The following is a 72,089-nucleotide window of genomic DNA, read 5'->3' as shown; positions in this document are numbered from 1 at the left end:
GGGAATGATTTAGATGGTCTGTTTAGCTCTTGTGATGTAAACCCAGCGTGAATGATAATGAATGGATCTACAACAGCTTTCATATTGCTACAGCCACATCAGGGTAATTAAAATAATTTGGTGTGTGTTTGTTTCATAAAGTTTACGAAACACTGAAGAGGAAATGCAAACAAAGACGCACAGTGCCTCAGGAAGCTCATATAGCTTCACTCCAGGAGATACAGGGCCAAATTCTTCTGCATTGTAAATCCATTTGCCTCAGTGGAGTCACACAGAGGATGAATTAGGCCCATTATCTACAAGGCATGTAGCAACTCAGTGGGGAATTGATTTAAAGTATTTTCTATGAGTTACAGCTTTTTCTCATTAGTCATCTTAAAAAAAATCAGTAGATGTTTCATAAGAAATCCAAGTTAATGGGAGTGAATTGTCACTATAGCCAATATGCTTATTCAACAACTCACATCTATATATCTGGTGTCTGTGTTTAGCATTTTCATGCTGACTGTTGGCAATGGTCTCCTGGCCTGTCTGAGCTGCGATATGCAATGTGGCGACCTTAATTCACATTTTTTTCCCTTGTTCGTTCATTCTCTCTCTGTTTTTCATTCACATTTTCACTAGCTTCAGTTATTTATTGGCTGCCACTTTTTTTTTTATTTTCTCTCGTATCCAACTAGAAGTTTTGACTCTGTCACTGAGAGCCCTTTGCATCGGGAACCCATCTTGGAAAGCTAGGCAAGCACAATTGCTTCTGAACAATCCACCCTGCAGTAGGGCTTCCAAGTCTGGGGTGAGTATTTTTCCTCTCTCCATGTCTGGTATCAATCGGTACATTCTTGATTCCACTCCCCATGGTATTTTGTGTACCTGGCCGGGCTCAGGGAACCAGCTTCTGATCAGAGAAGTCAGTTCCAGTCTATAATTGTCGGGTTGGTCAGCTGGTTTACAGTTTATCAGGAAAATCGCCACTCGCCCTGCTATTATTGGATACACCCATTTTTTGGCCAGAGCCACTGCAATAGCTTCAATGTGTGCCCCACAGTCATTTATAACTTCTGGCTGGAGTAGGTTTTTATGTTGACATATATTCATTGTTAACAGATTGTCTCCTTTGAGGTATTGTCTTCCTCAGCCAGGGAGACTTCAAACACTCTTTGGCTACACCTGGAGTCTAGGAGTCCTTGAGCTCTCTTCTCTTGCACCCAGACAGGTACTGTCAACTTGTGTGTGTGGGAAGGGGTGGGGGAAAGGCTTTCCTATGAGCATGCTTCTCCCCGGTCCAACTTTGGGCATAGTCACAATCCATGACGGCATTCTTTCTTTGGGTCCTTGCTGCTCACAGCAGTAGCAGGTCACCAGGCTGGTCTCAGAGGCATTTTTCTTATTAGAATGTGGATTAGTTCACGGGATGGCACTAGAACCTTGATCCGAGGGCTCTGCTTTAGTTAATTGAGGATGGATACTTGAGCGGGACCTTTCCTGGCCCTACTTGCATAGGCACCGACTCGGTGGGTGCTCAGAGCACCCAAGGAAAAAAAAAAGTAGTGGATGCTTAGCCCCCACCAGCAATAGAGCTGCAGCCCCAGCCAGGGATCAGTAGTTCCCGAGCAGCCCCGCCCCCACCGATCAGCTGGTAGATGGCTGCGTTAATGGCCTATGATGAGCTGTTCCACTTTTGTAACCCTGGCTTGGTGCATCAGAGGCTGACCCAGCCCTGCTTCAGCCCTCTGTGGGTGGTGTGGCTCCTCCTCCAGCAACCTCAGGGAGCTGCTCCAGCCAGGGTTAGAGGCGGGCGAGTGGGGGAGCACAGCAGAAGACCAGCCTGATCAGCAGCAGTGAGACCCTGCTCACCTGGATCTCCCTGCCTCCTCCCTAGATCTCCTGGGCAAGCTCCAGCTCCCAGCTGGCTCCATCTGCAGGCAGCACTAGGTGTGTCCTGTTTCAGGCAGAGGGAACCTGGCTGGGGGCGGGCCACTGTAGTGTCTGGAGAAGGGGAGATGAGTCTACCATGGTGCAGTTGGGGGGCGGGGGCAGCATGCAGAGTCACTGCCGCTGAGCTGCTCTACTCTGCCTAGGTGTCTGTCCTCAGGGGTGCCATTTAAGGGAAGAAGGAGGGGGGGACTGTCCTGGCCCCCCAGGATAGTAAAAATCTGGGAGAATATTTGTCTCTCTCATCCCTCCCTTGCATCCATGCATCCTTTATCCAAAATACTCATTTGGCATTGAAGTTAAATAGGTGTTAACAAAATCAGACAAAACAGAGTTTTTCAGAGTGTGTTTTAAAATCCCTTCCCCTCTCCATTGCTCAATTTTCTGTCCCTTGACTCTTGTGATATCATTTAACTAGTTCTCCTGTTATCATAGGCTTTGTCTGGATCTGGACTAGCATGTGTCCTCCTGTTGTAATTGATTGTCAATTGCTTTTAAATTACTGTAAATACGAATCTAGATGCAAACATTTGCAAAGTATCAGGGCATGGTGTCGGCCTCAGGCAAACCACAAAACTTTTGTGCCCTAGAACAAGCATTTGTGGAGAGTCGCAGTTATCAACACAATTAGCATTTATGATCAGTTAGCTCAAATTATAACAGGACCACCAACTCTAGTCTAGACAAAGCCAAAGCATGACTCCCCCAGGCTGAACAGGACCTGGATTTTTAATATAAAAGGAGGCAACGTAAACATATCTTCCCTCCCCAAAAAAACATACAAACAAAAAAACACCTAAGCCCCCAAATCTTCATGCCTTCTTCACACATCAGAAGAAAATCAAACAAAGGTCTCAAGTTATTGCCCCTTTACAGATCACCTTTAAAAATGAAATTCTTCTTTATATTCCTAATTCCCCCAAATCAGGGTAACTGCTGACTTTGTGGGGCTGAAAGACTGGATCTGGGTGTGAAAATTTGTCCCTGTCCACCATTGCATGTACATATGGAACAGAGTAGTGCTGGGAGCACAACACACTAGGTTGGGGTAAGAGAAAGCTCATTACGGGAAAGAGGCCCTCAAAAAATTCTTGTTTGGAAAATAGCCATAGGGTTGGTTTAGTAGTCAAGAATTTTTAGGTCATTTAAACGAGATACAGCCCCACTAAAATAATCATGTAACATCCAAATTTTACATTTCTTATAACTTTTTTACACATGCTTGGGGTTCAAACTATGGCTCTGATCCTGATATTACTCTCTGGGGATCAAGCGTGGAAAATTCCACCACCCGCTTCCCTTTTGGGGAAGCAGTAATTAAAAAGCTATTCAAGGACTAGGGTAGAATTTATGGTGCCAATTTAGGTGATTTGAATAAGAGGTTCTGAACACATGTTCTCCCTCTGCATTATGAGCTTCTTTTAATTTTCAAAGTACTCTAAAATCCACATGCATAATGAGATTATCTAGGATATAGGTATGCCACAACAGGGACAATGGTGCACGATTTGGAATAATTTGGTTCAGGCATTCCTCAGATGCTGTCCCCCCAGTAAGAAGAAAAAAATAATATTTCAGTTGCTCTAAAACTGACATGCCTAGTGAGATTACTTTGAACAGTGGTATTCCACAGCTGAAACTGAGGTAGAGGGAAACTCCCATTGAGATGAATGGGTCATTTCACACCATCCAGAGCTATTGTGTTAGACTGTTCATCTCTTTGGAGCATCCTAATTCATTTGAGCACACCTCACTGAGGTGAATGGGTCATTCCACACATCAATAGTACTCCTGTACTGCAGAGGGCTGCACAGAGCCCCTTCCTTTACACTAGCTATTCCTCTTGCTGCCTCCAGCTGGTAGATGTTCTCCTCACAGCCCATCAGTTACCATCCTCCTTTCTTCCCATGGCCCTTCCAGACCTACCGGTGGGGCCAGGAGGAGGGCAGAGCTGGTAGCTAAAATGCCAGATCATTCCCTTCCCACGGGTGCCCTCCAATCATGCCTGCTCACCTCTTCCTCAAGAAACAAGGGAAATTAACTGCCTCAAAACATGGTTAATGCAGATCTTGTTTACACGACAGCACCTTTGCCAGTATAGCTATGCCAGCTAGACTCACCCCTGCTTAGTACCTTCTTCAACTCAAGAAGTGTGTTTCAGATTCCTGCTGGCACTGCCAATCTGATGTGCCTTCTCTGGCTTGTCAGATTGGATTTATATCTGCTTGTGAACCAGAACGCCACTCATCAGACTACTTCCCAGGCTGGTGAACCACCTGTGGTTTGTTAATTTTATACCAGTGTAACTCCACTGATTTCATTGGGGTTGCTCCTGACTTACACTGCTACAAGTGAGGAAAGAATCCGGCATAGGCACTGACTCCGTGGGTGCTCCAGGGCTCAAGCACCCATGGAAAAAAATAGTGGGGGTGACCAATACCCACCAGTCACAGCCGTTCATCTGTTCAGCAGCTGACATGGAGTCTCGGGGGAGAGGACGGAGTGGGGGCAGGAAGAGGTGGAGTGAGGGCGGAGGGTGGGGCTTCAAGAAAGGGAGTGGAGTGGGGCGGGTCCTAGGGTTGGAGTGGGGATGGAGAACCCACCAGGAAAAATAAAAGTCAGCACCTATTCCTACTCCATTGTTCTTCAGAGCCTTCCCTTGATCAAACAGGTGGCCTATGTCTCTGGGACAGGACTTCTAAGTGTGGTCCCTCACAAGCAGGAGCTAGTGGCTTAATGTTGACATCCAATGCCTCCCTTGATCCATTTTACAGGGCATGTAGGGTCTGGGAAGTTCTGTATCTCAAGACCCTTCAGTTGCTATAAAATTTTCCATCAGGTTACAGTGCATCTGGAAAATATTTGGAGTGGTGTCATAATACCCACTCTCAACCTTTCGCTGGTAATACCCATACAAAGTGTTCAGTTAACTAACTCAGCAAGCTGGACTCCAGACCACTCCTGTGGATGGAGCCACCACCAGCAATGCTCTGGGGCTAGTACTGGGGATCTGGCCCCCAGGCAGTGTGTTTCCAATCTAAATAGCTAGCAATGTACCCATCACTGATATCCAAATAGTCTGGAATGGCAGCTTTTATCCTCTTGTAGCCTTTGGCCTGTACTTGATCCAGATTGCAATATGCTGACTGTGCCTGCCCCATCAAATGGTATCAAAGCCCAATGCTTGGGCAGGAAGCACTGAGAGGCTTGTGCTACCTTCTCAAAGGAGGTCAGTAATGCCTCAGGGTCGTCCTCCAGCTCCATAGTCACCTGGACGTGCCAGGGGATCACTCCTGTAGCAGCTGCTGCTGAAACCATTGCTGCTGATTAGCCTGCTGTTGCTGCATCTTGGCTAACCTCTCCGGCTCCATCTCAATTAGCTCTTTTAGGTCCCCATTCTCTCTCTTTGTTTGGTTTTTAGCTTTGTATCAGCTATGGGGAAGAACTGGCTATATTCTCCATCATTTTATGAGAGGCTGGGCCTTTTCTGAGGACCAACTGGGCATTTTCAGAGACCCTTCTAATTATGGGGAATGTTCATTCTCAGACTTTTTAAAGAGACTGTAGAGGACTCTGGCTTGTCAATGAGGTTAAGTACAGCAAGACCCCAAGTCAGAGCTTATCTTCAACCCCTCCCTGCTGCAGCTGGTTTGTACCAGGTCTGGAGGGCCCTTGTGGGCAGCAGAGGTTCACAAGCTGTTTTCCTCCCAGCAGCTCTGGTGCAGGAATCTGCTAGCTCTGAGGCACAGCAGTTTTTTCCTGGTGCTGCCCCTTCCTGTGCCAAACTCTCCCATGTAAACTCATTTCCTGTAAGTGGAGCATAGGCTGGTGTGCCTATGTGGTACCAACCGAGTTTAGAGGAGCTTGTTAGCCTTTTCCTGATTGGGATGGGGGTGATCGCAGCAACAACAACAAAGTCCCCGTGGACCATATTTTCCACGCAGATCATGATGATGAGCCTGCAAAACTGCATGTGCACCTGTCGTGTGAACAAAGCTGATGAATATGCAACTTCTGTAAGTAGGTCATGCACAAAGCCCTTTGGACACAGACTGGCTAACCTATTGAGGAGGGCTTTCAACTATGTTCAACGGGGACAGGTGAGCAAAGCCCACAGGTAAGTGGGGAACATGGAGACCTGGGAGATGGGTCGGAAATGAGAGGGAGTGTGGGCTATATTGGCAGAGAGAAAGGAGGGTCAGGACAAAACTGTGAGGAAAGATCAAACCAGTATCTTAGATGCCTATATACAAATGCGAGAAGTATGGGTAATAAGCAGGAAGAACTGGAAGTGCTAATAAATAAATACAACTATGACATTGTTGGCATCACTGAAACTTGGTGGGATAATACACATGATTGGAATGTTGGTGTGGATGGGTACAGCTTGCTCAGGAAGGATAGACGGGAAAAAGGGAGGAGGTGTTGCCTTATATATTAAAAATGTACACACTTGGACTGAGGTAGAGATGGACATAGGAGATGGAAGTGTTGAGAGTCTCTGGGTTAGGCTAAAAGGGGTAAAAAACAAGGGTGATGTCATGCTAGGAGTCTACTACAGGCCACCTAACCAGGTGGAAGAGGTGGATGAGGCTTTTTTTAAACAACTAACAAAATCATCCAAAGCCCAAGATTTGGTGGTGATGGGGGACTTCAACTATCCGGATATATGTTGGGAAAATAACACAGTGGGGCACAGACTATCCAACAAATTCTTGGACTGCATTGCAGACAACTTTTTCTTTCAGAAGGTTGAAAAAGCTACTGGGGGAAGCTGTTCTAGACTTGATTTTAACAAATAGGGAGTAAATCGTTGAGAATTTGAAAGTAGAAGGCAGCTTTGGTGAAAGTAATCATGAAATCATAGAGTTTGCAATTCTAGAAGGGAGAACAGCAAAATAGAGATAATGGATTTCAGGAAGGCAGATTTTGGTAAGCTCAGAGAGCTGATAGCTAAGGTCCCATGGGAATCAAGACTGAGGGGGAAAAACAACTGAGGAGAGTTGGCAGTTTTTCAAAGGGACACTATTAAGGGCCCAAAAGCAAGCTATTCTGCTGGTTAGGAAAGATAGAAAATGTGGCAAAAGACCACCTTGGCTTAACCACGAGATCTTGCATGATCTAAAAAATAAAAAGGAGTCATATAAAAAATGGAAACTAGGACAGATTACAAAGAATGAATATAGGCAAACAACACAGGAATGCAGGGGCAAGATTAGAAAGGCAAAGGCACAAAATGAGCTCAAACTAGCTACAGGAATAAAGGGAAACAAGAAGACTTTTTATGAATACATTAGAAGCAAGAGGAAGACCAAAGACAGGTTAGGCCCACTGCTTAGTGAAGAGGGAGTAACAGGAAACTTGGAAATGGCAGAGATGCTTAATAACTTCTTTGTTTCAATCTTCACCGAGAAGTCTGAAGGAATGCCTAACATAGTGAATGCTAATGGGAAGGGGGTAGGTTTAGCAGATAAAATAAAAAAAGAACAAGTTAAAAGTCACTTAGAAAAGTTAGATGCCTGCAAGTCACCAGGGCCTGATGAAATGCATCCTAATAGAGGCGGTATCTGAGCCTCTAGCTATTATCTTTGGAAAATCATGGGAGACAGGAGAGATTCCAGAAGACTGGAAAAGGGCAAATATAGTGCCCATCTATAAAAAGGGAAATAAAAACAACCCAGGAAACTACAGACCAGTTAGTTTAACTTCTGTGCCAGGGAAGATAATGGAGCAAGTAATTAAGGAAATCATCTGCAAACACTTGGAAGGTGGTAAGGTGATAGGAAACAGCCAGCATGGATTTGTAAAGAACAAATCATGTCAAACCAATCTGATAGCTTTCTTTGATAGGATAACGAGTCTTGTGGATAAGGGAGAAGCTGTGGATGTGGTATACCTAGACTTTAGTAAGGCATTTGATACAGTCTCGCATGATCACAATTTGTCTTCCATAGTATCGATAAACTAGGCAAATACAATTTAGATGGGGCTACTATAATGTGGCTGCATAACTGGCTGGATAACCATACTCAGAGAGTTGTTATTAATGGTTCCCAATCCTACTGGAAAGGCATACCAAGTGGGGTTCCGCAGGGGTCTGTTTTGGGACTGGCTCTGTTCAATATCTTCATCAACGACTTAGATATTGGCATAGAAAGTACGCTTATTAAGTTTGCAGATGATACCAAACTGGGAGGGATTGCAACTGCTTTGGAGGACAGGGTCATAATTCAAAATGATCTGGACAAATTGGAGAAATGGTCTGAGTTAAACAGGATGAAGTTTAACAAAGACAAATGCAAAGTGCTCCACTTAGGAAGAAAAAATCAGTTTCACACATACAGAATGGGAAGAGACTGTCTAGGAAGGAGTACGGCAGAAAGGGGTCTAGGGGTTATCGTGGACCACAAGCTAAATATGAGTCAAAAGTGTGATGCTGTTGCAAAAAAAGCAAACATGATTCTGGGATACATTAACAGGTGTGTTGTGAGCAAGACACGAGAAGTCATTCTTCCGCTCTTCTCTGCTCTGGTTAGGCCTCAGTTGGAGTATTGTGTCCAGTTCTGGGCACTGCATTTCAAGAAAGATGTGGAGAAATGGGAGAGGGTCCAGAGAAGAGCAACAAGAATGATTAAAGGTCTTGAGAACATGACCTATGAAGGAAGGCTGAAAGACTTGGGTTTGTTTAGTTTGGAAAAGAGAAGACTGAGAGGGGACATGATAGCAGTTTTCAGGTATCTAAAAGGGTGTCATAAGGAGGAGGGAGAAAACCTGTTCACCTTAGCCTCTGAAGATTGAACAAGAAGCAATGGGCTTAAACTGCTGCAAGGGAGGTCTAGGTTGGACATTAGGAAAAAGTTCCTAACTGTCAGGGTGGTTAAACACTGGAATAAATTACCTAGGGAGGTTGTGGAATCTCCATCTCTGGAGATATTTAAGAGTAGGTTATATAAATGTCTATCAGGGATGGTCTAGACAGTATTTGGTCCTGCCATGCGAGCAGGGGACTGGCCTCGATGACCTCTCGAGGTCCCTTCCAGTCCTAGAATCTATGAATCTATGAAATGCCTCTGTGCTTGTATAAATGCAGTTCCTTGAGACAATATACAGGCATGAATTTCTTGTGTGTACCCATTGCTCCTATGTCTGGTCTGGTATTCTGGCTGCATATGTCTAACTGCATAGCTAGAAAAGAACTGTATTAGTGGTCTTGGCTCATGCTTAAAGATATGGTTCTTTCAGCCGAGGGCATCAAGGAAATAATAATAATAATAAAAAAACCCCAGCAGTCTCACCTTAAAAAAGTAGGAATCATGGATGTTGATGTCATGTTAGGACTAGACCATTTTCTGTAACAACAAAGAAAAGAAAACATCCCTCAGGGTAACCCACTTAACAGCATGTTTTTTTGTCATTAATATTGAATTATATTATCGGTGTATGTGCTGCCCGGTGGGCTTACATGTGTGAAACAGAGATCAGAATATAGCCTGCAATTTTATAGCTGAACAAGCAATCATTAATATTTAACCGAGGAGATAATTCACTAATTGGAAGAGGTTTGACAGTGTCTTAAATTTGAACTGTTGGTCTGTGGTGTTAAGCAGCTGTTGCATACCACTCAAAGTGACCACATTTCATTGATTGGCAAAGTAATTACTGCAAGTGGTTTCAGACCCAAAAAAGACTTGAACAGCCAGACAAATGAGGAGCTGTGTGCAGTTGGCATCTCCTGTGGTATTGTGAGACTCATCCAGGACCGATGAGTGAGCATACACTGAAGTGATTGCTATTGGAACTGGAGAGATACTCTGGTTTGGGGCATAGGATGCTAAAAATGGAAGTCTGCAGATATTGGTTCTGTTTCCAACCCTACTGTGTGATGTTGGGCATGTTGTGTAGCCTCTGTCTGACTCCATTTCCCCATCAGTAGAAAGGGGACAATGTTATTTATAGATAGAAATGCAATATAAGGACTGAGTATCATTATTACAAACTTTACCATGCTACGGCATGCTCTGCCCACTCTGTGACAGAGCTCCACTGGCCAGTGCAGGGGTTGGCCAGGGCCATGACCCTGCCCTTCTCCTTCTTTGGATTTATAGTGCCACTGTCAGTACTAGAATCCCACAGTCTTTGCTCACTTGAAGCACAGTCCATGACTGTGCCTGGGTCTGCAGACAGGGTGCAATGAAGGGATGGAGATAGCACTTTGAACTTTCTCGCTCCGCTTTTGCACACCTGTGTATGTCTGGGCACAATGTAGCACTTTATACACCAAGGCTCTTCATTGTTTATGACATATACATTTTCCTGTAAGGAGAATAAGGATAATTTACTTCTTTTCTAGCCATGTTTTCCCTCCACTCACTTCTATGAATCTAAATATCAGACTGTAGACTGACTCATGTATTCTTTCTATCTGTAGTTTAGATATGAATATAGGAGACATTACTTTATCTCTGATTCAGGATTATCTTGGTGATAACAAATGAATACTTGAGTCACTAATTAGCCAAATTTTAAACATAATCAGCAAAGGGCTTGTGTACACCTGCTAGGGAACTTACCCTGTTTTAATTAAAAGTCTCCTATAGCAATGTGTATGCTCTTGATTTTTGTGCCTAGTCAAACATGGAATGATGCAATTTAGCCAAAGGACAATGATAAGCAATACACGTCATCTGCCCATGTGAAAAGCTACTGAATGCCAACAATTAAATAAAATCTGTGCTTGCTAGATGAAATATTCCTAGTGCTCTCTGCTCTGCAATGAAACTGAGATGCAAGCAGAAGGTATGCTGAGATACAGTGTCTTCTGAATCTGCAAATTGCTGAACACCACAAATCATCAAGTACTTCAATTATTTTTGGTAGCAGGATATGAATTAATATCTGTGCTTACAAATATATAATGCTTGGATTGCAAATAGGAAACAAACATGAAAACGTCAAATTGGAAATGAAAAATAAAAGCAGGTTATTTCCAACTCCACTGAGAAAGCTGTTTAAAACTGCAAGTCCAAGTTGAAAAATATAAAGGATACATGCTAAGAATTTCATTTATGAATGGTAACACATGGGCTGCCAGTATGGTTGATTACTGAGGACTGGTTTCAGTGTGTCAGAAATATAGATATCAAAAATTGCAGGCCTTATAATCCTAACCTGAATAAAAACCTATGGGCAGGGATGAGATGCTCACGGAATCTAAGGACCTGGATTTGCAGGATGCAGTGCAACTCTTCTGACATGGTGAGTACCCTCTGCTCCCACTGATCCAGATGGGGTAGAGGAAGCTCAGCAAGGCACAGGAGCACGCCGTGGCTGTAGTGTACTCATCTCTAATGCAGGAATGGTAGCCTAGTGGGAGGGTTAATGGAAATCCACAAGAACTACAGGCTCAAGCCTCCTGGCCCTTGTCAGGTGCTCAGCCTACCTCTGACAGGCTTCACCAGGGGCAACTCAGGTTCACCTGGGACTAATTTACTCACTGAGTAACTGAGAAGCAATCAATCAGGCATGAAGAACAAGAGTAAGACTTTGTTCATTGTCTTTACTCCTTGATTCTTTATTTTCAGATGTCAATTTATTCATAACTCTCTCCTGTCTGGTTCTCAGTGCCACTGTCAAAAGGTTTGATCCTGCAAGGTGACATCAGTGTGAAGGGGGTGTATGCAGCACAATGAGAATTGGGAACATCTTAGAGATGTCCAGGGCACCCAGCCAGGTGTGCTGTTGTGACCCTATTAAACCACCTGAGAACAGCTCGGTGTTCACTACAATACAAGAGTCCCTTGATGCAACAACTGAAGTGCACATCCTTTTCTATTACTATTACATCAGAGGCAATGTAGTCCTATGGTTAAAAGCAGGTGACTGGGAAGACACTTGGTTTCTATTCCTGACCCATCAATTGATTTATTGTAGGACATTGCGAAGCAGCAAATCACGTCTTTTCTCCGTACCTCCATTTCTTTATTTGTAAAATGGGAACAATGATGCTTACCTCCTCTTTGCAACCTCTTTTCAGAGTATATTTATCATCCCAGCTAGGGATTTCTATTGTACCTATCCCTCTTGTAGGAAAGATCCCAATATGTTAATGAAAAATATTATTTTTAATATGTGTATCCATAGTTCTTTTAATCATAGGTCAAAACAGTACTTTTTAAAATTAGACTTCTGAAAATCTAGTATCGTTATGATGCTGCCAAGTTTAGTGTTAACTTATCAGTTGATATCAACAATACTATATGGTAAGGGTATATTTTAGCTGACAGGACAAAATATATAATAAATCAGGCATGATGCACCAGAGTATGACTTTTGAGCTACATATAGACAAAACTTGTATTTTTTCTGTCAGCTTGTATAACTAGACTAATTCTGACAGCAGAATCCCACCCTTCACTATTTCCAGCCTTCATATGCTGCCTATTTTAAAAAAACAGGAATTTGCTTTGCAGAGTTTGTTTCATTAAGGTGTTCAGTTCTCATTGCTGTTGGATTTGCGAAGTCTAGAACACCACTATCACTGATGTCAGAGTCCTAAAAAATTCAGTCAATAGTGATACATCTGTGTTTACATTTTTAATAAAGAAAAGAGAATTTACCCAGATATTATTACCGTTGTCTGTGCACTTTCCTCCCAGCTCTAGCAAAATGTGACAGATGGTTAAATTGTACCACCTCAGAGCAAGAAGGAAGATGCTGACTCTATTATTATTCAGTAGAAACTGCAGATGACCCAGAGGACTGCTGCAAGAATAGAGCCAAATGAGCTCCCCATTTATTACCATGTCCTTTCTCATTCCTGCAAGTTCATGAAGTTCCTTTTAGTAACTTTTCTGTTCCTTCAATAGTATTTGAATACAGTGGCCCAAATTCTGATTTCTTTTAACACATGGTTACTCGTTGGTCTTTGCATGTGATCAGAATTTGTCCCAGCAGCTTTGGTGAGTTGAGGTCCTCACATAAACCCCATTTTGGGGAAGTTAACAAATAGACTATTGGCAGCTGAATAATTTTCATTATTTAGGGGTTTGTAAGGTATCCAAATAGAAAGCTGTTAGACTAGAGGGAATGGCTTTATCTCCTTAATGGCCACCTTCTTTCTCCACCTCTAAGGAGGAACAGGAATAACATTGGGACCACTGTAATTGCCCCCCCCCCCAACAACAGGCGAGTCCCAAACTCTTCCCTGTTGCAGCTGTGAAATTGCTGACTACTCCCAGACCTTTCAGGAAGAGTGTCCTTGCATCTGTTCACTCCGGCCTGGACATCAAGAACTCTAACACCCTAAAAGTAGAGGAAATTGTGCTACATCTTTTCAGACTAGGCCAGCTGATCTCTTGTGCGAAATTGTCAGGTATGAAAAACAGTCTTGAATTACCTCGGAAATTAATGTCTGGTATTCACTTCAGCTCTTACAGATAACTGATTTTTAGAAATCCTTTTGACTGAATACAATGACACTGCTGGTCTTTTCTTTTTATTTTGAGTGAGTTTGTTCTTTGTTTGTTTGAAAGATCTTGCAATTTTTTTAAGGTGAACTCCTCAGAACTGGGACCCCATTATTCAAGAAGGTCATTTCAGTGCCTCTCCCAGAGGAATAGGCTTATTCACTGAGAGTGGGGTTCCTGCCAGCCTGTGAAAATGGAATTAAAAAACTTGTAAGTGTTGGTAAAATTGATGCTTTCATTCTCTCCTTTCCCTGGCTGTTTATTTTGGGGGGTGCATATCGCTTTTTGGTTGACAAACGCTCTATCTATCATCCTTATGTTCCCCATTATCATAGTTTTTTAACGGGCTTACCCTCACAACCTTGTGAGATAGGGAAGTGCAATTATCTCCATTTTACGGATGGGGAATTGAGGCACAGGAGGGGTTAAGTGACTTGCCCAACTTTACACAGGAAGTTTGTGGTAAACCTTGGATTTGATTCTACATATCCCAAGTCCAAGGGTAGGGCCCTAACCACTGGATCATCCCTCATCTGGCCTGTAAAAACTTGAGTTTATCAAATAAACTAAAGGAGAATAGGAACTAGATTAAAGTGCTTCAGCCTTTGACTCATTGGGAAAAGACTAGTAATCATGTAGTGAGGGTGAGGAGTTTGTGGGGAATCCAGACAATAAATGCCCTTGGAAAGTTCTCAATTATTACAGAATGTTTATAATTTTAACTGGAACACAAATATTCATGACACACACACAAAAACCGCAACCAAGATTGCAGAACATATCTTTGGCTATTAACCTTATCCTCCATACTGAAAAAAATACAGGACATTGATGTTATTGTTTTTGTCGCTGTCCAAAATATGTTATCAAAATATATGGGTGTAAGAAATATAATATACTATAGCACATTTCATCCAGGGAACCCAAGGTGCTTTATGAATATGAATTTAGTAAGCTCCATAACACCGTGATCAGGTATGTACTAAAAAAGTGTTTTTTTGTTTGTTTGTTTTTTGTTTTTTGAAAAAAGGTTTTCACAATATCTGCTTGCATATAAAAATTAACTTTGTTTTGTTTGTTTTGTTCCTCCTTCTTGTTCTCTTTCCACAGACATTGCAGCAGGATGAAGAAATGTTCATGGAAACTATAAATTTTAAATCCATATGTGAGAATATTCACTGAAAATGAAAGTTGCACATGAGCAACACTAGACCAAAAATTATTCACCTAAAAAATTGGGTGGTGTATGAATTGAAAAGAATCTTAAGCAGTATTTAAACAGAAAAAAAGCTAAATTAATGGATTGTTATTACGAATTATTTCTCGGTTTGAATAAATACCACTTTTTGTATTTTTCACAGAGAGAAACACAGACACAAAGACATTAAGGGGCAGATTTTTAAAACTATCTAGGTACCTAAAAATGAAGATAGGAACCTAGTGTAATTTTCAAAAACACCTAAGTAGTTAGACACAAAATCCTCATTGATTTCAATAGGTGTTAGACAACTAACCTGTTTAGGCACTTTTAAAAATTCCACTAGTCACCTAAATACCTTTGAAAGTCTGTCCCAATATAACTTGCCCAGGGCCACATGATGACAGAGTGCCCAAGTGAGGACTAGGATCCAGGAATTCCTGACTCTTCCTCTAACTACTAGACAGCACTCCCATCTATTTACAAAAGTGGTAAAACATGGGGTAAGGTAACAATTATCAGCCAGATTATTATTGTCAATTACACGGGTCTACAATTTTCGAGAAGTCATCTGCTTCAGAGATAAAATGTGCTATTTATTATGTATTTTGATGTGCTGAATTCAAATATGACAATTAAAACAACTGATTGGCTACTGTTTCTAAGATATTTAAGTTTTTACATTTTATGTCTATGTATATTGTGTAGATAGTAGAGTTTTAATCATAAATTGTAAACCTAGGTCTTTTCATGGGTTTATGGTTGCTTTATATGATAATATTTCACCTGTCCTGTTTATGGAACACTTTAAAAATCAGCAAAAGGGTTATATAAATAAAATTTATTATGAAACAAAAGGCAAAAAACTATTATGTACACAGTTTAGTCCTATTCAGTGTCTACTCGGTGCTTCTTGGCTTGTCTCTTCTATTCATTAAATGGAGCATCTCTTGTCACTGTCCAGCAATTGTTTCCGAGAAAATTTATTGCCACTAACTGGAAGGCTTTCCATGCCGTCTTTTCCTTGCCATGCACTGCATGGTCAAATGCATCATCTCGAAGAAGTTCACAAATCTGAGGACCAACAAAGACACCTTCCTTTATCTTAGCTTCACTTAACCTTGGAAATTTTCCATGGAGGTACTTGAAAGCTGCTTGTGTTTTGTCAATGGCCTTGACAAAGTTCTTCATCAGACCCAGCTTGATGTGTAAGGGTGGTAACAAAATCTTCCTTGATTCAACAAGTGGTGGATGCTGAACACTTTTCCTCCCAGGCTCCAATGACTGTCGGAGTGGCCAATCTTTCTTGATGTAGTGGGAATCTCTTGCACGACTATCCCATTCGCAGAGAAAACAGCAGTACTTTGTGTATCCAGTCTGCAGACCAAGCAAGAGAGCAACAATCTTCAAATTGCCACAAAGCTGCCACTGATGTTGGTCATAGTTTATGCACCTCAAAAGTAGTTTCATGTTGTCATAGGTTTCCTTCATATGGACTGCATGACCAACTGGAATTGATGGCAAAACATTGCCATTATGCAGTAAAACAGCTTTAAGTCTCATCTTCGATGAATCAATGAACAGTCTCCACTCATCTGGATCATGAACGATGTTGAGGGCTGCCATTACACCATCGATGTTGTTGCAGGCTACAAGATCACCTTCCATGAAGAAGAATGGGACAAGATCCTTTGGACGGTCACGGAACATGGAAACCTTAACATCACCTGCCAGGAGATTCCACTGCTGTGGTCTGGAGCCCAACAGCTCTGCCTTACTCTTGGGTAGTTCCAAATCCCTGACAAGGTCATTCAGTTCACCTTGTTTTATGAGGTGTGGTTCAGAGGAGGAGGATGGGAGAAAATGTGGGTCCTGTGACATTGATGGTTCAGGACCAGAAGTTTCATCCTCTTCCTCGTCTGACTCAAGTGAGAATGATTCTGGTGCATCAGGAACCGGCAGTCCTTCTCCGTGGGGTACTGGGCATATAGCTGATGGAATGTTTGGATAATGCACAGTCCACTTTTTCTTCTTTGACACACCTTTCCCAACTGGAGGCACCATGCAGAAGTAACAATTGCTGGTATGATCTGTTGGCTCTCTCCAAATCATTGGCACTGCAAAAGGCATAGATTTCCTTTTCCTGTTCAACCACTGGCGAAGTTTTGTTGCACAAGTGTTGCAGCATATGTGTGGGGCCCACCTCTTGTCCTGATCTCCAATTTTGCAGCCAAAATAAAGGTGATAGGCTTTCTTAACCATAGTGGTTATACTGCGCTTTTGTGATGCAAAAGTCACTTCACCACAAACATAGCAGAAGTTATCTGCACTGTTCACACAAGTACGAGGCATCTCTGCTCACTTTGGCTAAACAGAAATGTGTAAAAATTGCAAAATCAAACACTGACAAATAAGAGAGCACGACACTGTATGATTTCTAGAGCTGATATAGGGCAATTTGTTCAGCAGAGTGATGTAAGCTTCGTTATGATTGCATCATCCATGACTTCTAGGAATAACACGACGCAATTCATATCATGTATGACGCAATACCAGCTTCAGATTGCATCATTCATTGTTTTGCCTAAAAAGCAAGTACTGCCCAAACCCAGTCCTAGATTTATTCATAGATCCAGTCAAAGATGTATTTTAGTCATTTCTGGTTTAAATTGAGATCCCTTCCCTTTATAACTCACTTATCCTCCACCATTCCCAAGTCAAGGGTCGTATATACTGACCCAATAGCTTATCTTGAAAACTAGAGCCAATCAACAATTTTAAGCATCAGTTTCGTTCTCAGTGACCCAGAATTAGTAAAGTTTGACTACATTTATTTCAGAAGCATTTTGGCTGTAGAGCAGTATTATTTTTATGATGATTTGTATTGTGGTAGAGCCCTAGAGCTCCAATTATGGACCAGGACTCCATTGTGCTGGGGGCTGTACAAACACATAATGAAGACAGTCCCTTCCCGAAAGCTGAGGGCACTGAGGGCAAAGCATGAGGACCTGCCCTCTTCTCTATCCTCACCCACCTGCCTTAACTTATACAAGGTCCAGTCCCGATTGCAGTCCCTATGTACAGCAGAACACATGAGCTGCTCCCTCTATGTGCAACTGAGGTGCACATTGCTCCAAAGGAATTGAGGAGGAAGTGAAGCCATTGCAGTCTTCTAAAACACCAGGTGGGTCCTCCCTGAACCCTGTGGGGAATTGTACTTCTCGGATCTGTAGCCCTGCCATTTCAGATTTGTGTCCAACCAGCATTGCCTGGCTTTAATGTGCTTTGCTATAATAACCTGAAACCCAGTGAAATATTTACACTGAAATTCTTCACAATTGGAGGCCTTTTCAACAGATTATCAATACATTTAAAAAGGAACCACTGGGGAGGAAGATGTGTTTGTCATAGTTTATTGTTTGGGAAATTGAATTATCCTTTTGAAACTGTTACCCATCTGTTGCTTTTTCTCTCTTTCATTCCCAGTATGACTCTCGAACTGTGATAATGCATTTCAAGAGTCTTTCTCGTTTAAATAATTGTAAGTGGGTACACAAAAGCTGAAGCCAGTGTCTGAATGTGCTGTAATTATATTTATATGGCTCATAGATACAGCAGAGAAAAACTTCATGGGTTGGATCCAGTGGAACAATACCCATTTGCACTATCTGAGGATCTGACACTGTGTTTATAGTGCAAAGGCAACTGTAACTACACCTCTACCCCGATATAACGCTGTCCTCGGGAGCCAAAAAATCTTACTGCGTTATAGGTGAAACCGCATTATATTGAACTTGCTTTGATCCACCGGAGTGCGCAGCCCCGCCTCCCTACCCCCCCGGAGCACTGCTTTACCGCGTTATATCCGAATTCATGTTATATCGCGGTAGAGGTGTAATTGTCGGATGTAATACATTGAAAGTATATTTTAGGTGTTGGGAAACATGAAAAGATGCTTGCTTGTCTGTCAATGAAAGAGAACAGCCAGATAAAAACCTGAGGCAGCGATCTAATCAGGTAAACAACTTGGTCAGCAGTCCAATCAGGTAAACAACTAAGTTAGAAAACTAAGTTGTAGGCAGAAAAGTGTTTATGTAATATATAATAAATAATTTTGTAACAATGTATTTAAAGTAAGCACCTGAAAGTGGGTGTGTGCTTATGTCTAACCCTATGCTTTGCCCTGTTTCAGTGGACTGATCACTCACTGAAGCAGTGAATAAACAACATACTTCAGCTCAAGAGTCTGTCTGTGAATCTGTGCATTCTGGGTAATGGTGAAAAGAACCTGTCAACACTAATGTATCAACTACAGCCAGTCTTGAAACATATAAAAACAAAAGCTGAGGAAATAATTCATAGCAAGCCAGTAGCTTCTTTTTCTGCTTGTCGAAAGTCACTGAGGAGATCACAGTTTCTTCAGATGTATTTGTAAGGATTTTTTTTTCACTCTTTCAATTGGTCACAAATTATTACTTGTTTGGTGCAAATATATTTAATATTAGAAATTGGAGGTATGTCTGTTCATCATGATTGGTCACATAAATCACATGGTATGTTCCCTGGGAGGAGCATAACACTGAATTTTCTCCCACACCAGTCAAAACTGCTGTATCTTGAGCCCAATACAAGCAAATGTAATGTAGACTAGTGGTTCTCAAACTAGGACCGCCACTTGTTCAGGGAAAGCCCCTGGCGGGCTGGGCCGGTTTGTTTACCTGCCGCGTCCGCAGGTTCAGCCGATTGCGGCTCCCACTGGCCTCGGTTCACTGCTCCAGGCCAATGGGGGCTGCAGGAAGTTGCACGGGCCGAGGGACGTGCTGGCCACACTTCCTGCAACCCCCATTGGCCTGGAGCGCCGAACCGCGGCCAGTGGGAGCCACAATCGGCTGAACCTGCGGACGCGGCAGGTAAACAAACCGGCCTGGCCCGCCAGGGGCTTTCCCTGAACAAGCGACGGCCCAAGTTTGAGAACCACTGATGTAGACAACATGGTAACATATCTTGTTAAAGTGGAGTAAGGTTATTTTTGTGTCCAAGAATCAGAAAACAGATCATCGACCTGAATTACTACAATATTTTTCTCTTGTAGTTTTGCTTTTTAAGGAAAAGGTCACAATACATGCAATGAGCAGTGCTTCATCAATGCCGCTAGAACAGTGGTGGGCAACCTGTGGCCCGTCAGGGTAATCCGCTGGTGGGCCGTGAGGTGAGACCGTTTGTTTATACTGACCATCCGCAGGCCCTGCCGCCTGCAGCACCCAATGGCCACAGTTTGCTGTTCCCAGACAATGGGAGCTGTGGGAAGTGGTGAGGGCTGGCCGCCGCTTCCTGCAGCTCCCATTGGCTGGGAACAGCGAACCCCAGCCACTGGGAGCTGCAGGCGGCCATGTCTGCGGACGGTCAATGTAAACAAACTGTCTTGCGGCCCACCAACAGATTACCCAGTGAGTCACAGGTTGCCCACCACTGCACTAGAAGGACTGTTTGATAGACACAAGACTCAGGGCCAAATTAAGGCAATCCACTGCCTTGGTACACCCACACTTGGGGTCAGCTGTGATGGGGTCATTGGGTCACTGAGGACCCACACATACAAGAGCTGTGTGAAAAGCTTTTGGAGGACCCACCATTCCTCTGTAGACAAGTTGAGGCCACTGCCCTCTGTTTTCAAGCATGCAATGCCATTCTCTAAAGAATAAAAAACTAACTTGTATTATCCTGGCAAAATGTGTCTGAAGAGAAAAAAATCTGACTGAACGATTACCTTGTCTTAAGGTGACTATGAAGCAACTTCTGCAGATTTGCAGCTTGAAGAGGAATTGACAGTAATGAAGGAAAGAATTGTGTAAGTACTGATTCCATAGACATCCAGTGGGTCTGCAAGTTTGTTAGTCATTCTATAGAGAGTAAAAAGCTAAGAAGCACGGTAGGGCTATGTCATCTGCAATCCATTCCTCAGTAAATTTCCCTTGCAGTTATTTGTACGATGGGTGGAAAGATCCCATTATTTATCAGTCAGTTCGAGTCTCTACTGATCATATTTCCTTCCTGCTATTTTATCTGCTTTCTGTTCTGTCAGTGAGACGATTCACAAAATACCTTGGGGCACATTCTCAGCTCTGAATGTTCATTATCTGCAGATGCCCTGAGCCCCAGATATTTATTTTCTGCAGACTTCACTCTGGAAACAAAACAATAAACTGCAGCTTTTGTGGCTGTGGAACAATCTGCAAAATGAATTTTTAGGAGATTTTGTTTTGTTACTATCTGCAGTGGTTCACACGCCTTTACTTTTGTATATTCTTTTCCTTTGGGTTTTCTATTTCCAAAAGCTGAAATTACATACTAGTGGCTGTCTCAAAATTTTCCCAAGCTTAGGTGATTATTTATGCCTCATTCATCTATCTTTCTTTAGCGACTCAAGTAAAAACAACCCAAAAACAAATAAAAAGAGATCCTTGGTTAGAACCTCAGTGTAAACTGTATAGCTCCACTGAAGTCAGCTTTGAATCTGCCCCCGCTGCTTTCTAACATCTTTTTAAATGAATGGTCAATAATGCATCCCTTAAAGAGGCATGAAAAAACTCAATCTAAGCAATCCCCCCTGTATATAAGCTACTTGACTGATCTTTCTGCCCTTATCATGACATCCTTCCCTTCCTCCTGTGCAGCTCTGACTCTAACATCCTCATAGCATAACCATCTGGCTCTGGATATCTACTATTGTCAAGAGAATTGGTGTACCTCTCTCATAGGCACAGATCCTTTTTAGTCCTTCCTACACCTATTGCGAGCCAGTAGGGCATATTTTATGTTCAGCCTGTATTTGTTGAAGCACTAAGTGTGTGGTGTCCTGGCACCATTCTAATGAAATGTAGAAACGTATCCCCACGTTAGTTCATGGCAGGAAGGGATTAATTGCCTGTCCTGGATACAAAGAGTTAAGCTGGCCCCATGTGTAGCACCTGCCAGAAGTGTCAAATCTGTAATTAATGATTGGGAAGGGACAAGATATAAAGGAAAGACCACAGACCTCAGTGGAGAACACACACTTCAGAGGCTACAGAGAGTTGAATTTCCAGGGCTGGTGACTAGAGGGAACTAGAGACAAAAGCATTCCACTGTGGAGCAGAAGGTTCGTTTGGCAGATAGCTTGCTGATGCTGTGAGTGGGAGAGAATTTCCAGGTCTACCTGAAGAAAAGGAAGATCTAGATATCCTCTCCCGCAACTGGCCCCAGTCCATACACAACTTGGTTGCCAGTATTTTGTTGATTGTTTTACATGTTAGTTTTACGTATGCATAACAATTTTCTCCCTCACCACTCAGAAGTGTGTTCTTTTTTGTTCCCAGGAGGGGCCAGTGAGCCTTCTATCAACACACCACTCTCATGCCTCACCTAAACAAATTCTTTCATAGTTGCAAATTGCCAAATATAGACCCAGGTTCAGAAAATCCCTTATACACATGCATAAGTCTATACCGATTCATGGAAGTATTGACTACAATGGGATTTAAGCATGGGCCTGACTTCAACCACCTGCTGGCCCTCATTTGGAAAATATTGACGTCAATGTTTTTCCAAATGAGGGCCAGAGATAGGAATTAACCCTCTTTAAAATCTTCTAACTTTACAAAGGGAAATAGTTCATAGGTAAATTATTAATAGCAACACTTAGCAATCACTGAATAGCGAAGTACAAGACTGTTTTGTACTTCTGGAAAAGCTTTCTTTGCACTTAGAACTATTACTCAAAAGTATCTCCTTCCCCATATTGTCTTCTCAGTGACCCTTGCAGAAAGCTACCACTGCCACAAAGAAACTAACATCTTAGTTACAATTGCATTCATTTCAAGTTGAAAATAAATGAGATAGCTTCTTTATTGATGACTGAAGAAGATTCTTCTGCAGTAAACACTGCAGTCTCTCTGTCTCTTTCTAAAGATTTTTAAGGCTAATTTGCCAGGTTCTAACAGTCTTTTAAAACACTTTCTGTTACTGAGAAATATTTTTGAAGTACCTGAAATACTTCATTGTTATATATTGAATAATGAGAGCAACACAGATTCTCTCAAACCTGAATAGTGAACATTGCTTCGAACACTTTGCCCTTTCAAGGCATCTGATGATTGTCAACATAATGGAGCTCAGTGTGAATTAATAACACTGCTCTAAAGCCAAAATGCTTCCGAAATAAATGTAGTCAAACTTTACTAATTCTGGGTCACTAAGAATGAAAATGATGCTTAAAATTGTTGATTGGCTCTAGTTTTCAAGATAAGCTATTGGGTCAGTATATACGATCCTTGACTTGGGAATGGCGGAGGATAAGTGAGTTATAAAGGGAAGGGATCTCAATTTAAACCAGAAATGACTAAAATACATCTTTGACTGGATCTATGAATAAATCTATGACTGGGTTTGGACAGTATTTGCTTTTTAGGCAAAACAATGAATGATGCAATCTGAAGCTGGTATTGCATCATACATGATATGAATTGCATCATGTTATTCCTAGAAGTCATCAATGATGCAATCATAACGAAGCTTACATCACTCTGCTGAACAAATTGCCCTATATCAGTTCTAGAAATCATACAGTGTCGTGCTCTCTTATTTGTTAGTGTTTGATTTTGCAAAGGGACACATTTCTGTTTAGCCAAAGTGAGCAGAGATGCCTTGTACTTGTGTGAACAGTGCAGATAACTTCTGCTATGTTTGTGGTGAAGTGACTTTTGCATCACAAAAGCGCAGTATAACCACTATGGTTAAGAAAGCCTATCACCTTTATTTTGGCTGAAAAATTGGAGATCAGGACAAGAGGCCTGATCATGGGCCCCATACATATGCTGCAACACTTGTGCAACTTCTCAAAAATTGTAGACCAGTGTAACCATTACAATACTTTTCTAAATAAAGGTTTAAAAAATGGAAGACCTGATACAAAACACAGTATACTATTTCATGCATAGATTCCTATGTCAGTGTCTTTCTAAAGATGGGCAAATGGAAGAGGCAAGGTAAGTAGGTACCAGTTTAAGTAAAATAAGAATGAAACTGAAACTTCACACAAACCAAACCTGACTTGAATTCTTTTTTGCGGTTTAAAACTGTGAAGATAACTTTCTTTTCATTTTCAGACTTTCTCTGGATTTCAGATAGGCTGACCCAAGAAGTGGTCAATGTCATAATGGAAAACATGTTAGCATGTGATGTGATAGAGGGTATGGCACACTGAACAGGGCACTTCGTAGGGAAAGGATTTGTAGAGCAAACCCCATTTGATGAGATTGATGTGAAGAGGAAGACTGTCTTTGTATTTTAAGGTCTTGACCAGGATTGGAAGTGGGAGAGCTGAAATAATATCAGAAAATCACGTTCATACAAGATTTCTATCCTGGTTTTGGAAAATTAAAAGGTTGAGATTAGAGATGGGTGCAAGCTGCAAAATTTAGATCTGCATCTGGTATTCCACAGAGTTCAGGATTGCTCAGATCAAAGTTGTGTGTGTTTTGTTGTTTTGTTTTTTTTATGTGGGTCCAGATAGGATGAATTTCACATCCCTCACATTGCTACAGCATTTGGGAGGGATTTGGACTGGATTCACTAGCTCAGATTGTAGGCTGGAAGATGTTCCGCTTCCCTTATATGGAATTTTCGACTTACTGGATACATGTGACTGATAATGCAGTATTTCAGCCCTTGGAATGTTCTCCGTTCCCTTTACACGCCAGCCTGTTCAAGGCTTGTGCAAAGATTCTCCAGTTCACAGAGGGTTCGAAGAATCTCGACATTGTAGTCACCTCACTTGTGACCACTCTCTAACACGTTATCAAGATGGCACTTATGAGACCAAACTTTGAGACTTGCATAACTGTACCAAACACAGCCTTGTGACATTTACCCATCACAAATGAGAAAGCTCCCTTTATGTGTAATACTAAACTGGATAGGTGTGAGTGAGAAGTACTACTGGGTTATTAAGACTCTGATGCAGTTACAGGCATTGTTTTCCTCTTCCAGATCCTTTAGGGTATGTGACTTGGACAGTAATAAAAGAAAACCTTTCTGAGATGATTAATTCCAGATTTGACTTTCTGCAGGAGGTGATTCCAGGGGCTGACAAGAAAAGCAGGACTGAGAGATGAAAGTGAATGATATAAAGGGAGAAGTATCTGTGCTGCGGGTAAGGAATCATAGACAGGCATAATATTACCATTTAAGAGTCATGGACATGCCTGACAGTTGTGAAAGTGAAAACTTGGAGAGCGTTTTCCCAGAATGGCTGGTAAGGTGGCAGAAATGTCACCAGACAGCTGATCTTGCAATATTTACACCACTTAAAATTTCAGGTATTTGGAGCAAAAAATCTTGTAATTATAGGGCATGAGACTTTACACAAACTCTAGTACTGAACTCTAACTTGGCCTTTATCCTTGTTGAACAATGGACACCATCTAAAAGACTGGGCATAGGAGGTTATCATCAGAACTAGGCCAGATCCTGCTACTTTAGGGAGTATAGTCTTTTTGAATCATTCAGTATCTCAGTTGCAAGTTCTCCACAAATATGCTTATGGTAAGCAACTCAGGGAACATCTTTTTATTTTTCACATGCTGTCTCTCCTTTGACCACCTCATCATCCAAACTCACTGCCATGGGATATGGTTCATTTATGTCACTTTTACATCTGTCTCTCTCTCTCCAGGAAAAAAAAGGTGTTTTGAAAGTTAATTGGGGTTCAAGCTGCAGTGAACAAGGTGGTAGGAGCAGGTTTAGATCTTCAGTAGCTCAGGCTCACTATGATGCCTCAGAAACTGTGTCTGTGCAGGCATTTGACTTCAAAGCAGCATAAACGATAACTACCCACAATGGAGCAAACACACACAATGGGCTTTCATTCTGATTATAATTATTATTAATAGGGAGCAAGCTCTTTAATAACGATCACTTCATATTTTAGACACAACAGAAACACAACAACAGCAGCAGCACAACCACAGAAAAAGAACTTCTAAGCTTTCATTTCTGAAATCAATCTATCATGGGGCAACATAAGTATTTGAGTCATTTTATTGACTAGGGAAATAGAAAATGATAAAGTAAATTCCACTGTCAGAGCCTTGAAGCAAAGGCAACATGTTTCTTAGGTTGGGCATTCTTTTGGCAGGGACTGTGTCTTCCTCTGTGTTATGAAGGCACCTAACGCAGTGAATTATGCAGAAAACTCAATAATAAAATAGTTCAACTAATGGACTGGGACTCAGGATTTCTTGGGTGAAATCGTGGCTCCATTGGGAGCTTTGTGATTGACTTCAAAAGGGTCAGGATTTCACCTCTAGTGTTTGTTCCCAATTCTGCCACTGAATTGTTCAGAAGTGACTTATTTACTCATTTAAATTTCAGTTTCCCAATCTATATAATGGGGACTAATACTTATATTGCTTTGGTAACATTCATTAAAAATCCCTTGATGAAAGTATGAAGAATAATTTATTTTATTTATCATTGATCACGTATTTGTAGCACCCAAAGGCCTTGATCAAGATTCGGAGGCCCATTTTACTAGGCTCAGTACAGACATTGGAAGAGATAGTGTGTCTGAAACAGACAAGTGGCTGATCAAAGTGAACATTCTCATATCTTGTTCATTGTTACAAGTTTTATAGCTTTAAAATTATGTTTACATTGCTCACTTGTGGGAAAGTGAGTGTAACAAGATCAGGAGCATTGCTTTTAAAATGACCTGAAATACTAAAAACAAAGCTGTAAATACTTTATTGATTAAAAACATAGCTCTGTTAGCTGGGTTTCAAGTGATCATTATATTTGCTGTTCATGTGCACTCAGATGACTAGCAGGCATTCGTTAAAATGTCTGTCTGCATATTCTGAAAATTCCAGGAATTTTAGCACAAATGGTGATTCATACATAAAAGTGTTGAAAAAGTTCATTATTCATTATTTGTTATTGTCCTGCTTCAAAACCTTCAGTAGTGATGCAGACAGGAAGCAGAAGCAATCCTATGTGAACAATTACACAATATAAATACTAAATACATACAACAAGTGGACTCAAATAAGATTAATAAGAGGCCGTAGCTGAAATACTACGTACAGTCCTGAATTTTCCTCTCTTCAAAGTCACACTTAGGGTATATATCTTCACTGCAGTTAGCCCAAGTGTTCAGCCCCTGGGTTGGGTTAGCTCAGCCCAAGTAAGAACAGCACATGGCAAACCTGACCTGAGTTACTGAGTCCTAACTGGTGCTGCACTCACTCATGTGATGACAGGATTATTGAGGGCAACTCTCATAACTGTTTAGAGAGACAAGGTGGATGAGGTAATATCTTTTACTGGATCAACTTCTGTTGGGGAATGAGACAGGCTTTCGAGCTACATGGAGCTCTTCTTCATGTCACAGTTCATTGTGATTCTTTCCCAGTGAATTGTGGGAGCACTTGTTTGTCCTATAGGCACACGGGGGAAATTGTTGCATGGTGCTGGGGGACTTTCAGCACTTGGGTGATTTATTCTGTGTCCTCATTGCAAAAGGGACAGGTTATCAGGCCAAATGAAGGAGGAACCTGGTCTGTAACCCAAACCCCCAACCAGGCCAGTGTGCTCAAGCCGAAAGCCCCACTTAATTCAGGTGAGAGGGTTTTGTATGTGGAGGAGTGGGGTTAGGAGCAACTATCTCTGTAGTGAAGACATGCCCTTAGTTTAAACTGCAGCAAGGGAGGTCTAGGTTGGACATTAGGAAAAAGTTCCTAACTGTCAGGGCGGTTAAACACTGGAACAAATTGCCTAGGGAGGTTGTGGAATCTCCGTCTCTGGAGATATTTAAGAGTAGGTTAGATAAATGTCTATCAGGGATGGTCTAGACAGTATTTGGTCCTGCCATGCGGGCAGGGGACTGGACTCGATGACCTCTCGAGGTCCCTTCCAGTCCTATAATCTATGAATCTATTAGTGTACTGAGGAATCTCCACTAATCAAGTCAGGTGACAAATGCACATTCAATTATTTACATATACAAGGTTTGATATGCAAATGTGTCAGTCCATATGCACACCTGTAAACTACACTGGCAAAAGTCATCATCAAGATTATGAAAACTTGCCTATATTGTACAGAAGAAACAAATAAGGTCACCTATAATTAACACTAGTTACTATCTAGCATACTTGTTTTTTCTTAGTGCAGCCCATTCAGCATGGAAAGGTGCATCAGCTGAAATGCTGCCTTTATAAATATTTGGGAATTATGGTTTGATATTTAGTAAAAAGATTTGAAAACATTACTTTTATGGATAGTGCATTCCTAGGAATAGACCTGGTCGGTGCTATGAGGCATTAGGAAGGAATTTATGTGATTATTTAAAGCAAGAATACTTATCGTGGCAATTTCTGGAGTGGCTCATGACTGTAAGTGCCTAACTCAGAGCAGACTGTCAAAAACAGGGCAGACACCGCAGACTGGTGGTATGTTCTATAATTAGATTTCACCAAGCCTGTAACAAATACAAACTCCTGGATCACTCCAACAGTCTTACTCTGGAGTCACAAACAGCCCCCTTAAACCCTCCAGTCTATCATGCCACCCAAGCAAGCTGGACTTACTGATAAATGGTCACTTACACCAAAAATCACAAAATATTCAGGTCGCTTCCAGTCCCGAGAGGACAGACATTTACGCTAGATCAATTGATACTCTAGATCTTACACCACAGACTCCTGTAGCCAATCCTGTAATGAACTATCTAAAGTTTTATTAACTAGGAAAAATAAATGAGTTATTTACAGGTAGAAGCAAGCAAGCATATACACACAAATGAGTGACCATTGATGGTTCCTAAAGATGACAGATGTGGTAATCTGTCGATTCAAAATGTCTTTCAGGGCAGACCCAGGGGTAAACCCTGGGGATCTGTGCCTTAGACCATGTCTACACTACCACTTATGCCAGCAAAACTTATGTTGCTCAGGGATGTGAAAAAACACACCCTTGAGTGACAAATTTTGCTGGCGTAAGCGGTAGTGTGCACAGCACTATGTTGGGCGGAGAGATTCTCCCGCCAACATAGCTACTGCTGCTTGTTGGGGGTGGTTTAATTATGTCAATGGGAGACGTCTCTCCCCTCGGCATAGAGCAGCTACACAAGAGATCTTACAGTGGCGCAGCTGCATCTGTATAGCGATGCTGCTATAAGCTCACTAGTATAGACGTAGCCTTCGTTTAATGTCACTGACTCTGTGAAGTTCAAACAGCAATGAAATGGAAATTGTTCATGTCAATTATATTGATTTCCTTCTTCCAGCATTCAAACCCATGGGATGAGGCCTTCTGCATGTACTGCTCCATGCAAAGGCATCAACTTCCCAAGTTCCCCAGGGGATGCTTGTGATAAATTAAGGGGGGGTAGCTCCTTTTTATGGACACCCAGCCAGCCATTAGCTATAAATCCCTCTTAGTAGCTGTTCTCTAATTGTTCTACCTGTAAAAGGTTAAAAAGTCTCACTGCTATGCATAGGTAAAAGGAAATGAGTGGGCAGCTGGCCAAAAGAGCCACTAGGAAGGCTAGAACTTTTTTAAAATTGAAACAAAGACTCCCCTTTTCTCATCTGTGGCTGTTCTCCCAGGGAGAGGCAGACAGGGCAGAGCTATGCTGTGAGAAGCTTGGGCCAGGTATGAAAAAATCATCAGTATCATACATAGGAACTACTCATTTAAAACCCCAGATATGTAAGTAGATCAGGAAATGTCTAGAAAGACGTGATTAGGTTTCTCTTTTTTTATTTCTTTATGGCTTGTGGACTCCTCTGTGCTAACCCCAGGTGCTTTTGGGGTTTTTTTGTAAGCTTTAAGCTGGACCGCAAGAAAGCTATTCTTGGTGCTTAATCCTTGTAATTGCTCTTTTAAAATCTAGCAATAGCTTGAGTTCCCAGATGTATTTTCTTTCTTTTTTTTAATTAATAAAATTTACCTTTTTTAAGAACAGAATTGGATTTTTCTGTCTTAAGAGATGTGTGCATATGTTGTTTAATTAGCTGGTGGCAACAGCTGATTTTCCTTTTTTTCCCTCTTTCTCAGCTCTTCCCCATCTTTTCATGTACTGTGTATATATACCTGCCTACTATATTTTCCACTCCATGCATCTGATGAAGTGGGTTTTAGCCCACAAAAGTCAATGCCCAAATACATTTGTTAGTCTCTAAGGTGCCATAAGTACTCCTCGTTGTTTTAACTTTTGATAGTTTTCCTGGATGGGGGAGCGGGGAAGAGGGGAGGGAGGATGATTCCCATGCCTGGGTTCACAAGTTCAGAGCAAACATTTTCAAAGTCATAAAGCCAAACTTATATATTTCCTTATAGTATGGAATTCAGACATTACAAATGAGATTCATGCACGCAGCAACTTACAAGCATTGCAGAGTCTAAACACTAAATATATTCTTATAAGATTAATGCCTATTTTGAACAAAATTAACATACAGGTGAGCTGGTTTGGTTTCCAGCTATGAGTCTGTCAGTTCTTAGCTGGCCCCTATGACCTTGGCCAGAGCTGGCACTGGGTTTGCCAGCATCACACAAGTTTCATATCCATAGCAGCTAAGTAGATAAAGAGCATAGCTCGTGAAATGTAGAGGGTGTTGCATGTGTGAAAACTAGAAATTGAGCCTCTAGAGCTGACGTATATTTTTCATTTATTATAAAAACAGTAAAAAGAACAGGAGTATTTGTGGCACCATAGAGACTAATAAATTTATTTGAGCATAAGCTTTTGTGGGCTACAGCACACTTCTTCAGATGCATAGAATGGAACGTATAGTAAGGAGAGATATATACATACAGAACATGAAAAGGTGGAAGTAGCCATATCAACTCTGAGGCTAATTAATTAAGATGAGCTATTATCAGCAGGAGAAAAAAAACTTTTGTAGTGATAATCAAAATGGCCCATTTCAGACAGTTGACAAGAGGTGTGAGGATACTTAACATGGGGAAATAGATTCAATCAGCCATTCCCAGTCCTGATTCAAGCCTAAATTAATGGTATCTAGTTTGCATATTAATTCAAGTTCAGTATTTCTTGCTGGAGTCTGTTTTTGAAGATTTTCTGTTGCAAAATTGCCACCTTTAAGTTTGGTACTGAAGGACCAGAGAGGTTGAAGTGTTCTCCTACTGGTTTTTGAATGTTATGATTCCTGATGTCAGATTTGTGTCCATTTATTCTTTTGTGAAGAGACTGTCCGATTTGGCCAATGTGCATGGCAGAGGGGCATTGCTGGCACATAATGGCATATATCACATTGGTAAATGTGCAGGTGAACAAGCCCCTGATGGCGTGGCTGATGTGATTAGGTCCTATGATGGCGAGGACTGGTCTGTTTCCCAAGACAGTGTGACTCTGATCCTCATGCAAATAAGAGACTAAGTATGTATCAACTTGTGCTTTCACTTACATCCAGTGGGGTTGCACTGTCTTGGCCCCACTGAATGTATGTGAGAAAATAATCTGGTCCAATTATTTGTCTAGATTAAAGAGCGGATGCTACATATGTATGTTTCATTCAGCTCTCTATCTCATGTAGAACTGGGCAAACAATACAAACATTTCAATTAAATATTTATTTGTATTTTCAGCTTTGGCCATGTTTGTGTTCCTGTTGTTTTCATTATCCACAATCAAGTTTTAATGGTACAAATCTTTGCAGAAAGCTCATTTCAATATCACATGTGCAAGGGCACCAAAACAGCATATTAAATTCATCTAAACAAATCTTCATGTCAAATCTTCCAGTCAGGGAAGGGAAACAATAGCACATGATTTATCTGGCCAGTTATTAAGTAAGCAGAGCGGCTCCTGTTTGGAATATTCACAATCAGTAGATAGGATAAAATATTTGAATGAACACATTCCAGAAAATTGTGATCTGAACATAGTATATCCATGAGCATAAAGTGAGGCTGTCATAAACATACAGCTAAGGGTAGCATAAAATCCCTCCTTACCTGTAAAGGGTTAAGAAGCTCAGATAACCTGGTTGGCACTTGACCAAAAGGACCAATAAGGGGAGAAGATACTTTCAAATCGGTGGGGGAAGGTTTTTGTTTTTTGGGTTCCTTTGTTCCCTCGGAGTCAGCAAGGAACCAGGGCAGGGAAAATACATCTCCCTAAGCCATATCTGAACTAAGCATCTAATATTGCAGGAATAGCAAGTAATAGCAAAGAAATGCATTAGATTATCTTTTATTGTAGCTTGTGAATTTTCCCTGTGCTAAGAGGGAGGTTTATCCCTGTTTTTGTAACTTTAAAGTTTTGCCTAGAGGGGAAATCCTCTGTGTTTGGAATCTCTTTGTTACCCTGTAAAGTTATCTTCCATCCTGATTTTACAGAGATGATTCTTTTATCTTTTTTTAAAATAAACTTATTTTAAGAACCTGATTGTTTTTTCAGTGTCCTAAAGACCCAGGGAGGTTGATCTGTGCTTATTTTGTAACCAATTGGTTAGGATATTTTTCTCAAGCCTCCCCAGGAAAGGGGGTGTAGGGGCTTGGGGGGATATTTTAGGGGAGGTAGGGCTCCAAGTGGCCCTCCCTGAATGTTTGTTTAAATCACTTGGTGGTGGCAGCGATACTAAGGGCAAGGAAGGAATTTGTGCCCTGGGGAAATTTTTAACCTAAACTGGTAGAAATGAGCTTAGGGGGTGTTTCATGCGGGTCCCCACATCTGTACTCTATAGTTTAGAGTGGGGAGGAAACCCTGACAGAGGCTAACTTCATTGACACTATTTATTATGAAGTATTTTCTCTGCTCTGACCTTTTCCCTCACCAATGAACTGAAAGATCTGACGCTTCAGTTACTTATTCCACTATTACTGTAGATGGGGAAAAAAAATTCTGAAACAAGTATTAACAAGCTGCAAACTGTAATGTTTCAGAGGGCCCTTAGTGCCTAATTGCAATGGTATTAATTTCTCTACAGCTTTAATTTAAATACATTTGTTACAACTAATTATTGCAGTAAGTGCTGTGTTTAACATCTGTTAGTATGCTTCTGACTGCTGTTAATCAATGGATCAATGAAACACTTTGCTCAAGGTGTCAATTTCTTTGTAAAAACAGAGGTGTTAGTTTGATGGGAGGTTTTTAAAAAGTTTAGGCAGGTCTATGAGGCAATGTTTCCTTTTTTTTTAAATAACTATGGCAGGGATCAAGGCAGGAGGCATCTGGGAGAAGCTGTACAGTAGAGCAAAGAGAGAGAGAGAGAAACTTTAGGGATAATACTATTTTCCTTATTCCAGGGGTTCTCAAACTTCATTGCCCTGCGACCCCTTTCTGACAACAAAAATTATTACATGACCCTGGCGGGGAGGTGGGTGGGTGGGAACCAAGCCTAAGCCCCCCCCGAGCCCCACTGCCTCCAGTGGGGGGAGGGGCCTCAGGCTTCAGCTTTGGCCCCAGCAAGTCTAATGTCAGCCCTGGTGACCCCATTAAAACAAAGTAGTGACTCACTTTGGGGTCCTGACCCACAGTTTGAGAATCGCTGCCTTATTCCAAGGGTCGTCAACAATTTCCACACTGGAACCCCCCCCAACCCCTATCCATCACCACCCTGCAAACACCCCTCCCATTTAACTGGGATACTCCTTCCAATATGGGAAGGTCAGAGTGGTCATGACCCCCAACTCCTGTTCATGATCCTTCAAGTTGAGTACCTTTGCCTTATCTCACATTTCCTTGTTCAATGCTAAAAGAAAGTAACTCTAGCACTGAACAAGGAGACTTATTAAAATAAGGCAACGGTTTCTTGGGTTAAGATATTTTGCTATTGTCACATGACAAGTTCTACTCTAAATGAGCACTGTCACGACATCCCATCTGAAGAGGCTGCACTGAGGAGCTGCATACTATTCCTCACAAGGGCTCTATTGATTTGCTGAGGCGAGCTAGCGAGTTACAGAAATTAAAGGCCTCACGCTAGTGAGGCAAAGCTCAGATCAGAGTCATGCCTAATTGGTAAGTGATGCTTCTGTCAGCAACTGGTAGGTTAAATCGTTTCAATGCATACCAAAATTATGCTGTATTTTCTCCTATGTTCTCTCTAACTGTATGTGACTATCATTAGCATCTTTGAGATTTTAAAAGAATAATCTCTGAGGCTTGAAAATGTAAATGCATAAAATAGTCTGAATTTTAGTGACTGGTTTAAGGCAACTTCAAAAGTATGGTTCATAAAATTATGGCTGTTGCATAATCACTGAATTATTATTATTTGGCATTTAACTTGGTTATATATAAATGATATGGGCTAGACCCTAAGGTGTGACAGAGATCCACTTGGTGCACCTGGATGAGGGGCAGAAGTGACTTTATATCTCACTTTCTTACCTCTCTAATCCAAGAAACAAGTGGAGCTAGCTGGGTCATTGGCACAATTTAGTGCAAAAATTCGGGGCTGTTCTTGCTTATGCTGGCTGGAATAGTCCCTTAGAAGCCATTCTGGGTACGTGTACACAGCATTTAAACACCTATGACTTGCCCAGATCAGTTGACGCAGGCTCACAGCGCTTGGGCTGCGGGGCTGAAAAATTGCTGTGCAGGCATTTGGGCTCAGGCTGGTGCCCAAACATCTGCATGGCAATTTTTAGCCTCGCAGCTGAGTCCTGTGAGCCTGTGTCAGCTGACCAAGGCTAGCCACGGACATGCTGCAGGTCTTTTATTCCAGTGTAGTCATACCCTGTGTCAGCCCAAGATCACCAGCACACTGTGCTCTGATCATGCACACTTCCACCATCAGCCTACCCTGGGACACCCCCTATTGTCAGAAAGCTGGGAATGTTTGGCATACAGGCAATTGGGAGATTCCAGCAGTGCTAAGGGACTTGGCCTGGTTCTAGCCCTATGTTTTTGCTATATATTGATTTTTATAGACTACAATTAAATATTTTTTGTATATTTCTGTGATTTTTAACCCAGTGTAATTTAAACGCCCTGAGAATTTTCTCCCCTCTTCTTGCTTATCACACATTTTTTCCCCCCACAAGTAAAGCAGCACACAATCCCTGCCCAAGCCTGCAATGACTCTGCGAAGTGTCCAGTAGTTCTATGACCATTAGCTAGGAGTGGGCAATTATGGTCTGGAGAGCAGCTATTCTGTCAAGAGGAACTACGGTAAGCTACAATGCTATTCTCTCATTGATGTTTCTGTCACCATTACTGTTCCTTGCTGCAGAAGTACTAGCAGGCAGTAGCAAAAGCCCCACTGCTACAACAGCAGGGAATCATTTTTGATAGATCTGATTCCTTATTGTTGCAGTCAAAGGAGAAGATAAAAATGACTGGATCATTTCAAGGTAAAACATTGCTCAGTGCTGGGGCCAGTTCACAGCCAGAAACAATACTCTGACAGTGGCACGGGGGGCTGCTGATGCTGTATAGTGTGATATGTATAGCTGGAGGGAGTCTACTTCTACCAGTTTTCAGAGTAGCAGCCGCGTTAGTCTGTATCCGCAAAAAGAACAGGAGTACTTGTGGCACCTTAGAGACTAACAGTGATACTGACTTAAGACTTATCTACCTCCACCACTTGTATTCCTTATACAAAATGAGCTATTTAGGGGCTCTAGGAGTGCATTCCCAATAGATTGGTGATACTGCAAATGCTCTCCTGACCTTTCAGACTGAGCAGAATACCTGGGTATGTTTCTGCTGTCATTTATTTTTCTGTGTCCCTGTTTAGACCCAGAATAACTTTAGCTTCTGCAGCTTGTCAGTGACAGAGGAAACTAGTGCATGAGCTTGTTGGCAGTAGTTATGCTCTTCATTCCTAAATCCCTTCCTTTAGCTGAAAGATGCCTATAAAAGTTCAGACAAAAATGAAAATTGCAGCAATTTAGGCAGAAAGTAGTTTAAAAAAATAGTTTTTCCCTTTATAGTGGGCAGAAGAACCTCCACAGACCAGCTTCCAATGATTAGATTAATTAGAACTGGGTCCAGGAACCAGAAAGTTCAGATTCAAATGTGAACCGCTTCAAAGTTTGGGGATATTCCTGGATGTGGAGTTTTGGGTCTCAGACCCATTTTTAAAGGCAATCAGCATTTTCACTTCTTGCATCTGGAATTCACTGCTACCATTGAATACACTTGTTCAAAACTCTTTTTACTATTACCAATAGTTCCAATAAAAAGTTTTACCTTTAGTTTCAGCATTCACCGCTATATTCAATCGGCCCTATAGTGCAGGCAGTAACTGAATGCTCCCCTTTAGCTCAAGTAGTAGGGGCCATTGTATTTTGGAGGACAATCTGAATTCTAGCCCTGCTTTTGCCATGAGGGTCCAGCTAGCCAAGCAGAGCAGTGTGGTGATAGCCAGGAAGTCTTGAATGGCTGCACATTCATTTCTGTGTGTTTTTGGTTTTAATTTACCCATAGAGAAGCCTTGTCTTGAGAAACCATAGAAAAGATGTCCAAAGAATGGGCCATTTTAACAAAAATGATCTTCTTGTGAAACTAGAGAAGAATTGTACTCAATACGTCTGTGGATCCTTTGAGGTGGTTTCTCAGGCTGGAGGTTGCCTAATAAGGGTAGCCTATTGTAGAGATTTCGCTATAATGGTACATTGCCTTTAATCATTTTATTTCAGGCTTCCAAGGAGGAGGTTGGGAGCACAAAGGTAGAGTGATTCATCTACTTGAGAACTAGTTTTTAATGTTCTTCTCAACCCAGCCCCACCCTTCATAAACACAACTACACAGAGCATGCACACACACTTAGTTTTAACAATGTAAACTAATTACTGCACCACTCAGTTGTAAAACACTTGCGATAAGGTGCTTGAGTCCGGACTGCTTTGAAAAGGAAGTGAATTGATAATGTATCCAGGGAGTGAATAAAATATCATGTTTTATGGTATGTCAGGGATTACTTGTGCTTTGAAAATGGGCCTCATTCTTTAATGGCGACTTGTTAGCATTTAGATTATCATTTTGTGTTGCATTCAACAACCATACTGTGCTGCTGCTGCTACTATTACTACAAAAAAGCACAGGATGGAAGATAGCGACAACACCTTACTTTGAAGCAATAACCTATTTTAATTTAAACATGGGGGGAGGAGGGAAGGACTCGCCCTCTTCCCCAAGATGGTTGTTAATACATTGTTATGAGATGTATTAGTAGGGAAGAAAGTAACTTTTTTACATTTCTTCACAGCAAAGGGCAATGTGGATGCCAAGTGACCAGTAATAAGTTCAGTGAGGTTGTCTGTTTCTATGGAAACCAAAATATTCTCTCTAATCCATTTGACTGTATGAATAGGAGAATAAAGTAGACGTTAGAGTATTTCTTTTATCTGATTTTTATCTAATTAGCTGCCTTAAAAGGGGGCCATGTGTAATAAAGGATAGAATGAGAAAGAATGGCATTGCTGGTGCCAGCATAATCCTTTGTACTAGGATGGTTAATGAAAAGATTTGCATTTGGGAGCTAGTCAATTCACAGAGCAAGTCAGAGATATCATGAATATCTCATAGCACCACAGATGCTGGAATAATGTTGGGGTAGCATCAAACAGACTAGTGCACTAATTTACTTCTATTGACATGTTAGGAATTTCAGCCAAAACACACTTCCAACATAGATGAATGTACAAGGTATCCAGGTATGCCATGGTATTCCATGATGGCCAACAGAATAATAGATCAATGGAATATGGCAGCACGCGTAGCGGAACAGATGACTAGCAGCGAAGATGTTAACTTTACCTCTCCAATCCTAAGTTTATAGCATGACTAGGACAAAAAATGAAAATGATATTGGTGTTTCCTCTGCCCATTTGTTCATGTTGAAATAGCTGGGACTGGAATAGCAGGACAAAACTGAGATGCCTGGACCAAAATGTGATGGGGAAGAATGCGCACCAACCGCTCCTTAGCATGGTTCAAGGTAAGCATAACTACTCCCTCCTTTTTATGAGCAGTATGCTCATTTATTTGTTTTAAAATATATTAATTTTATAAAGTATTCTCTTCTATTTCAAAGCTATGTTGAATCCTAATATAACAAATACGGAGGTAGAATATAGACAGATATTTTTCTTGAGTTTATTGCTTTCTGTGTGGGCTAAAACTTGCATTCTGCAACACTGGCAATTCACACAAATAACAATTCTGTTCAATATACAGGCCCTGCAGGTGCAAAATTGTGCATGCAAAAATCTATACATGATTTTGTGGCCAATTTACACAAGCAATTGAAAATATTTCACTCCAAAATAGACATTTGCATGCCCAAATGGCTCATTAAATGCATAGCTGGGCATTTTTGTGTGTGAATACCTCTAGTAGAACCTGAAAAGTTCTCATTCTCTTAAAAAGTATAGTAAGTTGACCATAAAGCACTTCTCACTTCAGTCCATCTATTGAGATAAATTTTTCTATCTACAATGCTCCTCAGGGAAACCGTAAGTAGTGTTCACTCATTATTAACACTTTCTGACATGAGCTCCAAATTGAGTAACTATCACAGAGAGATAAGGTGGTTGAGGTACTATCTTAATTTGGACCAACTTTTGTTGGTGAGAGGGACAAGCTTTCGAGCTTACCCCTCACCCATCTTGTCTCTCTCATATCCTGGGACCGACAGGGCTACAACAACATTCCATATAACTATCACAGATTTTCTTAGGTCATGTGTGGGCTTTATCAAAAAGATAACCTGACTGATTTTTATCTATTGTGATTTCCAATCATTCCTATTTTTTCCTAGTACTATATCTAAGAAGTTGTTTTGTTTGTTTAAACTATGATTAGAGCCAGATTCCACCTTCAGTTATGACAGTTTAATGAAAGTTTTGATCCAGTACACTGTATAGTATAATTACTATTCCTTAAACAGGAAAGGCTGCAGTATGTTTCCAGTTGTAGTAAGAGGAGGCCCTGAGATATAAACCTTGGTATCAGAGGCCCAGTATGAGGCCTAAGGCCTGAACTAAAGTAATGGTCAAGACTTTGCAAACATAAAGCAAAGTTAAGCTGTGAGCCAGAGGCAGGCCCTGCTCACAGAAGCTGGCAGGGAAAGGGCTGATGCTGCAAAAAGAGACATACCTAAAAGGTACTGGACACTAGATATCAGAACATTCGTATACTTGTACATTCTCGGTAGGGTGACCAGATGTCCTGATTTTATAGGGACAGTCCCGATTTTGGGGTCTTTTTCTTATATAGGCTCCTATTACCCCCCCACTCCCGTCCCGATTTTTCACATTTGCTGTCTGGTCACCCTAATTCTCGGACAGATAACAAGGAACAAGCTGACCCATCCCAATGACAGGGCCTAAAGGGTAATATGATGGATAGAATTGTTTTGTTCAAACCAACACGTACAAGGTGAGAGGCGGCACCTTGCTATGTAGTGGGGTTGTACCTTGCTGCGTAGAGGGGCTGCACCTCAATACGTCGGGAGTGATGTGTAACTTGTTTGTACCTGTGTATAAGAATGCATCCCTGGGGCGGTGTCTTGGTTCAGCCTACGGGGCAGTGGAAAGTCCCGCCACTGACTGAGCTGAGTCCATTGTCAGGGAGCACATATGTACTAGCTAGCAGCACCTTGGACTTCTATGCCAGGGAAAGCTGGAGACTGTGTTTCTCTTCAACAATAAACCTGGCCGACGTGCCTTCGTACCTTACTAGAGTCTGTGGTCATTGGGGGTTCTCTCGGAGTCTGCTGTGTCAGCTATCTGCGCAGAGCCGGGGCAGCACACAGAGGGAACACACGCACGCAGCCGATTGATATCAACATTGAACAGAGCAGAGCACCACACCGGTAGCGTCTGACAACACCAGTTACATGTATGTTTTAGAAAATATGAGGGGTTACTGCATGTGTGATCAGAGTTACTGGATCAATTTCCAGTTAATAGTTCAGAAAAGGCAGGGTGCTCTTTGAACAGCTTTTACTAAAGTCAATGCATACCAACCCCCACCATGGGGCTACAGTATAAACTTTTCTAACTATAACTTATGTCATTTGACTAGGGCCAGGAATTAAAGACCAGCATCATACCAGCACTTTTGGTGTCACACTCTTACACACTCAAAATAATTATCTTCCAAGCCTGAGGGCCTGATTTTCAAACTATACTTAACTGGGCCTCTCTGTTATTTAGAGGTACAATTGATGTCATTTAAATGTCTAGCACATGCAAATTGAGTATTTAGACATCTAAATGGCACAAATTGCACTCTTAGTCATATGCAGGCCCTCAAATACAGGGCTGAGCAATCCTAATCAGCTCCCAAAAGCAGTTCTAACATGATTGTGTAGAAATAATTATGTCATAGACCAACTCTCTGTGCCTATTCATAGTCTTAGCTGTTTGCTTTAATAACAATAAATAATTGTGGCTACTTTTTTCCTCCTGTTAGCACCGCAGAGCCAATACAGCTGTGGGAAAGTGAGATGGATTCTATTCTGACTCTCACATCATTTTTAGAATCATTAATCAAGTTCCACATGTGAGACCAAAGGTTTTCCTGAATGGGGTTGCACAGGTGTACGGCCCTGATATGCAGAAGCACTCAATGCCCTCACCTCCTATTGACGTGTAATATGAAGTTCAATATCTTGAAGGAAGCTGGACTATTTGAAAAACACTAAACATTTTCTGCAAAATATTTCAAACAAAATGAAAAAAAAGTTTCATTCCAAACTTTTTATTGAATACTTTGGTTTTTTAACTAAATAAAAAACAAAACAAATTATTTTTGCCTCTTTATCTGAAAGGTGAAGAAAGGAAAGAAAGAAGAAAAAGGGGGAAACAAAAAATCTGTTAGTTTTTTGGTGGAAACAATTTTCTATGAAAAGTTTTGGTTAAAAATGTATTTTTGCCACCCCCTCCATTTTCTCCATTTCAATGAAAAATTATAAGCAGCTGTAGGGCAGACAATGGGGTTTCATGGGGTAAGAGAGGGGTGAATTTGGACTGACGAATCTTTATTACCAGTGATGATGAGCAAAAAGGAGTCAACTTAGTTTGACCTTTAGATCCTAATTTAGGTTTGCAAGGCTGGAATCTAGAAAAAACATTTTACTAGTAAACTGAACAAATGTTAAAGGAAGCCATTTAAACACTCTCACGTTGCCATTTTTTCTGAGACATTTTTCAGAGCAGAACTGCATATTAAACTTTTTTTTTAGAGTACTTTATTTATGTTCAGGAATCCATTAGGATGTAAAATTAATGTTTTGGCACTCTGGCCTTTTAAAAGATGTGTGCCTCTAAAAGCTGTTATTAGGACACAGTGCATTTTATTTCAATAATTGGTGGAAAGAGTTTTTCATTATTTATAGACATCAATGTCACATTTTAATACTTTCACCTAGAATTCAAGTGACGATCTTTTCAAATTCAACCTGTAATAGTTTGTGCCCATCGTGAACAAAAACAAATATTCTTGTCCTTTAAATAAGAGTACTGCATTAAGGGACAGTTCCTCATCTTGTATATGACTGTTCCACTGTGTACAATACCTATATACAGTCACTGGGCCAGAGAGAGAGGGAATGAGAATGACTCTGTAGTGTGCTGGTTAGGGCACACACCTGTAAGTGTTGTGGGAGGCCCCAGGTCCAGTATCTTAGGGCTAGTCTACACTACGGAGGGAATTGATCTAAGGTACGTTGACATACTAAGATCTACTTACCACAGCGTCTTCACTGCGGTGTGTCGATGGGAGATACTCTCCCGTCAATTCTCCTTGTGCTTCTCGTTGAGGTGGAGTACCGGAGTTGACGCTAGAGCGATTGGTGGTTGATTTATCACGTCTATACTAGACACAATAAATCAACCCCTGCTGGATCGATCACTGCCTGTCGATCTGGCCGGTAGTGTAGGCTAGCCCTTATTCCAATCACGCCTTCATTATTGATCCACAGTGGAAGAGCTTCCACTGGAGAAACTGAGGGAACCCCACATCAAAATATCCCATAGCTCAGTGGGTAGCAAATTCTCCTGGATGTGGGAGACCCCAGTTCAAATCCTTTCCCCTTCTCTAGAAGAGAAGAGGGGGACTTTAATCTGGGTTTCCCATGCCCCAGGTGAGTACTCTAACCACAGAGCTAAAAGTTTTAAGGTAGACACTACCTCTCCTCCCCTAGCCAGATTTTGAATGGGTTCTGATCTGGTAGACACCCTCTGAGCATGCTGATTTGATATGCAACTTAGGCAGCTGTATGCCTATATTCCCCCAGTTTGTGGATCGCTCTGGGGCTTAGGCAGGAGATGGGCATCTGGATGCCTAAAGAGAAGCAGAAACATAGGGGCTCAGGGAACTTTTATACAGAAACAGTTAGGTGCTGAGCGAGTGTAGGTGCCTACAGGGTTTTTCAGTTTTGTGGTTTACAGTGAAGCCAAAACTGGGACTTAGGGTATGTCTACAATGCAATTAAAAACCAATGGGTGGTGCCAGGTGACTCAGGCCTATGAAAATTGGGCTAAGGGGCTGTTTAATTGTGGAGTAGACATTCAGGCTCAGGCTGGGAGCCTGTGGGGAGGGAGGGTCTCAGAGCTCGGGCTTCAACCCAAGCTTAAATGGCTACACTGAAATTAAACAGCCCTTTAAGCCTGAGCCCCTTAGCCCCAGTCAGCTGGAATGGGCCAGCTGCAGGTGTCTAACTGCAGTGGAGACATACTCTGAGGTGTCTAAAACAGGGACTTAGGTGCCAAAGATTGGGGTTTAGGTTCCTAAGTACTTTTGTGGATCCTTCCTATGTGCCTAGTATCTGCTAGGAAGGTGTGATGTGTTCTGCAAACCCCACATTGGCCAGGGAAGGGTTAACAAGCTGTGGCCTCAATCAGCCGCACCCCACTACACTTGCAATAGGTGTCTGGGTTCGAGGGAGAGGTTAAAAGGGGGAGAGCCCAGCTCAGTTGGCAACTGGCTGGGATGAAGAGCAGACCTCTAACTCTTGCTCTGTGAGAGAAGCTGGGGTGGGGCTTGGGACTGGTTAGGGACTGCTGTCTGCTACAGCCTCCCTGAGGGAAGATAGGGCTAATGCAGAACTATTGTTTTGATTTACTATCAGTGACTTTCTGGTTGTTTCTAAGAGAGACTGCTCCAGGTGGTGCCCTGCCTGAAATAAAAACCCTTTGCCCAGTGCACTTGATTGGGGGCCTAGCAGCAGTTTGTCATGATTCCTGGACTGACCCTGCTATGTGCGGTGGAGAGGGGAAGCAACAACCTAGTCCCTGTAGAAAGGAAAGACCAGTGTAACCTCAATCTTCAACCACCACAAGGCTTGAGGGAGTGAATCGGCTGGTCTGTGGCAACATGGACCTAGCCCAAATGGTAATGCGGATGGCAAAGAACCACCACCACCAGCAACTTTTCCAAGAGATGGTGGCCCAGCAAAAACAACATTCACAGCTACAGATCTGGGAGCTAACGGCTCAGCTGGTACAATAAATCTTGACTCTCTTGCAACCTCCAGGGGTGGCTGTGGGTTCTCCTATGGGGCCTTTGGGCCCTGCCCCAGTGACACTAGCTGGCCAGAGAGGCTCACAAAGGTTGATCCAGAAGGATGATCCTGAGGCCTTTCTAGCAACTCTTGATAGAGTGGCTGCAGTGACTGCAGCAGCACAGTGCCTATCTGAGCAATGGGCTATCCTGTTGGCTCCTTGTTTGACGGCTGCAGCACAGGGCCCATACCTGGTGCTTGATGTGGTGGCTGCCCAGGACTATGCCCAGATCAGAGTGGTACTCTGGGACTGCCTGAATAAAAGAGGAGACCTATCACCAAAGATGCTGGGAGGAGAAGTATCCCCTGTGAGCCTGGCCCTGAGTAGTGGGACAGAAATGGCAAAATGTCGGCTGGTAACAGGTTTCAGAGTAGTAGCTGTGTTAGTTTGTATCAGCAAAAACAACGAGGAGCCTTGTGGCACCTTAGAGACTAACAAATTTATTTGGGCATAAGCTTTCGTGGGCTAAAACCCACTTCATCAGATGCATGAGTGGAACATACAGTAGGGAGATATAAATACACAGCACATGAAAAGATGGGAGTTGCCTTACCAAATAGGGGCTCAGTGCTAATGAGTCAATTCAATTAATGTGGAAGCGGGCTATTCTCAACAGTTGACAAGAAGGGGTGGAAATCACTTTTGTAGTGTTAATGAGGCCAATGTAAACAAGGTGGCTCATTTCAAACAGTTGACAAGAAGGTGAGTATCAGCAGGGGGAAATTAGTTTTTGTAGTGACCCATCCACTCCCAGTCTTTATTCAGGCCTAATTTGATAGTGTCCAGTTTGCAAATTAATTCCCGTTCTGCAGTTTCTCATTGGAGTCTGTTTTTGTTGTTGAAGAATTGCCACTTTTAAGTCTGTTATTGAGTGTCCAAGGAGACTGAAGTGTTCTCCTACTGGTTTTTGAATGTTATAATTCCTGATGTCAGATTTGTGTCCATTTATTCTTTTGCGTAGAGACTGTTCGGTTTGGCCAATGTACGTGGCAGTGGGGCATTGCTGGCACATGATGGCATATATCACATTGGTAGATGTGCAGGTGAACGAGCCCCTGATGGTGTGGCTGATGTGATTAGGTCCTATGATGGTGTCCCTTGGATAGATATGCGGACAGAGTTGGCACCGGGGTTTGTTGCAGGGTTTGGTTCCTGGGTTAGTGTTTTTGTTGTGTGGTGTGTAGTTGCTGGCAAGTATTTGCTTCAGGTTGGGAGGCTGTCTGTAAGCAAGGTCTGTGAGAGTGAGGGATCGTCCTTCAGGATAGGTTGTAGATCCTTGATGATGCGCTGGAGAGGTTTTAGTTGGGGGCTATAGGTGATGGCTAGTGGTATTCTGTTGCTTTCTTTGTTGAAAAAGAAAAGAAAGTATCAGAACGCCACAATCTCCCTGTTCTGTGCTCCAGTGGCTGGCACCACAGTGGTCCCTGGTTACTGGGGGGTGCACTTATAGGAAAAATCCAGTTTAAACCTGGGATGAACCATGATCAGTCACTCTGTGGGGATGGGGCATCCAGTCAGAAGTAGGAGATGTGAGGAATTTAAGCCTGCGCAGTGAAGTCAGACTCTGGAGAATTTAGCTGCCTAACTCTAACAAGTCTCTACTGAGCATGTGCAGACTGAGATTTGCAGAGGCTCATAACTTGGTCAAATATGGGTGGGTTTTCATGGGGATAACAAAAGGGATACCAGGATATTCCTCCCAACCCCCCTTACCAAATTTCAAGTCCTTGCTCCAAAGTATGGAAGCACCAGAGATTGGCAACAAAACAATTGTAAGCTGCTTTTTAAAATATATATGAGAAAACAACGTATTTTCCCCTACCTTTGCTTTGAGAAACATTTGAACAATTTTTACTGAAATTTCCCTCTTCACGCAAAATAAATAAATAAATAAATCAGCCTGAGGCAGACAATCATGGAAAATTTCAAATCAAATGGTCAAAGTTTGACAAAGTTAGAAGCAGCTGAAAACAGGGTCTTATAATGGTAAATGTTGGGCAACCTTAATTATAGACATTGCTACCTGCACAGTCTATATAAATCATGAGTTGACACCAGAGACATTGATGACGATTAAACAAATGTAATGTCAGTGCTCTAGTTTCAATGGTCAAAGAAGAAAATAAATAAGATGAAGTTAGGAAACAGAGACCAAGTGATTAAGGATGGAAAAGGTTTACTTAGCTTCCTTATAGGAAAGATGAACAACCGACATTTAACTCCTATTATTGTTGTCTCCATGTGACCCACATAGTTATTTATCATGCCTCATAGTTGAAATGTTACTTTCTCCATTAACTTCCATCACTTCCCCTGTCACATTTGAATTCATTCATTCTTAGCAATTTATTTATTTATCTTTGGCTGGGAATAGATTCTAATAGGAAGTGAGAACATGAAGATGATCTTCCAATAAGGAGATGTACATCTTTCTAGAAATACTGCACTGTAACTGATCTCAGTGGGAATTATATACCTTTAAACTGTATTAGTTATACCTGTAAGGCTAAAACCTGCTCAGAGATATACCACTGTAAGGGCTGCCTGTCCCACAGTGCAATGAGAGCCAATGGAAAGACTTACTCTGACTTCAGTGCGCTTAGATCAGGCCATAAATCTGGAGTGACTATATTTGAAGCTAAAGGATTTATAACCATGAAAAGGAGAGACGGATCTCTCTCCTTATTTCCTAGCACTTGTGCTCTGTATCTGTTTCTGATTAACAGTAATCAAGTAAACAGACTAACAGTTGTTATATAACATCCACTTCTTTTGGCAAGTAGATGATTCAGTACTCTGTTACTCCAATTTTATGCTGGTAGAACATCACTGATTGTGAGAGCAGGATTGGGGCCTCAGCTTCCAAAGGATGACAGGTTTACTGTGATACACTATTTCATTTTTATTCCTCAATAACCTTATTCCTAACTGCATGCACTTTGTTATTCTTGCTTTTTTATTTTTTTTAAAGCTATTCAGATATGTTTGACTCAGAAATCATCCTAACAAAATGTAAATTATTCCAGAGGGTCCATCTACATAAATACACATTAATTCTCTTCTTAAATGTGTGGTAGAAGCTTTCCCCTGAGAAGGCTATGGAGCTGTGAAAATATGTAACAGTAATTAATTACTAACCAGGAATAGATTAATATTGCATGCTAAGAATAATAAAACAAATATATGTAACTAAGTGATGTCTGCAGGGTAATGCAAATGGGAGAAATATCAGACAGCTACAGTGTTGTATTTAATATCCCATCAAGAAGAAAGTGCAGTTTATTAGTTGAATGACATTTTTCTATATAGCACCGCTATTTATTTATTTTCACTGCTCATATTTTAGACAAACAAAAACATCTTATTTCCTATTGCCCAAGAGAGCTGGCTTTATTGTTTCTGCAAAAAGCCATTTCCACTTCTAGGGATTGCTGTTGGACATATTCCAGAAGACTGTGCCTTGGTATTAAATATCATTGCTCTGTCTTTGTGTGTAAACTGAAGATGAGAATTTTGTTCCTGAAAAATCCTCCACGTGCTGTACTTTGCCTTTTATCATTTAAAGGTTTTGCTCCAGTCTTATTGCACATCAACCAATCCCTGTGCAGTTGTTTGTTTTAAAGTAAGCTCAGTGGAGATCTATAAGTGAAATAGAGGTGGATTCTAGCTTGGTTTAACCTGAATATCAAAATTCACTAGCGGTTTCAAATAGAAATTAGCACTTGTAACATACGATGTCACGTCCACGTGTCTGAATGAGTTACAGTACAGTGGCACGCCTGCTGCCACTTTACCTTTCACGGCTGGAATAGACTTGTCAGTAAATAAAGAAAAGTAAACAATTGTACAATAGGGTACTCACAAGTCAGTGTGCTCATGAGCTGTCTGGAGAAGGCATAGAATGGAGTAAAAAGATGCAAGGTACCTAATTTTGGGTGTAAACTAGCCCCATGCTGCCTTGCTGGGTCTACCAGTATCCCTGGTTCATACACTGAGGGTGGGGAGGAGAAAGCAGGCGCTGTAGGGGGTTACTCTGATGCAAAAGGGCAGAGGCAAGGCACTGCCTACTCCCATGCACCAGTCAGCACAGCTCTGCCAGTGTGGAGAAGGAATCAATTGTGTTATGAAAAGAATTGATGCCGTTAATTTCCCCCTAGAGTGAGGGGGAAGCAGGGTGTGAATTGCCTCTCTGGGTCCTTTATTCAGGCCAGATTATAGCATATCAGTGCAGCCCTATGGCATTATCTACCACAGAGGTAAAGCTCATGTGTGTGTGAGATCAGGGACCAGTCCAAGACTGTGGAACCAACTCCTATCAAATCTAAGACCTGCCTCAAACATCACCTCTTTCTCTTCCAAGTGTAAGACACATGCCTTCAACCTGTCTTCACCAATACAAATACAAAGCACAGCATAGAAAAAAATAAGCCACCTACAGTTCTTACCTGGGTGAGAGGAAGGGAGAATGATGGAAGAATCCACACATGGCAGATATAGTCAAGTCGCTCGGTGCAAAGTATTCATAATATAGAGCACCGATGGTTGTGGCATAAGAAATTGAACTGACTAGAATAGTGCTTAGAAACAGAAACCCCGAATTGCTGCAATTTGCTAACCAAATGAATCCAGCTTTATTGTTGCTCATAGCAGCCTGGCTATTACTGTTTCAGATTCAGGAAGCAGGGGCTTGTACTTATGGTGCTGACTGTTTGTGTTCACAAGTATTATTACACTACTCTTCTCACTTATCGTTTCTCTTTGGAAGGATGATTTCGAGAAAGCCCCAGCAATAGGCAATGCTAAAGCTGCATGTTGCACTGTAAGCATCAAGGAGCATAACAAGGAAGGAATATTAATAAAAGAGATGAATGAAAATGATTAACTCTCCAGAAAAATCATCCAGGAGTGAAGGGCTTCAGTTTTGTCTGGTCAGCCTGAACTGCTTTTGCTTCAAGCTCATGAGACCAGACCCCATCACAAGATGGGTGGGAAATGTGGAGGAACAGCCTTGCTAGTGATACCGTGGCTTGTCCAATTCCAATCCCAACAAGTTCCAGGAAGTACAGAGCTGAGTGGAAATAAAAAAGGAATTAAATTAGTGACATTTTTGAATGTTCAGTTCATTTTGAGAGATGAGAGGTTAATCAGTTCTCATTTTTGCATGACTAAGTATAAAGTGCAGACCTCATTCTGCATAGATGCAAATCCAGTATCTTTTCACCAGAACTCAAAAAACTAATTAAAATAATAATAAAATATTATTTGAATAAAATATCTTTTCCTCCAAAAGTATTTGAGATATAGGCAAGTGCATTCACGTCTGAAACACTAGAGTACTCTGAGCTCTTTAAAATGACCTGCTTTCTGTATTCCATGAGTGAGCAAGGCACATTGCCAGACAAGACGATCTTAAAATCTTCTCCCTTCCAGAGGAATTTAAATCTACTTCCCTTGTCTCCCCTTTTAGATGCAAAACACCTGAAAACAGCAGGTACAGCATCATACTGTAGCTGCTAAAGAGTGAAAGCATTTCACTTTTTCCTATGCAGCATTTATTGGGAAGGTCTTTTAGAGAAGAATGAGATCCCATGGCACGATTTTGCTCCTGGTTTATGAACTGTCTGCACTTTTTAGCATATGGCCATGTGTTTATTTGCTTTTGCTTATGGCACAAAATCAAAGAGGCTTAGCGATGCAGGGGGAAAAAAAACGTATTAGGTCACCTGGCTTGTCCTCTTGCCAGTGAAGAATTGTTCACTACAGTATATTTTTAGTGCTTCCATTTCCAGCTTAGCCTTTAGTGGCTCATGTAACTGGGGCTTTTACCTTGTTCAAGTTGTATGTCTATAAACTGGTGATAGATTGTAATGGGCATTAGTCTGATTATTTGGGGGTCAAATTTATGCTTTTGAGTGACATGTGCACAATAACAACAGGAACTTGTATGCATTAATCACACATTTGCATGATTAAATGTATAATTGTGCTTCCAAATGCCTCTTTGCAATTGCAATTATTCACTTTCTCTATAAAAGCAGACAGCTAATCATAGTTAACAAGCTTCTATATAAAGTACCCTTATGATCCATGGAAGCAGGGTGCCATATAAAAGCAGGTATTATTTTTATAAATGAATTATTATTATTATTTTAGTTTGTGGGAAAAATACTCTGCTTACTTGTTTGCACATGTGTGACTCTATAACAGGCACATATGCTTGAGATGTCTTCTTAATAAAAAGACATAAGCCTGATTTTAGCGTTGTACCTTGCACAAGTCATTTACATGTGGGCAAAGTGGAAATGAGTGACCTTTCAAATTATAAAGACTTTATACAAGTATCAATGATTATACAAGGTACGAGGCAGTGGCAAATCATGGCCAACAGAACCCAAAGTCAGAGACATCTTTCAATACCTTGGAAAATAGCAGTGGTCACAGTAAACCCTACATTTTTAACAGTGAGAGTTGGAACAACTTACCAAGGTTCATGGTGGATTCTCCATCACTGACCATTTTTAAATCAAGATTGGATGTTTTTTGAGAAGATCTGCTCTGGGCATTATTTTGAGGAAGTTTGATGGCCTGTGTTATACAGGAGGTCAGCCAGACTGGATGATCACAGTGTTCCTTTTTGGCCTCAGAATCTAGGAAACCTCACAATGTTTTCCTGACCCCTAAATTAAAGTGGATTAGTATAATTTACACCATAATGCTTTGGTCACATTACCTTGTCTCTTGTTAATTTGCATATTGAGAAGCAGATAGAAGAAAATATAACATGATAAACTCACCATCTCTCATAATACAAGAACGAGGAGGCATTCAATTAATTTGAGATGCAGCAGATTTTCAACTGCTCAAAGGAAATACATTGTCAAACAATGCACAGTTAGATTGTGGAACTCATTGCCACAAAAGTGCTTTGCCAGATTTAAAGAAATTGTTCCTGTGTCCAGATTATGCCATAACTTCTTACTGCAACTTTGCTTGCACCTTTCTCTGAAACAGCTAGTACTGGCTACTGTTAGAGAGGATAATGGACTAGATGGATCATTGGTATGGCAACTCCTATAATGGCTTTATTTTCCTTTGTTGGAAAGTGTCCCTTCAGAATAGAGGTTCTTTAAAAAAAAAAAAAAACACCTTGTACTCATACTCCACTGTAATAACATATAATGTCACAGCTTGATTAATTCAATGAATTATAGCAGAACTGAAGCTGTCAAGAGGTTGCCATTGTATCTGGATTGATATTCAATTATTTTTCATGTAAACCCCAATGATTTTAGTGTGCCTACTTTCTAAAATTATTTATGAAACATATTTCTTGAGCCCATCACTGAAAGAGCCACAGTAAGTACTGATGTGTTGAATGTCACACTACTTCACGTATGGCACAATAGCTATTAAAACGAGATGTTATAGAACTAATAGAATTTCAAATTGTGTTCCTAAAAAGGCAATTGGACTGATCTTACTGTCATTGCTAGCTTTGCCTTTGACTTCACTCAGAACAGAATTAGGCTTTCATCATCAGGACTGTATGTGACACAGAAGACTGGAAAGACTGAGGTCCAGCAGTATCTCAAGTCCTGTTGAATTACAATAAAATGATTATGGGGGATATGCCCACCAGATTCCAACCGTTGATTCCAAGTATCCCCAAATGTAGAGCCTAATTCCTATCCCTTACTTTAAGTAAGGGTTGCAGAATTGGACCTTACAAACTGTGGAATCCTCACTTATGTTATTGAGCACTTACATGAGTTGTTCCAATTCATCAAGGGATCCACAATGAACCTTTAAGTATTTATTACCTTAGACACGCTGAATGTCCATTGGTGGACATGGAATTATTCATTCTGCTTGAATCCAGAAGCTAGATTTTCAAGAGGGACATAGGGTTCCCTGTGACTTAATGGAATTCACAGCCCTGAGCTGGGCATCCAAGTTCACTATATAATGCATGAAGAGAGTAAGGTACCTAAAAAGGGATTCACAGAAGCCAGCAAGCTGAGTGGGAAGCTGCCTAAGCTAGCCAATGGAAAGCTTTCCCTGTAAAGGGGAGTTAGGTGCCTAACTCTGGGCCAAAGGGAGGCACCTTCCTCCATTCAGGATTCACAGCCATAAATCCTCTCTTGGAGCTAAGTGCTTAAGCTGGGTCAGTATTTTTTGACAAAAGAACCCACAAACAAACCCACTTCACATCATCAGCTGTGGGGGGGTAGAGGGAGGAAGGTGGTGGTCCCCTTTTACCCAATATTTCAGTAGTTAGAGCAGTGGTGGGCAACCTGTGGCCCGCGGGCCGCACACAGCCCATCAGAGTAATACAGTGGTGGACCGTGAGACAGTTTGTTTACATGGACTGTCCGCAGGCACAGCCACCTGCAGCTCCCAGTGGCCGTGGTTTGCCATTCCCGGCCAATGGGAGCTGCGGGAAGCAGCGGCCAGCACGTCCCTGCGGCCTGCGCCGCTTCCCGGAGCTCCCATTGGCTGGGAACGGCAAACTGCAATAACTGGGAGCTGCAGGCGGCCGTGCCTGCGGACGGTCCATGTAAACAAACGGTCTTGCGGTCCACCACTGTATTACCCTGATGGGCTGCGTGCGGCCCGCGGGCCACAGGTTGCCCACCACTGATTTAGAGCATTCACCCAAGTTGTATGAGACCTAGGTTAAAAGTTGAACTTGGGTCTTCTGCTTTGCATGAGAGTATTGTAACTACTGGACTATGGGGTATTCAGTAAGATGGTTATCTCAGTCTCTCCTGTTGGATCTGTGCCGCTGTGTATAAATAAACATTCATTGGGCCAGGGAAAGCGAGAGAATGACTCTCTTTCCCAATGGTTAAAGTAGTGGGAGATCCCCTGATTAAATAAGTATTTCACTATTTATACAAAGTAGAGCACAACTTCAGGAGCAGTGGTTAAGAGCTGGGGCCTAGTGGTTAAGGCATTCTCCTGGGAGGCTCAAGTTCATGTCTGTTCTCCATACAGGACAAATGGAGATTTGAACCCAGGTCCACGCACCTCATAGGTGAGAGTGCTGACTGCTGGCCTAAAGGTGAGCACTACTTTTGCCTCCACTGGTGTCTTTTGTTAGGGTTTATGTGTGCTCAGAGCACATCCACAGGATTGGGCCCTGAAGGGAAGATGGGTATGGAATGCCTGATGTGTGAATCTGAAGTTAGGTACCAAGCTGCTGGGCATTGTCAGGACACATGCCCAATGGCTGAAATTTATGCATCTTGGGGACTTCCATAGGGAAACTTAGGCCTTGTCCACACTACTAGAATTAGTTGACCTTTCCTTGTCCCTGGGTGCTAGTCCTCAAATGGTGCAATGTGGGAGTCAGTGTGGCCTAGCAGATAGAGCATGAGATTGGGAGTCAGGGAATTTGGTTTCTATTCCTCTCTCTGCCACAGGCCTGCTGGGTGACCTTGGCCAAATCACTACACCTCTCTGAGCCTAAATTTCTCTATCTATAAAAGGGGGACAATGATACTGACCTCCTTTATAAAGCACTTTGAGATCTACAGATTATTATTACCAATTACCTATAATTAGAAAATAAAAGATAATTAGCTGACTTAAAAAATCTTAAATAAAAGGCTAATGAATGTTGTGCTTTATAAATACCTTACTTGACCGTTTGTTCTTCATTAAATTCCCAGCTATACAGTTGAAGAACTCACAAGTATGTTATACATTTGTTAATGTTCTTATAATTTTACATTCCTTTATTGAGTTCAAGGATTAAATTTTTCATCACCATGATAAAGTTGGGAAAGTAGCTTTGGACCTGAGTTGCTAAGTTTTTAAGACAATTTTACAATGCTAATTTAAATGCCTGAACTTTTTAAGATGCTTAACTCTACTTCACGTTAAACAACCGTTTTCTCCAACCCCAAAGGGCACATGGTCATGAAGCAGGGAAATGAGATACCGACTAGAGCAGAGTTCTAATAAAGGCAGGTATCCACACTCCTCAAAAGCCATCATCAGCCAGCCAGATTGTTTCATTTTATTAATGTAGTTTAGTAATTTAGAAATATATACAAATGTAGACTTTAATGGAAAATTTACAGCACATGCACTGTAATGCTAGTGAGTTAATTGCGGCACTGCAGTCTTAATTTTCCATTCAAGTAATTTGGAAGCCATTAGTTTAAGTAACAACCTAAGGTAAAATGTGTCCATGTGGCTACAATGGCTCCTATGAAGACTGCACTTATAACTGTCAAACAAAGATAAATTCGGGTAGCATAGACTGGGGGGAGGCTGAACCTCCCCAAACAGCCAGCTGTGGCCCCGCCCATGCTCCACCATCAAGCCCCCCCTGTGGCTTCCCCTGTGTAGTGGTCCTGGCTCAGACTGGGGCCATGCCGCCCGCCCTCCTGGCGCTCCAGGACTGGGGAGGCTGAGGCCGCACCACCCGCCTTCCCAGCGCTCCGGGGCTAGGGCTGCACAGCCACCCTCCTGGCGCCCCGGGGCACTAGCCAGGAGCAAGGGCTGGCAGTTGCGGTGGGGAGGCTCTGGGCTCCAGCGGAAGGGGAAGAGGAAGGGGGGGGGCTCAGGTGGAAGGAGCAGGGCTGGGGGCTAGCCTCCCCCAGCCAGCAGTTCATGCGCCGCCCATGGGTATAACTGATGCAAATATGCTTTGCAGACACCTGTCCAGGAGAGCACTGTTTGGTGTAGGTTGTATAAAGGCTATATATTGGCTTCACTGCTCTCTGTGACCTGCTTTCTTAATAAGCTGTGACAAATGCTCAAAGAGCAGTTGACCCTTTCAGTTAATCTCTGATTCAGTCGAATTCTTCACCCTGAGTTGGATGGCCAGCATCATCCATACAATACAGGGGCGGGAATTAGGCATCTCAGAAAGGGATTTTCATAAGGTAGCAAGTTGAATAGAGAGCCACCTAAGCTAATCAATTGTGAAATTCAGACTAAAGGGGCAAGACTTAGGCTCAGATCCTCACAGGTATTTAAGTGCCCGACTAACAGGCTGGAAGGAAGCACCTTCCTCCATTTGGATTTCTCAGCCATGAAACCTTTCCTGGAGTTAGGTACCTAAACCAGATCAGCCATTTCTCACAAAAACAAAAAACAGGGAAAGTTATACCCCTCCCAATCCCATTGACACTAACAGCCCTGTAGTTAGAGCATTAATTGGGCATGTAGGTGACCTACATTCAAATTCTTGCTCTGCCTGACTTGGAACAGGGACTTGAACCCAGGGTTTCCACATCCCCGCTGAGTACCCCAACCACCAAGATATTGGATTCTCAAAATTCTCACTCCTGGCTGCCTTTTGTGCTGAGCATGCCTATCTCATTGAACCCTGAAGGAGAGGTAGGTGTGGGAACGCCTAGCTTCAGAATTCTGCCAGGGCTTAAGCATGAGCTTAGGTTTTGAACAGCAAGTTAGTTGTGGGGTGGTGTCAGTGCTGAGGCAGTTTAACACCTACCCATTGGCAGAAAATTAGGTGCCTGCACGGTTTGCTGGCAGCTGCGCAGTTTTAAGAATGTTAGTGGAACTCGAAGAGGTAATTAGATGCCCAGGTATCTTTGTCCATCTAGCCAAGAATCCTAGACTGGGTTGAGCTTCTCAGTTAGAATACTTCCAGGCTGCAGCAAGCTTCCACCACTGGAGACCAGCTTTCTAGCCCTCATTATTTATTTATTTTTTTTCTCAACCAGCCCCTTCCACCTCTCCATACAATTTCAGTGGGAAGCTAGTGTGGCTTTCCTTGCAATACTACATTCCTAGCACCAGGTGGTGCTTTGCAAAGGTATAAATAGCAGCACCTATAGTTCCCCACCTCACATGATCCAAAATGGATTCCAATACCAGTTAGAAACACCCTGGGTCTCTGCCAACATACTGCCCCAAGGTAAGAATGATAACCAATAACATGTTATTAAATTAAGCATTTCACAGATCTGCCCTTTAGCTGTGTTAGATGTCTTTCTTGTGTTAGTCCTTCATATTATTCACCATGCAGTGCCTTAAAGTCACTGCTAACTGCAAAGTAGACCACATGATGTCTTCTGCCTTGCATTATTTCATTTCTTTTTAAAAGCATGTGGGATCCAAATATACAAAATACAGTTACATGATGGTATTGCTGATGCCCAGTAGTGACTGGAGGATTCATTGCCATGTCCACTTGAGCCTTATCATATCTAGATGCTTTGAAAGTTTACTTTTGATAACCAGTTTAGAACACCACTTCAGAAGCAGTGGCTTGTGTATATTTTTAGTTAGCTTCACTTCTCAACAAGACATGATTGCAGCATGGAAGCAAGGTAATTAATACCCCTGGGTTCCCTGCTGAACTGCACATCACTGGTGTCTAGGAGTCTTTCTTGAATGTATTTAGGATGCTAACTGAAAGTTTTTGCATCCTGGGGTCATTCTCTTTTTTATATACTAATGTATTCTTTTAAAGGTTTTTTTAACAGGACATGGGGGACCCTAGGAACTCACTCAATTGCTCTCCTCTTGTTTGTATCTGTTGCTATTCAACATGTACATGCATGGACATTTCTAATGGTCCAATTTAACCATTATTTTAATGACCGCATCTTTCTGAGTTACCTCTCTGTGGGTATTTCAAGAGTTAGAGTAGTATAGAGCCATGCTTTGCCTTACCGGTCCTTCTTGGCATATTAGGGTGCAGAACTGAGGACTGCTGAAGTCATTTGATCATTTTTAGTTAAAGGAGAATGATGTTTCATTTTATCCTTGCCGAGACATCTCATTATTCTGAAACTTTCAAGAAATATGTTAGAAAGCAGTGGTGAACTCTGTCTCCTTCATCAAAGGCCATCACAACCTGCTGAAAGGAGGATTAATTTAAGGATCTCTTTATTGTTTAATGTAGGCTTGCATATGTTGACACTATAAATATCACTTAGCCATTTTCATAGTCACAGAACACTTTCATAGTGCTTTATTAAATTTCAGATATAGGCCTTTTTAAAAAGAAAAAAACAAAGGCAAAGATACTAGGTGTATTTACCAGAAAGGTGCTTTGGTGAACACCCCACTTTTTTCCAAGACTGAAACACCATCACACTGGAAAGTTTAGAGACGGCTAAGAATTTCACACCCCGCCCCTTTTCAGGGTAGCGCTATTAACAGCCAAAATAAGATCCTGCATCTGAACTATGATTCTCAAGAAATACGTATTTGAGCTTCATAGGCCTGGCCCATCCACAAATGGAAGTCATCTGGGTTTCACTGTTACTTTTTGGTGATTTTGTTTCATATTGGTACTGTTAGCTATGGGCCTTGGTGCAAATAGCTTAATTAACATCAGAGTCCACTTGTACTTTGAAGTGCTGATACCCTCTATTGTCCCTTAATCAAGAGAGTTTGTGTAGTGTGTGTATGTAGGTGTGTGTGTATACATTATATACAATATATAATCATTATTTCTGTAGATCATCTCTGAAGATAGTAGTGATTGAAACAGTAGAAAAAACATCCACCTTTATTTTCCACTTTAGCTGCATAATCAATAAAAATGTGTTAGCTGTTCCATTTGCATGTTTTGTTACTGTATATTTTTTACTGTGATTTGATCGAAATAGTTCCATGCTGAGAAATGGTAATGAACATTGATACGATCACAACTATTTTGCAAATTTAAATGTCAGTTTCATTTTTAATGTCTATTGTTGTCAGTTGTTGGCTGTGTGTGTGTGCTCTCTGCATGCTGCGCTGGCTCTGGCCAGATAGCCCATACAGCAGACTTTGATTGAACTGCTGAAGAAGACCACAGACTTAGTTCAATGTTGAAGGCAGTCTGCCAGGTTTATTGTTAATGAAGCCCAGTTCTGGTGCCCTGGCTCAGCAGTTACAAGTACACTAACACATATATACTCATTACAATGGACCAACTCCATGAGCTGTGGGACTTTCCCCCACATCCAGACAAAGACACCCCCTCTGTGACCCCTCTTTTATACATTGATACGAACAAGTTATGTATTGCCCCTCTGACATGGTTAGTTCCCACTTTTACCTTGTACATGTTGGTTCTGTCAAAACATCTCTATCCATCAGCCTGTCATCTTGACCTTATCTTTAGGATGGGCCAGGGTGTCCTTGTATCATCTTTGAAGAGTGTGTTTACACCATAACCTGGTATCAGGGTGTTTTGGTACTACCCTTCCGGAATGTGTTTATGTGAATACTTAGTGCCTAGGAGTGCTTGTGTTTCTGCAAAGCCAAGCCTGTTCTTGCCAAGTTCATGTATCAGACAGTGAACCTGCAAGCAGGCATCTGCTTTGTAACAGCAGCTCTCTTCAGCTAAATCACCTTTATCTCAGGTGCTAAGACTCTGCTAAGACACGCTGAGATGTCTACTGACCTATCCCTCATTCCAAGACCATGTGGGTCCTATTATCTGCAGTACAGTATAATGCGCTTGAGAATGAGGCTAGTCTACACTGGCAATGTGTGGTTGTGGCGCTCTAGGGCATGGCTCCTAGCACTGGGGCACTGTTTACACTGGTGCTTTACAGCGCTGCAACTTGCTGCACTCAGGGGGGTGTTTTTTCACACCCCTGAGCGAGAAAGTTGCAGCGTTGTTAATTGCCACTGTAGACAAGCCCTTAGATTGAGGATTATGTTTTGTTGTTAAGTTAACAAGTAAGGCAAGCTCTGGGAAAAGAACAGGAGTACTTGTGGCACCTTAGAGACTAACAAATTTATTAGAGCATAAGTTTTCGTGGACTACAGCCCACTTCTTTGGATGCATATAGAGTGGAATAAATCTGGGAAAAGTGTACGTTTAGACCACACCAAACTGTGCCTGCTCTTTTAGGAGCAGGAACACCTAGCTTAGCTACACTTCAGTGTTTTCTAAGACTATAGTTTTATTCTTTTACAAAAATATGTACAGAGAAATCCTGTAACAACTTGATTATGATGATCCAGGGAAATGAGCAGAGACCATTCATAGTGCTCCATCTGCTGCATTAATTCTCATCTGATCCAAACTGTCTGAATAGACAGCAGGTGTCAGATCTGAAAGAATAATTTGCGTTTATTTAGTTTGTTTTTTTCCTGTCCTTCCCCAACAGATTTTTCTGGATTATGCATTTGAAGATAATTCACAATCAAATTAAGGAGGGACAGTCTCTGTAGGCAAACTTTAATGTGATTATTTTAGGAGGTCGGGTTTGTTATTCCCATAGTTTTTCAATAGAGAGAAGAACCTACTTACAGGCACTGTGTTGTTGTTTCCATGAAACAAATCACACACATTTTCATGTCTGGGTTATCTGCTCCAAATACATGAAATATGGATTAACATTAATAGATTAAAGTGACGTATAATCCTTCATTGTAATTTTATCCAGGATGTAAAAGTTCAGTAACGTAGGTGATGGCTCATTAAGCTAAATATCACAGGGAACGTTGCTGTCACTTTATTGAAAGAGTACAAAAGTTTGACACCAGTCTCCTTTGAAATGATTATTATTAGGGATGACCAAAACCCAAGAATTGTGTTCAGTGAAAAATGCTGAGGTGTTGGCAGTCAGCATCAGAACAAAAACTAGAACTTTCAAAATCGCTTGCAAAAAACCCGCCTGAGCCCCACTCCAGAATAGCCAGTAGTTTAGCAGTCAGGTTACTCGCCTGGGATGTGGAAGACTCAGGTAGGTTCAAGTCTCTGCTCTGCCTGATTTGGAGCAGTGACCTGAACCTGAGTCTCTGAGGGTATGTCTACACAGAGATGAAAAAACCTGTGGCTGGCCTGGGTCAGCTGACCTGGGCTTGGGCTCTGGGGCTGAAAAATTGATGTGTAGACCCTTGGACTGGAGCCTGAGCTCTGCAACCCTGTGAGAGTGGAGAGTCGGGCTCCAGCCTGAACGTGTCTACACAGTGATTTTTAGCCCCAAGAGGCTGAGCCAGCTAACACAGGTCAGTCACAGCTGTGCCATGGGGCTTTTATGCCATACTTTGTGTGTCCTAGTCACTGTGCTACTCTGGGATTCCATCCTGGGATTCTAATTCCATCCTGGACCTGAGAGAACTTCCCAATGAAACTTTTGTTGAAATAGATTAGTTTCCAGGAAAAGTTTTGGTTTTGAGGAATCTGCACTGTTTGATTAAACAATGTTTAGTTGAAAAATTTCCAACAAGCTTTAATTATCAGTAACTAACTAGATATTGACTTTGTTACAAATTCTGCACTATTGTAGGTAAGGCTGTTTCAGGTTTCCATTATGATACTTTGGGCCACATTTCTTCCCTCTGATGCAAAGGCGTGGCCAATATTGGCCAGATAGCGAACCCTCACAAGGGTGAGCAGTTACTCCCTTGAGAAATCCTATTGAAATCTTATAATAGGAAACCCACTCAGATTGCAAAGCAGAGGTATTTGTGCCCCTGAATACTGCATTTGTGAGCATAATGGATGAACATACAAGATGAGTCTTAGGTAGCTTCTGACCAGTATTTGGCCCTTCAAATGCATATTTTAAAGAAAGTGACTGTAAACACTCAGTCTGAGCTGGAACCTTGCAATCAAGTTCTTTGATGTTCAGAATATTATTAATATTATTTCTTTATTTTTTCATTTATAGGGTTTAAATTCTGATTTGTCTGAATCTGGGATTCATGGGAAAATAAATAATGAGCCAGATTCTTATCTTTAAAAAATATCAAATAAATTATAATATTATAGCACTCAGAGGCCCTGATCCTGTACACACACAGAGGTAGACTCCGTTCCATAAAGCCTGGAGTTACTCTGTATTTCTCAAGTATAACAGGTATCTGAACCAGAGCCAATGGCTTTAAATTTTGTGTGCTCTTGTGGCTAAAATTTCATATCCAGAAAGAGACTTTATTTAGATCTTTTCAAAATACGGTGTAATTATTTGCAAGTAACATAATTATGTGTGGGACTGACCATAGGGCTGCTATAAATGATTGGGTCAGCACAGTACAGTTGAATGAGCAGCCAATATCTCCTGGATAGAAACATTCAAAATGCCATTCTGTTCAGAAATGTCTGTAGGTCATATGCTTTCCTGTAGAATTTGATCCTTATTTTCATTACATGTTTAAAATGGACTATATAGAAGAGACCGACAGGAGCTGTGTGGCTTTAGGAGTAATCTCTGAAGATAATGTTAGAAGGCAAACTTTCAGATGCTTTCCTTAGTGCTTGCACATCTATCTACATATGTGCCCCAAAGGGGTAACTGCACGTATGGCTAGTAGTCTTGTATGCAACATCTGTTTGCAGTCACAAATATAGGATTTTGTGTGCATAAGAGTATGTGACATCAAATATCAGAGATATAATTCAAGCTCAATGTGAAATATTGGTTCTCTTTATATTGACATTTTTGTCATTCAGGTATAATTCTTATGTTCTATATTCTCCAGTAAAACAACAGAGCATGTGGAAAATGCTTAAGGACCAAATTCCAGGAGGACAACCACAATGCTTTCAAGAACGGAATTTGTCCCACAGTTACTTAATCATTCATTTAGAGAGAGCTGTAGATTAAGGGTCTGATCAAAAGACCAAAGGGAGGACTCCCATTGACTTTAGTGGGCATTGGATCAGGCACTGAGAGCTGTGAATTAAAATGAGTTAAACAATGTAAGATACATATGAGTTTTATTTTGGCTTTTCAAACACACACTCTTTGTTTCAAAAGCTGTTGAAATAAATAATGCTATTATTGTAAATGCATAAATGGGCTTCTTGTATACATAATTCCATTCGGTAACAGTACTTGTGCTACTCAAATCAACTTGAATGTTACAACATCTCTACAATTCATCTGAGGTTGAAAAGCTTATGCATTTGTTTTCAAGTAGTGTTAATCTTAAACCATTTCCTATTTGTCTGCTGCAAAAAAGCCTGCCAAAATACCCTTTGGAGAATAACACAATTCAAGTAGAAGACATCTGATCAGAATATTTGACACGTAATTATTTGATTTGATATTTGCAGGACTTTTTTATCTTCAAATAGTTTGCCACAGTGAATATTTCACTACCTCTTCATTTATGCCGACTGCTACAAATGGACATATTAGCATTGCTGGTGAATACAATAGTTTACACTCTGTTCTTTCTGATGTGCATATTTACTTCTCATATCCATTCATTTTGTCCACTATCACTGGGAAATACAAATAAAAACATCTTGCTAGGATCATTTAATAAAATAACTTTTTAGAATGTAAAATGTAATGTAACCATTTGGTCACGAGTGCTTTTCTATGCTTTGATCATATTGTCAGCTGTGTAAATTGGCGTAACCCCACTGAAATCAGTACTGGAGTTATGGTGATTTATACCAGCCCAATCCCAGGACAAGAAACATGGAAATCCTGTTTAATTTCCTTTAAAAGCTTGAAGTTGAATCTTTGTTGAGTGGAGGCACCTTTCCTTGAGCAGTTGATTCATATGAATCACAACGTGGTTAGTTCATAGCTGGGATTCTGGAAAGACGTCTATCTGCGAGACTTAGCCAGAAGTCTGAGGACCAGATCCAAAACTCACTGAAGCCAATGCAAGTTTTTCTGTTAACTTCAATGGTGTTTGGATCAGGCTTGTGGCTACTGCTATGTCAACTGAAATTAGAGGCTTCCAAGGACAACAAAATAGATTGCTCTGAATTACACTGGCATTAGCTCCTTGATGACAGGAATTTTGATTTCTTGCCTTACTTTCCATGTAGCAGAGTTGCTGGTCTCCTGGAGTTAATGGGCCAAATTCATCTCAGTTGTGACCCTATTGACATCAATGGAGATCACTCAGGCGATAAATTTGGCCCAGCAAGTCCATGCATTTATAAACTGTGGTACAAATTGTTCTAAAGTAATAGGAGAGACAGCAGCATGACCTTGAAAACCAAATTGTATATTTCATCTTTCTGTGGTATTTCAGGGTAGAGCATTCAAGGAGGGAGCATAAGGGTGGCAGCTGTCTTTAGGTTTTAATGAAAATGAGCCAGCACCTCAAACTTGAGATGATTCTTTACTTTCTGTCAATCGCTAACTTACCTCTTTCTAATAGGACACCAAAGACAGAGAAAAAGACAATCAGCCAATCAACAGAAACTATCCCTTACCAAAATACAAATACAGGTGTGCAGTCTCTTCAGAAGGGTAATTCATGTAGAAAGAATGTGGTGTTCGTGCTATATTCCTGTAAGAGATTGAAGAGTTCAAAGTAATACAATCTCACACATCGCTATCTTTTGCTGTCATTACAATTGTGTGTGTGGTTTTTTTAATGGCTTTGACTGCAATAAGAGAAAATTGACAACACAAATCCTTTCTCTTAAAGACTGCAATAGGAAAAAAAACCCTGAAAAAATTACTAGTTGTTCCTGTTACCATGTGAATATGTTAGTCTTGTGGCCTTGGTTTTCATGATTCCTACTGAGACCTTTATCTTTCTTTTCAGATGTGGCTTACAAGCTCAGACCAAGTAATTATGCTCTAAATAAAAACACAAATTGACATACGAATAATTCACCCAAATGCTATATTTGTTTGTTTTAAAAAATGAGTTAAAATACACATTTTCCAAGTTGCAACATAGCAGCCATGACCAGTGATCATGTTTATTAGGGAAAACATAGGATAAATTCACACTTGGTATAAATGTTTACTACTATATTGAAGTCAATAGAAATGCATGTACTTCATCAAATGTGATTTTGGCCCCAGATTTGTTAGCTTAATGTAGTTTAATTACTACAATTTGAAGTGAATCAGAAATAATGCCTTACATCGTGTAGTGACATTGCACTAGCTTATATAACAAGAAAACCATGTGTCTTATATCTGATATTTAACTAAGGGATCATTGGATTTATAAATACTTGTGATTAAGGGAGAGGGAATCATTTTTCTTGTCTTCTGAAAAATAGATCTCCAGAAAATGTGGGCTTGATCCAGCTCCTATGGAAGTCAAGACTTCAGTACAAGTCAGTGGAAGTTGGATAAGTCCCTGTCATGTGACTGAAGGGTGTATATGATCAATATGTATATATTACCAAAAAATTGTAAAGCTATGCAACCTATTTTTCTAATTTTTGTAGTAATGTTACTGAACCTGATGTACATCTACAACTGTTAATGATGACTTATTATAAAAGTCACTATGTGCAGTCATTATTTCTGTCTAGTTTACATGCTCATTTGATAAAATCAAAAAGTTTAATATAAGGAAAGATTTAAAAATATGGATCATTAGCAAATATTAATAAAGATACCTTACACTTTGCATAGCAAAGCAAGTAAAAAAGAAGTCAGCTGCTTTATGTTGTTACAGTTAAACACAGCGTGATTTTAATTGGCTAGAAAATGCAAGACACCATTTGGAGTATATGATGCCTGCAGAGATAAGCGAAAGAGAATTTTTGTTTCTTATGTTTCCTTGCTAATAAGGCCAACTTGACTGACTGAAAAAGAACTCAAAGTAGCAAAAACTATTGTGTCTTGCTTTGATCCACTGGAGTGCACAGCCCTGCCCCCCCGTAGCACTGCTTTAGTGCGTTGTATCCAAATTTGTGTTATATCGAGTCACATTATATCAGGGTAGAGGTGTATAATGGAAACAGGTGGTAATGAAGTTGTTTCCCCCTCTCAAAATAACTTCACAGTTCACACAAACTGAAATTGCAATTTGCTAATGAAGGATCAGGTTCTCTGGTGCAATCAAGCTGTGCTCTATACCCCCATATTCTAGAGCTGCCAGGAATTAGCCTGGTCCATAACATGGGGGATCTGCCAATGTCCCCCAGAGGCTGTTTTGATAGCCAGGGGTCAGTTGCACACAGGAGTGTCTCCACTATGCTTGCTTTTCCCCACCTCCATTGCCTGTATCCTCCATGTGAGCAATTATAGCCTTGAATGTGAGCCTTCATATATATTGGAAAACTTTGGGATATTCTATTTTCCCATAAACAGTGTTTTTCTCTAAACTGTGCAAGTGACCAGGCCATCATTCCTGACATTGTACTCAAATTTCAATGTATTCGGTTAACTAACAACCTCCTCCTCCCCCCCCACCCTCACACACACCCCTACACAACTATTCCCAATCCTACAGCCCCTCATGTAAGCAAGTGCTTTAGGAATGGTCTCAAGCTGCAGAGCTAACAATAAGCACGCATCTCATATTTGTTTAAGTAATATTTTTCCTTCCATTTTGCCTCTCATTTTTCTCAGTGCTCGTTTCCAAGGTTTTTAACTATAACTTTTAGAAACTATATTATGAAAAATGCTGTACTTCAATGACATAAAGGGTTTTAAATCCTTCAGAAGCCAAGAAATTCAGAGTACTTGTGGCACCTTAGAGACTAACACATTTATTTGAGCATAAGCTTTCGTGGACTAAAATCCACTTCATCGGCTGCATGCAGTGGAAAATACAATAGGAAGATGTATATACACAGAGAACATGAAAAAATGGGTGTTGCCATATCAACTCTAAGGAGACTCGTCATTAAGGTGGGCTATTATCAGCAGGAGAAAAAAAACTTGTGGAGTGATAATCACGATGGCCCATTTCAAACAGTTGACAAGAAGGTGTGAGTAACAGTAGGGGAAAAAATAGTACGGGGAAATAGTTTTTACTTTGTGTAATGACCCATCCACTCCCAGTCTTTATTCAAGCCTAATTTAATGGTGTCCAGTTTGCAAATTAATTCCAGTTCTGCAGTTTCTTGTTGGAGTCTGTTTTTGAAATTTTTGTTGTTGAAGAACTGCGACTTTTAGGTCTGTAATTGAGTGTCTTGGGAGACTGAAGTGTTCGCCGACTGGTTTTTGAATGTTATAATTCTTGACGTCTGATTTGTGTCCATTTATTCTTTTGTGCACTGTGAATTGTCCGACTGTGTCACAGTGACAAAAAAAAAAAAGCTGCATCTGATAAATTTGGGCCGAATCCACTGTGAAATTGTTCACAGTGCTCTGTTTCCCTAAAATTTTCTTATTTCTTTTAATGAGGTGAACTAGTGGTTGCACATTTGAGCAGCAATAGAAAACATAAAGGCTGGGCTACTGATTCTTGGAAGGCTGCTACTTTACACAGCATGTCAGATACTGTAAACATCTCTTCATGAATGAAGGAAAAAGATGCAAGATTCTATTTGAACGTCATAGCTGCCTTTTTCCTAAGGTTTGTGGAAACACAATAAGGATGTTTCTTGAGTCCTCTTGGGAAAAATATTTGAAATAATGAATAAAACTGCTTGCTCTTCAAAGTCCTAGAGGTGTCTTCCTAAACTCTGTAACCCCAGTGTTTTTTAAAAAGGGAAATGGATAATTCTGCTAGGATAATTTTTGCTGTTAACTGTCTGCAATTCTTGCAAAGCAAAATCTTAACTAATATCTTTGGATTATTTAAAAATAACGAAGCCATTCTGTTACTCCATCATACCCTGTTGGGAGTGATCAAAGAAACTTCTCCTGCTATCTTATCTGAATTACTGCAGATCTGAACATTTCCAACTGCCAGCTTCCAGATGCATAAATTATGGGATCAGGGAGTTTGTGTCTACCCAACTGATCCAATATTTGCATATGAAATTGCTACCTAATACCCTGACAACTGCTAGGGACATCACTGCCAGGAAATCCAAAGCTACTCACATAGGGTATTCTGAATGGCTGGTAGAACAAAACAATCCAGAGAGAGAGACAATCATTCAGAAGGGATGTGTTGGCACCAAACAGCAAAGTCTTCTACATTTTTTAAAAAAATCAATATTAAAGAAAGGAAGACAGTTATACTGACAGATAAGGGGAAAACCACTGTACTTCACCAGTTGCTGAATAATATTATCTGTTGTTCAGTGGTACAGCCATTTCCTTTTCAGAAATTCTTCTTTCTTTGTCTCTGATAGTAATGAAACTTTAACAAAGGTGACCCAACATGACACATAAAAGTGATGTCTTACTAAGACAGTATTTTTAGCCTCCAGACGTCTGGTTTCCCACAAAGGTAATAGTCCGATCTCTGCAAAATGTAGCTCAAAGGAAATCTTTCTGGGTCTCGTGGATATGTATACGTGACTTAATCACCATACAATCGAGGAGCAGACCTGGTTGGAGACTTTCTGTTAAGAGCTATGTGAATGGCACACAGCACAGATGAAGCTATTTGCAATACACAGTAAGAAGTTGTATTTGTCCAACAAAACCGAGGAGCTATGCTGCATAGTGCTGAGTGCCATCTAATATATATAAACTATTTACGCTAAATAGATATAGGCACAGTACTCTCCTGTAACACTTTCCTCTGTCTTTGGTGTGGGATGCTTTTCTAAGAGGAAAATAGGGTAGGCTTCCCCTTTTTCAGTCACAGAGGACCTGAGGGTAGGGGGGAGAAGGTGATTCTAAAGTGCCCAAACCTGGGCCCAGCCATGGTTGATTGTTTCCTTGGCATATCTTATGCTGGCACAAAAAGTGCCTTAGTGACCATTGCACCAGCTAGTTCTGGCCATACTCCTATCTAGCCTAACCACTATTCCAAGAAGGTAGTAGGGGAGAGGGAAGAAGCAGATGTCATAAAACTGGCTATCCTGGCTTTATGCACCCAAGGATTCCCTTAATCCAGACATGTCCCCAAACCCCAATGATCCCAAAATCCCAATTTCCCAGCTGCTTTGCATTGTCTGAGTGGCAAAGAAAGCCACCGGAAAGAGGGGCCATAGTACATTGCAGCTGTCGATGCTCCCTAAACAAATGGGGAATCTGCATGAGTTGACTATTTTAAATAAAAGCAACAGAGAGTCCTGTGGCACCTTTAAGACTAACAGATGTATTGGAGCATAAGCTTTCGTGGGTGAATGCCCACTTCGTCGGATGCATGTCGAAGTGGCATGCATCCGACGAAGTGGGCATTCACCCACGAAAGCTTATGCTCCAATACATCTGTTAGTCTTAAAGGTGCCACAGGACTCTCTGTTGCTTTTTACAGATCCAGACTACCAAGGCTAGCCCTCTGATAATATTTTAAATAAATCTACCACTGTAGCCCTAGCACCAACCAGCATAGCTTCTTCAGGACTAACAGTGACTTTGTGATGATCTAGAGGCAGCCTAGCTCATGCCTGCTGGGATAGTGTAGACCCCATACCCTTGGTGTGTGCTAGCACAGTTCTTTTTGCTCAGTGAAACTGAAAGGTTGTAGCGAAGTGAGCAGTATTTCTGATGCCCTCTGCCTCTACCCACTGGTACCATTCTAGACTATTTGCGGTCCAGCATGAGTGACAGCTGAAGAGTGTGATGGGGCAAGGCCAGATGGCTACAGTAATGTGGTGAGGAACAGGTATGTTAGTCCCAGGCTAACCAAATCCCTGGTACCATGGTAACCAAATGGCAGTTGCTCCAGGTTAATCAAGACACCTGGGGCTAATTAAGATCCTGGGTTTTTATTTATTTAGATTGTTTTGTATTATGTTAAAGTCATAGGGCACAGTGTTAATGGCTTAAAGAGAATTTTGTTTATCAACTTCCCTGGACTAGTGTGATGCTCAGAAAACATTTTCTTACGTTCTAATGCTTAAATGGACAGATATATGCTGTAATAGTATTCTAGAGGGATACATTAACAGTTACTGACCAGAAAATTTTAGTCTCCATTTACCTTCAAAAAGCCTTCGCTGTCACTGGGATTAATGGATTTTGGGTACATGGATAGTCTTGATTTTGTGAATGGGATCTATTCATGTGAAAATGAAGTTAATCTGGAAACAAATGGTCTCTAAAATAGTAGAGGAATGCAGGCTTGGATAGTCTCTAAGGAAATAAATGAACAGTTTTACCTGTAAAGCAAAGAACACAAATCAGAGTGAAGTGTTGCCACATCTACAAGGAGCTAATGCACCAGAAAACATATATAGAAAACAATAAAATTGAATAGAAACAAAATTAACCTTAGAGACAATTAGGAAGATATTTTAAATGACTGTCCTATTGTCCCCTATGCAGTTTACTCCTTTGGGATTCTCTGCATGGAGTCTGCACTGGATTGTTTGCTCATGGGGGGCAGGTTTGACTCCTCCCCCCAGAACAGCCCAAGGGATTGACTCCTAGTATGAATAGATCCTCTGAAATCTGTATGCTATTGAAGTCAATGGAGCTATGCATGGGGCGACAGTGTGGCCTAGTGAATAGCATACTGGACTGGGACTTGGGACCTGTATTCTATTTCTGGTTCTGCCCCTGGTCTGCTGGTGGCCTTGAGCAAGTCATTTCACCGTTGTGCCTCAGTTTTCCACTATGAATAATAAGGGTAATGATAACTTGTAAAGCACTTTGAGATGGACAGATGAAAAGTACTATATAAGAATTCAGTATGCTAATTTACGCCAGCTGTGTAAGATCTGGCCCGAAATATTTTGTGAACAATAGGACATCAGTGTCACTTGTTTGTATTCAGTCGCTTTATTTTTCATGCAAATATGCATGATTCAGTCAAAAACATGTATTCAACCATGTGCAAATACACACAATACATGAATTCAAATGTGAATGGAAGTAAGGCAATTAAAACACAAACTGTCCACTTCATATGTCACTTTTTTAGCCTTAAATCGAACTCTAGGTTCTCAATCAGCATTTTTTCTTACTTGCCTATCTGTACATTTTGTTTATCATCAGCGGAAATATATTTTTAATTGGTTAGTGTGTGTACAGTGAAATTATCTTTTATCGACTCTTACCGATAAAAATCTAATCCTTCTAAGCCATATTTGAACTACTCATGACCTGAGTGACCAATTTCAAAGCTTGAATACTGAATAAATTACAATATAACAAGACAAGTTTTTGAATGCTGCCTAAGCCAGAATTCCCTGACTTCTCTATTGGTGAATACTATTTGATCTGTTCTAGCATTCACTGAAAGTATGGAACTGCTGCTATGCTCTGGATAGTGCAGAAGACTTTTTTTTTTTTTTTTTTACCTGATTTCTTTAATGCTCAAGATAATAAAATCAATTAATGTTCCAAAGTACCAACCAAATTTAATAAAGATGGGCCTGATCCAAAGTTCATTGGGTTAGATTCTCAGCGGGTGTAAGTCAAAATAAAGCCATTGACTTTCATGGAGCAACATCATGTTATGCCAGCTGAGGGTCTGGTTCATTGAAGTCAACGAAAAGGCTTCCACTGGCATAAGGTTTGGATCAATCCCTGTGTGAAGGGAACCTGAATCCCACATGTATCATTAATTCTTCTTTTTTAAAATAATTTGTAAGGACCAAGGAAAGACAGATTCACACTATGTAACCTCCTTTTTGAATAAAACTCATCCCTGTTCATTAATAACTGTATACTTTTATACTTGCATGTATAGTTCTACAGGAATGTATGTGCCTGAAATAGAGCATAGACCATTTAATGAGTAGTTTGGTAAAATACTAAGGAAATTTAGATTAAAATAAATTATTTTTCGCCAATGAAAGATCTCAAAATATAGCGGGTTCCTTTGTTATAGTTGAAAAGTACCTCATGGTAATTCTTTGAATTTTTCATTTACAGTGAAAAGTTAAAAGCTAGACTGTACATTTCTTGTGAAGTGAGAGTGGAAAGCTAAACTGTATCATAATTAATTTACTTTTGTACTTTCATTCCACTGAAGGAATATTCATGGGCTGTGAGCACATACACTCTTTTGAAAAGCATTAGATGTCCACTGTTTACACTTGAATTCAGTTTTCATGTTGAACATTCAGCTCCAACACAGTAGAAGAGGAGAAGGAAGGAGGGATGGAAGTTCAGGCTTATAAATGTGGTGGAATGTACATTTTTCTGCTTGTCCTTTATGATCTGAAAGAAAAAGAGGTGGCACACAGTTCTGAACAAACCTCTTGATTCTTCAGGCTTCTGCAAAGGAATTTGCTTTAGGTGACAAGTTCAAATGCACTGTCAGAATCCCACCCCTTTGATTTGTGTTTAACCTGAGCAGGGCTTCAGTTAACTGAAAATGTATGATAACAGCCCAGTTTTTCATGAGGTCTATTAATATTCAGGTCTGTCTTATCTTATGCGGGGGTTCCGTTCCGGGGGTAGCGCGTAAAGCAAAAACCACGTATAGTCAAAATTACATTGAGTTCAATGGTGGGCAGAATCGCCCACACTACAGGTAAAGTATTCAAATTGTTGTTTTTGTTTTGTTTTGTTTTTTTGTTTTTATTTTTGCCGACTGTGTAAAGCTGAAATCGTGCATGTTAAATGCTCATAAGATGCGACAGACCTGTATGTAATTGCATAGAATGCAAATGGTGGATTCTCCAAAGTAAATCAACGAGTATTGCAACACAAATAGAGAAATGTGATGGGACTACTCAGATATGTCATTTTACTCATGTATTTGCAGAATTGGCACCCCCTTTTTAATTAATAAAGATTTAAAACCTCTATAGTTCCCTACAAGAAAGGAACAAAGCAACAGGGTCAAATTGATGGGGTTACTAGAAACACACTGCTGTTGGAAATACGGCTTAGTGACAGAGAGGATTGTTCTGTCAACTCTAAAAACCTGGAACATTTTTTTTTGTAAAATTACAAGATAAGGGAAGACAGACTAATGTTAATGTGAGTTATGCACACGACTATCCTGAGAATATGATCCAAAACCCATTGTAGTCAATGGGAGTCTTTCAAATGACTTCCATTCACTTCAATGGGCTTTGGGTCAGGCCCTGAGGGCACAGAGCTCCCAGCTGGTGAAGGTACAGTTAAAAGCACAGTTCCTTTAAAAAAAAAAAATTAGTCTTTATTATTTTTGCTTTTCAATTTCTTTTTATTCTGTATTTTTTAAAATCCTCTCCATCTATCTTAGGCTCTGGGCTTTAGAGAGCTATGTGGGAGGTGGGATAGAAGAAAAAAGGACTGACTTTATAGATCAGTTGGATGATAACAAGGCTACTGTACCAGGGTTAAACAAAAGATATGCAAGATTGGATCTTTACAGAATAGTTTTTCCTGAGATGTAGTATCACTTTAGATCATTGTGATACAATACATAATTTAATACTAATTGTTATTAAATCATTATTATAGTTATAATACATGGGAGACACCATCTTAAGTACTATTTAAATCACATTTCATACGTCTATTTTGGCAGTAGTGGAGTGATTTTTTTTTTTTTTTTTTTAAGAAATCATATTGGAATCTCCAAATCAGAAAATCAGCTGTGAATCTAAGCAACAAAGTAGTGGATATAAAACAGAGTCTTAAGGATACAAGAGTTACTGCTGTATCAGTTCAACCTGCTGGATCTAATGTAGACTGTCTGGGTTTTTTTGTTAAAATGAATTGATGCCCGTTTTTTGTAATATGAAATTTATCTCGGTGATAAACCAGCCCAAGATTTTTTTTCCACTTGCTTCATTTTACAGCCTTCAAAGTTATTTTTATAGGCTATAGATCCTATAAAATATTTAATGTGTGAATGAGAGATGTGGCTGTTTGTAGAATATTTATTAAGTGTTGTTAGAAGTTATTTTTTGTCAGCATGTTTTGTCTTCATTTATAGCCAGCAATGTTTTCCATTCTTTTAAGTGGAAGGGCCACATTTTAGAAAAAGAGATTCCTACTTGTGCATACATTTGGATAACATATGCAAATATAGGGTAAAATTCACCCATGTGCAGAGTCAGCATAAGGCCTATGCATCACTTAATCCCACTTGAATTCACAGATTTAGGGTTTAAATGTCTACAGAGGACATTCACCCTACAGTACATTTGTGCATGCAGCCATGGTGCATGTATGTGCAAATTGGGTGTCATGTAAATGGATAGTTAAGGATCTGTCTAGCCATCTGATCATACAAATACCTGAGTAGTATGTGCACTAGTGTCAGTGTCATAGTATCATAGAAACATTGCCTGGAAGGGAGCTGGAGAAGTCATCAAGTTCAGCCCCTTATGCTGAGGCAGGATCAAG

The sequence above is a fragment of the Malaclemys terrapin genome, chromosome 12, assembly GCF_027887155.1.
Source record: "Malaclemys terrapin pileata isolate rMalTer1 chromosome 12, rMalTer1.hap1, whole genome shotgun sequence".
Classification (NCBI taxonomy): Eukaryota; Metazoa; Chordata; order Testudines; family Emydidae; genus Malaclemys; species Malaclemys terrapin.
The sequence above is the reverse complement of the archived record's forward strand: the minus strand, read 5'-3'. Positions refer to the sequence as shown.